Here is a 72,089-nt window from a genome sequence, read left to right on the forward strand (position 1 = left end):
AACTCTTTCAACAGCATTTCCCACCACCACAGCCTCAAGTACAATAACAGCACACATCGACTCTTCTTTCTTCCTATCTCTCTTGGTCACTGCCTCCTCTGCTCCTCCCAGCAAGCTTCATCCATCTTCCATCCAACTATGGCTCTCCTCTGTGAAACAGTCATCTCCTTTTTGTTGGCCACCCCGGAAGTGCTTCTGCTCTTCCACCCACATGGTCTGGACTATATCTATCTATCTATCTATCTACATACAGAGTATCCTCCATGATGTTTGGGACAAAGACACATTTTATTTTGATTTACCCCTCTGCTCCACAGCTTAAAATTACAAATACAATAATTCAGACATGATTAAAGTGCACATAATGGTTGGGACATAGTAATGGTTAATAATAAAATAATAATAATAATATATTTATATAGCGACTTTCCCATGCTCAAGGCACTTACAGAATATAAGAAGAATGGCAGTGTATACAGTATATAGCGTTGTACAATCCAGATAAATAAAGAAGATTACGACAGTGAATTCAGAGAAAAAGCCTAACAGATAACATAATTGATGGTCTCGCACACACACATACAGGTTACATGAGCATCTTGACAGAGAAGTAAACTGAGAGAAGGGTAATAAAGTCAAGTAGAGCTAAAAGCCTTCCTGAACAGATGAGTTTTGAGTTGTTTTTTAAAAGAATTCGTGGAGTCAGCTGACCTGATTAATTTTGTTAGATCATTCCAGAGTCTTGGCGCTATACAGCTGAAGGCCCGGTCACCCATGGAGTGTAGATTAGTGTGGGGCACAACAAGATTGCCAGAATCAGAGGACCTTAGTGGGCGGGCAGGCACATAGTGATGGAGAAGGTCAATGATGTAGTTTGGCGCGAGGTTATTTAAGACTTTGTAGGTTATTAGAAGGATTTTATATTTGATTCTGTAAGACACAGGGAGCCAGTGAAGACAGAGCAGGATGGGTGTGATGTGCTCACTGCTGCTGGTTCGAGTAAGGACTTTTGCAGCTGAGTTTTGAATAAGCTGGAGCTGTGATAGAAGATTAGAAGGGGCACCTGCCAGTAGGGAATTACAATAATCGATGCGGGATGTGATAAAAGCATGGACAAGTTTCTCAGCATTAGAGAAGGAGAGGAAGGAGTGAACACGGGATATGTTATGGAGGTGAAAGTAAGAAAGTTTCTTAATGTGATTTATGTGGGTGGAATAAGAGAGGGAGGAATAAAAAATGACACCAAGATTCTTTACAGTAGAGGCAGGTCTGATGAGATCACCGCCAAGATAGACTGGGAAGGAGCTCATTTTATTAAGTAGCGCTTTAGTCCCAATTTGCAGGAGGTCAGTTTTGTTGCAATTTAATTTTAAAGAGTTCTGCTCCATCCAGGTTTTAATTTCACTAAGGCAGGTTGTGAGCTGAGAAAGCTCTGATGAAGTTCCACTTTCAACATTGAAGTAGAGTTGAGTATCATCTGCATAAAAATGATAACCCAGTCCATAGCTACGTATAATAAGGCCAAGGGGAAGCATGTAAATACAGAAGAGAAGACGGCCGAGGACAGAGCCCTGAGGAACTCCTTGCGTGACCGGCGCTGTGCTGGACCTACTGTTGCCAAGACAAAACAAACTCTTGCCTATCAGTCAGATAGGACTTGAACCACTGGAGGGCAGTGCCAGAGATACCCAGCATGTTCTCCATTCTGGACAGTAGAATGTCATGGCTGACCTGAATGTCAAATGCTGCACTGAGGTCTAACAGAATTAATATGTTGGTTTGTCCAGAGTCTGCTGCCATAAGCAAATCATTGGTTACCCGTAGCAGAGCAGTTTCACAGCTGTGCCGCACCCTGAAAGGGTTCCATCAAGTTATTAGAGGTTAAGTAATTGGTGAGTTGGGAAGCTACAACACGCTCGAGAACTTTTGACAGGAAAGGTAAGTGGGAAATAGGCCGGAAATTGTTAAGATTGTCAGCATCAAGACCAGACTTTTTTAACATTGGGGTTACAGAAGCAATTTTAAAAGTGAGCAGCACAAACCCAGTGTCGAGGGATGAGTTTATTATTGTTGTAGCAGTCGGGATTATGGCATGAAGGCAGGATTTAAGTAGTGTGCTGGAGATAGGGTCCAGTACACAAGTAGTCGGCCTCATCTTACAAAGCAGGTTGGTTGGTATATTAAAGCAGCCATATTTAGTACTTTGTCTCAAATCCCTTCCATGCAAAGACTGCTGGAAGTATGCGATTTATAGACATCACTAGATGCTGAGTATCTTCTCTGGGGATGCTCTGCCAAGTCTCTAATGCAGCCATCTTCCACTCCTGCTAATATCTTGGGCTTGTCCTGTTAAATATTTTCTTAAGCACAGTTGAATTTATTTTCCTATTAACTGCAATATCAAAAATATGATATTCAGAAAATGGCTTTTTGTAAAGTTAGGTCACTTTACTATAACACGTCACCCAAACTACCATAAATGCATAGGAAAATCCATTAAAAAGTCAATGACCCCAGAAACATGGCAAGGAAAACATTTTACGAAGCTAAACATATTATAAGATGTTTAACTTTTCTGTACTTTTTGTTAATATGAGGTTATATGGGAAAAATTACAAGGTTTCATCCTGAATTGATATTTAAAGGTGTTTTTACAGATATTAAACATAAAAACTGGACATATTTGAGCTGAACATGTTATGAAAGTTACAACCAAGTATTCTAATTGTTTAGGTCACCAGGGATTTAAAAATTTGACTCTATGAACAAGTGATAATGACACTGTGGCGTACAAACCCTCAAAGTATAGAGCAATACTGAATAGGATCAACAAATATGAGTGGTCAAACAAAATACTATCAAATAGAGTCTATAAAGGGGACTTGTCAGATTAAACAGAATGTTCTGTGAAAGAGGCCATTCCTGAAGAGCGTTAATTTTTAACTTTTTAAAAATATACACCATATTCACCTTTTGTTCCAAATTAAAATGTCATGCTGTTAATGTGATTAAAAAAAATCTTCTCAGCTCTATACTTCAATCTCATATACATTTTACTCTTACTTATTTTTGGAAATGTAAACATTTTAGAATGCATCCAATACTAAGTATGTTAACTTGAAATATTTAATGGCAATTAATAATTGTAAGGTCATGTGACATAAATACACTGCATTGCTAACATCCCAATATATACATTTTGACAGAAATGTCTTATAGATGTTACCTCAAAACTATCTTACATAAAGTTAATTTTTTAAAATTTTAACTAACTAAAATTTAAATATACTATTCATAAGCACATTTCTATTCATACACATACCATATGTATTCAAAACAGCATTTTAGGTCAGCAACAAAAAACTGTTACCCAGTGATTTTTTTTTTTTACTTAGAAGAAACTAAACATGAATTTAGCATTTTGTTTAACAATTTGGTTAGCTCAGATTTCATTCAAGTTTAGTTGTGTATTCATGGGCAGATCTCTTCAAGACTCCAGTCTAAAATTATGATAAAGTCTTCCACTGTAAGTGCTTGTAGCCTACAATAAAAGTTGACCAAGACAATGAAAATACCAAATACAATTAACATTACTTGCTACATAATTTATCCTAGGGCTGTGCATACTTACATAGCATCCAAAAGTGCATGCATATACTCCTGCAAATGCAAAGAGGACAAAAAAAAACCCAGAAAAGACTCAAAAACAGAATTGCTAAATATAATTTATTAGAATCAACTGACACGTTTGTATAAAGCCTTTTGCATTTGACAATGACAAGGCTAATTACTATTCACCTCTTTTTTGCATGAGTTCAGTTTCCCATTTAATGCTTTTTATGCATAAAACTGCATTACTAAAAGTTCATATGAGAGCTGATCCAGTATAGACCAGGAATAGAACAACGTGGTGAAGGCCATTTAACACAGGAGAATCTACTTGTTAATGCACACATTTAAAGAATGGACACTTAGAGAAACACTGTTACTGTGAGTTTTTTTTACATAAAATAGTGGTCTTGTATTTGTAAACAACAGTTTAAGTTACACTTCCAAAAGTAAATTAGGAGAAATTCAATAAAAAAAAATGTAATAAAAATTCAATAAAAGTTGGTTCAATTTTGAACAATATACTACGTGTGTTTATTCCAAATTCTGATCTGTTATTCTTTACATGCAAATTACCAAGGGCATTTCAGAATTGATTTTTATACTTTAACAAAGTCTTTTGCTGACGGAGTCATAAAAATTTATAGGCATGACAAGCACATGTCCACTATCTAAAAACAGTAAAGTTCAGAAAATGACATGCATTGTTTTATATCTTTGAGAAAACAAAAAGAGAAAAGGAGAGAGAACTCAAAATGTGCACATTCCCTGCTGCAGAAAAAGAATTAACATTTCTCACAGTTCTCACACAGATACGCATACTGGTATGACTGTAACCTCTCTACTTAACACCATCACCTGAAAAGCTGGCTATACAAAGAAACAAATAAATTTTTGTTCTGATGTCTGTACTGGTTTAATGAGAATAAGCAAACATTCATTACTGGACAAAAAGTTACTATTATATCAAGCTCTCATGTAAACTATTCTTATGTCAAGCAGAAACAAACATTTCAACAGCTATTGTTTATGCAAATAGATTTGATACATTCACTGTCAGAGAGAAATACAATAGGCTATTTAAATAATAGCCTTTAAAAACACCTTTGAACAACAGCAAACCTATGTAAGTGCAATCTACCTTTGAATAAAAAAATTGAAGAAAAATTCTACCGAAAACATGGTTGAGTCATATTTTTAAATACTGCAGATGACTTTGTGGAGTTTTTCTTTTTTTATTTAAAGGTAGCTTAGTGACCCACTGACAGTGCAAAAGGTATACTTTGTCTAATTGAGCATTTGTATTTTTTCCAAGAGCTCAATAAGAGCTTCTTATATTAAAAAAAAAAAAAAAAAAAAGTAGTTGACATCCTCAAGACTGAATCAGGCCATAGTCATTATTAACAAAGTCTAATTTATTCTTCGGCACTTTAAAGCAGAAATTGAATTGGGGGCAAAGGGGTGATGTTTTTGTATAAAATGTGAGTGACCTACATGTAAGACAAACAAATTCCCCTGCCCTCTTTACAGATGTTCACTTTAATCCATAATAAAGAAAACTGGATAAATGTTGTGAGGTAAACGCATAAGATTGTCATTATTAATGGCTGTTAATTACAATAAAAATATTTATATTTTTAAATTTATATTTATAAGAAAATACATTGCCATAGTAACAAATATCAGACATGGTGAAGGCAATGTATTGAAATATAAAAGATACATTTCTGAAACAATAAAAAAATCTCTACATCTACTAACATAATTATTCTTGTGCAGACTTATACCTAACTACTGATACTACAAATAAAAAAAAAATAAAAACATTATGTAATATGTGTAGTTTTAAACAGAATAAAGACTTGTAAACTTGTGTAATGTACTTCCCTCTCAGAAAGCTTACTAGCTGTTAGGTATATAGTGCTGTGAAAGTTTTTGTAGTAGATACATGTTTTATACCTGAGCACATCTTTCTAGTTGTATATACTTCCTCATTCTTCACCTCCATTACAAAAGCAATTATAAAAACCAAAATGAAAATTTGGCATTAATTATATGGGAAAACACTAGCGAGTAGCAAAATAATATTAGCAGTACATCTCCATGTAAACATCCCAAATGTTCTCAAAGGCATTTAACTTTTGGTGTTACTTTCCACAGCAGCACATACAGTAACACAGTTTTAAGTCATTTTCTGAAAGTTAAAGGCAGTCAGTATCATTCACAGTAGTGTTAACACCACAGGTCTCCTACTTTTACATTATGCACCACAAAGTGCATAAAAACTACCATCATCTTCACAAGACAACCTTGTTTCTTGTGTTAAAAGAATGCATAGACGTGTAAGAAAGAATCAGAAATAAAGCTTCACAGTAGCTCCCATTGGAATCTTGAATAAAAAATGTGTCTAAGGAGTGCTGTTAATAGTTTCAAGTGTTCCTCAAAAGGTGCTCAAATAGAAGTGCCACTCTTTTCATTTTTACGTTTGGTAAGGAAGTATTTGAAGAACTCATAGACCGACCAAGAGATGGCAGTAGATGGCATCTGGTATATGATACGAGCCTGCATACCTTTGAAGAATGCTGGGACACCACCTATTTGATAAACTGTCCTAAAGGCATTAGCCATGCCAGAAAGGTGCCCGCTAATGTTGATGGAGGTTAGAGCCACATTCTCCTGTGTGTTAAGTAATGTTTTGCAAACATCCAAAGGTGTGGTTACTGCTGCTGCAACAGCTCCTGCCACTGCCCCCGAGATTATATGGGTGTGAGGCTGGTACTGCCGTCGAGGATTGAGCTGCTCTTGCATAAATTCATAGCTAATGAAATGCATGGCCTGGAATGGAATATTCATTGTCAGCTGGGTGGTGTAACTGCGGTAGAAGGCAGCCACTCCTTCTGTCCTCCGCACTGTTTGAATGCAGTCCCATGCACCTTTGTATGGAGAGTTGTACATCTGCATCCTCTGCTTTACCACTGGACAAAAAAAAGACGTATAATATATAAATTAAATGTAAAAACAAAACTGAACAATCACATGCACCTTTATACACAGAACTGTAGGCCACAGGCATTACTACTGGACAAAGCACACACAAACAAACATATAAAATGTAAAAATAAACTATGTGAAACAAGCATGCAAGTCCTTATTACACTTTAAAGTTTTTTATCACAATGAATAAAGACCAGACCATTTACATTGGAGGAGTTAAACTCAAATCCTGGAGGGCCACAGTGGATGCAGATTTTTATTCCAAAAACTTTCTCCTTTAGTGACTAATTATTAATGCCAATACAGCATATTATTTTACCTTCATTTTAATTGACTAGCATTTTAATTGTTTCATTTTTTCTTTAGCTAACAACCAAACAATGAGATGCAAAGTGTTCCAGCAAATGACCAAGCTAACTGTGATGCATTGGCGTCTTTTATACAATATCTGCCTCTGTAAAATATTTGAAAAGAAAAAAGTGATGATCTGAGAAATATTGATCTGCTGAAGTCAAGGAAAAAGAAAATCAGTTTTGTAAATGATTGGAGTGGCAGAATGAGATCATTAACAAGAAATGGAATTTAATGAGTTTCATTAATAGTTAAATAGAGGTTTGATTAAGAGTGAAAATGGTAGTCCTCTAGGATTGTTTGAGATTCTTGAGTTAGATGGCCATTTGTCTTGTTTTACATCTCTTTTATTACACTCCTGCTTTACATACAGGTAGTCCCCAGGTTATGGACATTCAACCTACGACTTACGAAAGAGGATGCAGCTGTGACGCATGCGCCTCAGTAACTGTCGCTCCGTCATCTTTGGCCTGGGGATGCAAGCGGTGGCTGGAGAGGGGCGATTTCGCTGCTCACGCAGTGTAGTGTCCCTCGGGTGGCTCCCGGAGGCAAGTGGTGACCCATGGTCCATAGTCACCGGGGCCACAGCTATCGCTCGTGTGCAGGGCGATGGTTCGCTGCCCGCCCACTACGCCGCCGCAGCTACTGCTCCTGACTGGACGCCAGGCTGGATGGAGTGGAGGGGGGTGTTTCACTGCCCGCCCAGTACACACGGCTGGTAATGCTGCAAGCGGTGACCCGGTTGTGGCTGAATGGGGCGGTGGGGGTAGCATTGCAGTGTACCTCGGATGGCTGCCTGATGAATTGGGGTTGGGCAATTCACTACCCGCCTTTGGCCGCACCATGTTCGTTCTCGGTGGGCAGACACTGCAGAGAGCATACTGTAGTGGAGGTGACTGTGAGGTAGGTTGGTGAAGAACCACCCCTCGCCACCCCCATTCATTCTCAATAGCAAGCCTGCTTGTACTGTTACGCACATAGCAGGAAGTTGTCTCTTGTCAGTACATCAGACGTGTTGACTGGTGCCTTCCTGCTGTGATAGTGTGTACTGTATAGCGCTGTGCAGAAGAGCTCATCTTAACCTTTTGTCTTCACCCTTCAAGAATGTCTCTGAAACACAAATCTGATGCAAGTGCTGGTGATACAGTAAAGAAGAGAAAAGCTATCACCATTGAAAATAAAGTAGAAATAATAAAAAGGTCAGAGAGAGGTGAAACTCCATCAGTCATTGGCAGAGCACTTGGTTACAGTCGGTCAATAATAGCATTTATTAAAATAATGTACCTGTTCCGACTTACATACAAATTCAACTTAAGTACAAACCTACACTCCCTATCTCGTATGTAACCTGGGGACTGTCTGTATTTGCTTGTTTTTTCCAGGGCTGCATGAAATAAAAATAAAAATGAACTATGCGAGCATACTGGGTAGGTATGGAACCAGGTTTACATCAAATAAAGGTGCTAGATTGCAAAAATCAGTATAACAAAGTAACAAAGCACTAGGCTACTATTAATGCACATATTAGTGTTCTAATCACCTTGCTTTGCTAGGAATTGTTTAACTATATAATTATGCATTATGGTCCTAATGTAGTGGGTTGTGAACATAACTTCTCTTTTTTTACTAGGGATATGAATTTTAAGCATTTAACCGTTTTAACATATGTAACAGGAAAAATACTTTAAATGTCATATGGCTCTTATGAAACACACACACACACAAAATAACTTCTTTTACCACTTCTATGTGGGGTGGATGTGCTTGATTAACTACTCTCCAAACAGCTTGGTCCTGCACTTCCTCACCAGTGAAGAACTTTTCCTTCAGATCTTTTTTTACTTTATCCATTCATCTCCGCTTTGGCCTCACTTGTTTTCTCTTCCCCTGTACTTTCATTCTCATCATTCTTTTGCCCATACATTCTTTGTCTCTCCTCTTCACATGCTCATACCACTTCAACCTACTTTCCTGTATTTTCTTAGATATTGCATTATTTATTAATTACAAAGCTAAAGAGTAAACTAAAAAGTGAGATTTAATTTTTAAGCCTGGCTGACTGGTTAACATTTTAATTCAAATGGTCAATCTTATACAGTCACTGAACATTTTTTTAGATTTAGCAGCGAGAGAAAAAAAAAAAAAGCATAGCTCGGAAAAATATGTACCCTAAGTTCTTGTCAATAAGCCGCGGCTTATCTAAGGAAAAAAGTTGTGAAAATGAAAAAATAGAATATCGGCTTATACATAAGTCCGGCTTATACATCCATCGCGGGGGTTGCGTTCCAGAGCCACCCGCGAAATAAGAATATCCGCGAAGTAGAAACCATATGTTTATATGGTTATTTTTATATTGTCATGCTTGGGTCACAGATTTGCGCAGAAACACAGGAGGTTGTAGAGAGACAGGAACGTTATTCAAACACTGCAAACAAACATTTGTCTCTTTTTCAAAAGTTTAAACTGTGCTCCATGACAAGACAGAGATGACAGTTCCGTCTCACAATTAAAAGAATGCAAACATATCTTCCTCTTCAAAGGAGTGAAGCAAACAAATCAATATGTCTGTTTGGCTTTTAAGTATGCGAAGCACCGCGGCACAAAGCTGTTGAAGGCGGCAGCTCACACCCCCTCCGTCAGGAGCAGACAAAGAGAGAGAGAGGGAGAGTTTGTTTTTCAGTCAAAAATCAATACGTGCCCTTCGAGCTTTTAAGTATGCAAAGCACTGTGCAGCATGTCTTTTCAGGAATCAGCTTTACAAAAGATAGCAACGTGAAGATAATCTTTCAGCATTTTTAGACGAGCGTCTGTATCGTCTAGGTGTGCAAACAGCCCCCCTGCTCAATCCCCATACGTCAGGATCACAGATAGTCAGCGCAAGAGAGACAGAAAAGTAAGCAATCTAGCTTCTCAGCCATCTGCCAATAGCGTCCCTTGTATGAAATCAACTGGGCAAACCAACTGAGGAAGCATGTACCAGAAATTAAAAGACCCATTGTCCGCAGAAATCCGCGATATATATTTAAATATGCTTACATATAAAATCACAATTTAAATGACCGCTATGCGCTCGTGTTGACTCGGCGACGCCCAGAGCAGAAAGAACGCGCTCCGGCCGCTCCAACCGCGCCATGCGGGGAGTGAGAGAGACGGCAATATCTCACACTCTCTCCCCCCTTAAAGAAATTAAATGGCCGCGAGTGAGACCACTGACCTCCCTCCCTTCTATTAGTTATAGGTTATAGTACGTTCGGCTTATCCATGAGTCCGGCTTATCTATGATACGATTTTATTTTAAAAATTCGTATGATTTTTGGTCTCCGGCTAATACATGAGTCCGGCTTATAGACAAGAACTTAGGGTATATTGTCTGGACTGTAACTGGCAAAACAGGCAGTGAAAAGTGTTCTTGGCTCCACTTTCTTTTTGATTAAGTCACTTTGTGCACATAAAAGAACCCTCTTCAACTGTAAAACGCAAACCTTTCCACTGTTTGTATATCCTGCTGTAGATATTTAGGTGGCATATTCAATTTTACTTGAGTGTCCTCTTGGTGTGAATATGGTATATGGCAGCTGTGAGTGTTTAAAGTGACCCACATTTTTTTCTGCACGTATTAAGCATCAATAATATTGTTCTCAAATTAACATTAGACTAATTGTGGCTTGTTACAGAATTACCTACTTTACCTATCTTTTGTGGTATGTCATGCTTTTTCAGTTTTTATTTGTTGGAGAATCAGATCAGCTCTTTATACTTTGCCTTTTTCCCTCCAATATCTTATTATGCATTTCTTGGTGGTATTGGCTCCACACTGAAACTGTGTATCCTAACAGATAAGAGTGTGTCTAATTTAGACACAGTCAGATCAGAACCTGAAAGTTAGTTTGCAGTAAGCCTTAACTACTTTATTCCAAAGCATAAGTTAACAATACGAATTTCAAGTAATTTTATTATACTAACCACATACTGTTAATATAAAATGGAAGGAAACATTTTACTATTATATTTTGGTAAATATTCTAAAGTCTTGTCAGGCAGGGAAAGTGTACCATTAATTCTAAACCTTAATTCGAAGGACTGAGAATGAACCCCTTCCATGTGTATTTACAAATTAGTTCAGCTGAGGTGAATTTATTTACTTATGTGTAATAAAATTCACTACATTGATAAAACAATATATTAGTCACAACTATCAGCTAGAGATTAGTGTATAAACCATCAACCCAGCATACCCCGGCAGCATTCAGCATGAGGTGAAATAGCTAAATTAAACTTCCATGCCTCTTTCAAACATTTATGCAACACACAGCTCCCTTCAATATCTTATATTCCAGAACATAACCAACATTAGAAAGAAAGAAAGAAAGAAAGAAAGAAAGAAAGAAAGAAAGAAAGAAAGAAAGAAAGAAAGAAAGAAAGAAAGAAAGAAAGAAAGAAAGGTTACTGGATTTTTGAGCACTTCATATTGATCCTTATAAATGTACAAGTAATGGGAAACAACAATGTCTCAAGCCAAATAATGTATTACAATTAACTTTTCAACACTGTCACGTTGCCTTGACTTCTTCATAAAATAACCATGCAAAGTGAGCCACAATAATCCTTTTATGGGATCCATGCCCTCCAAATTTCTGTAATAGGATGTAACATTAGGTGAAAGCTCTTGCCTAAAATGTAACTGAGGCAATTATCTAATGATGATGTAGTTCATTCCCTGGACACCTGTAATAATCTCTATTTACACATTACATTACAAATGCCAGCTGTTGCCAGTCAGTGTTTTCTTTACCATGATTGTGCAAAGCCATGCTTGACCTGCTTCTCTTGTGACTAGTTTTAAGTGACAGCAGAATGTTGTTTACTTGTACTGCTAACATAACAAAAATTTTGGTTTATCAAGAAACAGTGATCTAATGTATATTTCCCAAAGACACTTTCTGTGATTTAACTACACTTCAATTGCTTGATGCAAAATTTAATTCTTAAATTGGATATACTGCAGCCCACAAAACACAGTTAGACTCTGCAGTTCTCAAAGTGTACTCTTGAATTCTTTTCTACCACCTTCATCATCTTCCTCAGTGTTCTGGGCATCTACTGTAGATGCAGTTATATTGTCTGTCTGGTGAATTAATCAATATTTTGATGATTTGCATTCACTGTAAACAAAGAAATACTTCCATTCTTTATTTGTTTTCCTTGTCTGGATTGCAGAAAATCTCACTAGAATTTGGTACCAGGAGAGGATGCAAAAACAATGTCAGAAATATATAACCAAAAATGTTTTAGCAATACAGACAGCAATCAGCATTATACTGTATCTCTTTGATTAGATTTAGATTATTTATTTATAAAAGCACATTTAAAACAACAGAGGTTGCGCCAAAGTGCTGTACAAAAAAGCATTAAAATAAACACAATACAAACAATCATGCAAAAGAAGATTAAGAAAACAACCAATTGTAACATCAACCACAATCCTGTCATACACAATGAAAGACAGAATAAAACAAGTAGACTGTGGAAGGATAAACATTTGTGGAAAGTTGCATGACTTTCAGATTTTTTAAACGAATTAATAATCAAAATACAAATATATTGTGACTTGTAGAGCAGTACATGAAATATCTTTTGTTTCACCATAGTCCTACTAGCAGTGGCCCAGTTATATGTGGAGTAGTTACATCTTAACAATAAGTAGACTGGAGTGGCAGGACAACATCTGAGAAAAGACACAAAAACACTATGCTCTTTCAATTTGTCTGCATAAATGTATCTCTGCTCAAGGTTTTACTTAGTACTTATGCAATTTTTGCATAATGAAGGTTTTGTTTGTGCTGCTTTATTACTAGAATTCAGAAAGCAAGATTAGATTTACATGTAAGGTACAACATTCTGGCTAATAGACTGGTTACACTGAATCATTTAATAGCAGAAGGAAAGAAAGTGCCCTTAAAACAGGAAGACAATATCTAGAGTCTTGACAACAGAAACAAAGAAAAACATCTTAAAGGAGAAAGCCTACAGTAGCTAGTCATAGATTACAACAGCAATGGTTATGACAGAAATGAACAAAAATGAGAAGCAGATACTGAACTTTACCTCAGATTTTCTACAGTGGATAGACAGAAAGCACTTCATAAGGGTTAAGGGAAAGTAAAATACCATAAGACAAGACAGCAGTGGGAGAAAGGAAAATAAGAAATGTGTGCGAAGTTACCTTCAACAGGATTCATTACAGCGTCATGAAGCAAGGTGGCTATGCTTCCAGCAATTCCTAAAGAAAAAAGAAATTGAAAAACACATTCAAACACAGTAGTTAGTGTTCATATTTAATGCAGCTTTCCAGCTCGAAACTCAATTTCAATTCATTTTGCAAGTCACCTAACCTGCTCGATTGTTAAAGATACGGTAAATGTTTACAATTGTACTGTATCAAGAAATAAATTACTGTAAATTAATTTTGAGTCAAAATTCCATGCAAAATTCTGAGATGGGTCTGGCTGCAGATCTCCGCAGCTCCGTTATTCAGTACCTCCACTGGACAGCCAATTCGACTGCTGGTTTTTGTCTCTTGGTTTACTTGACTTAAGTTGGATAACCTTCACCCAACCAGGTGTTATCACTGACATATAATATAAAGTGACAAGCTCCTTAATGGACTGGAGCTCTGGAGGTCCGCAGCTAGAGTCTACTGAAAATTCTCTGCAAAATACACTTCAATAATAATTTCAATTCTGAATCTGCTTTTATACATTCAATATAGTTTCTAGCAGAACAAACAAACATACAGTACTGTGCAAAAGTTTTAGGCAGGTGTGAAAAAATACTGTAAACAAAGAATGCTTTCAGAAATATAAATAATGATTGTTTATTGTTATCAATTTACAAAATGCAAAGTGAGCGAACAAAAGAAAAATCTAAATCAAATCTATAGTTGGTGTTACTACCTTTTGCCTTCAAACCAGCATCAATTCTTATAGGTACACTTGCACAAAGTCAGGGATTTTGTAGGATTATAGTCAGGTGTATGATCAACCAATTATACCAAACAGGTGCTAATGATCATCAATGTCACACGTAGGTTGAAACACAGTAATTAACTGAAACAGAAACAGCTGTGTAGGAGGCTTAAAACTGGGTGAGGAACAGCCAAACTCTGCTACCAAGGTAAGGTTGTGGAAGACAGTTTCATGTCATGGCAAGATTGAGCACAGCACCAAGACACAAGGTAGTTATACTGCATCAGCAAGGTCTCTCCCAGACAAAGATTTCAAAGCAGACTGGGGTTTCAAGATGTGGTGTTCAAGCTCTTTTGAAGAAGCACAAAGAAACGGGTAACGTTGAGGATCACAGACGCAGTGGTCGGCCAAGGGAACTTAGTGCAGCAAATGAAAGACACATCAAGCTTATTACCCTTCGAAATCAGAAGATGTCCAGCAGTGCCATCAGCTCAGAACTGGCAGAAACCAGTGGGACCCAGGTACACCCATCTACTGTCCAGAGAAGTCTGGCCAGAAGTGGTCTTCATGGAAGAGTTGCAGCCAAAAAGCCATACCTCCAACGTGGAAACAAGGCCAAGCCCGAAAACATAGGAACTGGGGTGCAGAAAAATGGCAGCAGGTGCTCTGGACTGATGAGTCAAAATTTGAAATATTTGGCTGTAGCAAAAGGCAGTTTGTTCGTTGAAGGGCTAGAGAGCGGTACAATAATGAGTGTCTGCAGGCAACAGTGAAGCATGGTGAAGGTTCCTTGAACGTTTGGGGCTGCATTTCTGCAAATGGAGTTGGAGATTTGGTCAGGATTAATGGTGTTCTCAATGCTGAGAAATACAGGCAGATACTTATCCATCATGCAATACCATCAGGGAGGTGTACGATTGGCCCCAAATGTATTCTGCAGCAGGACAACGACCCCAAACATACAGCCAAAGTCATTAAGAACTATCTTCAGTGTAAAGAAGAACAAGAAGTCCTGGAAGTGATGTTATTGCCCCCACAGACCCCTGATCTCAACATCATCGAGTGTGTCTGGGATTAAATGAAGAGACAGAAGTATGTTAGGAAGCCTACATCCACAGAAGATCTGTGGTTTGTTCTCCAAGATGTTTGGAACAACCTACCAGCCGAGTTCCTTCAAAAACTGTGTGCAAGTATACCTAGAAGAATTGATGCTGTTTTGAAGGCAAAGGGTGGTCACACCAAATATTGATTTGATTTAGATTTCTCTTTTGTTCATTCACTGCATTTTGTTGATTGATGAAAATAAATGAGTAACACTTCCATTTTTGAAAGCATTCTTTGCTTACAGCATTTTTTCACACCTGCCTAAAACTTTTGCACAGTATTGTACATTATAAGGCTGTTATGAAACACAAAGAAAGACAGCTTACACAATTGTTTTACAACAAAAAAAGAAAAAATAATTTACCACTACAGGCTTCAAATTATCTAAGTTTCACATTTATTCATTTTTCACATTGTTCCACTAGCTCCCTCTGCTGATAAATGTATAATTAACATGCTTACATTAATCTTGCTTGAAGACCCTTCTTAAGACAAAAATTCATTCTAAGAATGATGACTTGTGAGTATTAAAAAGTACTAAAAGCAAATATCTCTGACATATATACAGAAAATTTGCCTCAACAAGGCAAATAAAGAAAGTTATAAGGTTCAGTGGTGAAATACATTAAAATTATTTATTCTCTTCACATATACTCAGTCTATTCTGTTAATTTTTTTTTCTGATTTAGCCCAGTGTATTACTTTACAACATTTATTACTGTACTACTCCCCATATAATACTGTATATACATATACACACACACACGCTCACTATAGGGAAACATTACCACAAGTAGAATTAGCTACACTACTAGGTCTAACAGAGGAATGTTTGCTGCATGTTGGAGACTGAGTTGAAGAAAACATCTGACTGTTGTGTGCATGCAATAAAAAAATGACTGAGAGAATGGGACTTCAATGCACACACAGAGAATGACAGATATCTGAAAAGGTGTGAATAAGAGAAAAGGCTTGACTGATATAAGTATTTCTGAGTAATAAATTATTACTGACTTTCTGTGCTAGTTGTGAAATGTTAATAAGGAACATGTTCAAACACAATGATCACTTTTGTACTTGTGGCCTTAGATAATAAAAGACAGGTTACAGATAAACATGTATAAACACAGGTGCTGAGCTGTCAAATGATTGTCACTTGTGGGTGAGCTTACTCTGAGAGAGGTGGTGCCAACTGTTTAGATACTATATATCACACACACACATATATATATATATATATATATATATATATATATATATATATATATATATATATATATTTTAATATTCTTTGCTAATATAGAAAATGCACAAAAGTTAATAGAGAATTCAAACTTTAAAAATTTAGATGGATCAGAAAGAAACTGTGCTGCAATTCAACAAAATAAGTTTGTTACCTGGGCAGAGGTACTTTGCATTAGTATCAATTAATGATACTCAAACTGAGAATATTTTGACTGATGCATCTGAACTTTATATTAAATCAAGGGTTATAGTACATGGTAGTATAATCATCTGCAGTAAAGAAAAGTATCAGGAGTGCTGTGCTTTTGTAATTTTAATACTAATCATCAACTTTGTTAACTTAAAAACATACATAAACTTTTAAAAATGACAATACCTAAAGTAAAACATAATTTATGTAACAGAAGGAGAAAAAAAACTATTAAACAAACTGTAAACTGTACTCAAAAATAAAGGTATAAAAGATAAAGAAAAGATCATATTCTGCAAATAAAATACCCATTCAACTCCTATAATAATAATAATGTCACAACAACAAACAATGAACTGAAAAACATTTAGAATACTACTCATTGTTAAAAACCAAATAATTGCTTGAAAATAGATATAATAAATAAAAAGGTAAGCTGTAAATATCTTTCTGAAAGCTTTACACTTTTCAGTGCAGTTCTTTCACTTGCAGATACCAGTCTGAAAGACTCTTGTCACCTAACAAAGACTCAAGGCACCACCTTGTGGATTTACTATAAATTAACTTTAAATTCTTATTTATCACTGACCTCTTGGTTGGTTCTGTTGCTGCTAGTGGAAAATGAGTAATTATAACAATAAAGCATACACTTTTTACATAATAAAAGTAATTTTCTTTCTAAGTAAACAATATAATTTACATATACAAAGATATGTAAATATAAAAGGTATTCTTAACATACCCATTTAATGTAAAAAATGCAAATACAAGATGACTCACTCTCTGAATAATCCACTCTCCATGCGTATATTATATATACACATGTAAATTCTTTAATTTACTGAATATCAGATTCATTACTAAACTTTTGTTTTCTGTGATTTTTATTTCAAAGCTTGGACATTTTAGAAATAAAAATCTTAAGAGGGGAAAAAAGGAAATATGTTGTTTGTATAAGTAAACAATCTGACAATTTCATATTTTGCACAGAAACATTTTTCAGCAATTACAGGTTTAAGTCTTTTAGTAAGTATGTACCAGTAATGCATAGTGTCCATGAATTATTTTTGGCCCATTCTTACATGGAAATTTACTCCATGTTGTTCAAGGTTAGTCAATTGCCATTTGTGCAATGCTATTCTCAAACAGCTTCCACTTCCTGATAATTGAACCAACAGTGAATACTCACTTGGATATTGTTTTGTCCTATTTCCTAATTTATGCATTTGTATTATTTTATTTTTATCTTCTTTGGAATGCTCTTTAGTCTTCATTTTCCCAGTTGTCTTTCACTCACAAACTGAATAATGATTACTTAGCAGTGTTGTTTTTAAACCATAAAACAAGGCAGGTATTTTATTGATACACTGATGAAAGCTAATTCAAAGGAACCGTGTCCTCCTTAGACAATTTTTTTTTTTACATGTGTAAACTTATACCACAACACAGGAATTGAATATTTCATTCATACATGCTACTTCCCTTTACACCTTAAGATATTTTCTAACATTAACCAGTATCACATTAAAAAAATGTGTGCATGAGAGCCTTGAAATAATAATATCACAGAGAACAAAAGTTCTGGGAAGGATTTGTTACACAGTAAAATTATGGAATTGGTCAATGCTCATCAAAGGATTATTTTTTAATCATAAAAACACGCTTATAAACACTGAGTAGCATGCAATTTTTCACTTGAATGAAATTAATTTTACTCATGTGAACTATCACATTTTTCTGTAATTAACAATGAAATGTATCAGTCAATTTTGTAGAAAAGAGTAGGAAGGATAAAATACAAAACTATAAAAATATATATATAAAAAAAACTTTCTAAATTACATTTGTATAATGGTGTAATAGAATTAAGTGAATCAAATACCATTTGCAATATGACTGTTGCTACCAGGATGAATGATGTTGCTAAGCTTCCACTTGAGCTTTTCATAGCCAGCAAAGTATAATGCATGTGCAGGGCCTGCACCTGCCATAGTGATGCCAATCCCACGCATTGGTCTCATGATTCCTTCTGTGCGAATGATTCGACTAAGACCTTGGTACACACTCTGGTATCTTGCTTTAGGATCTGGTTGTAGACTCTGCATTCTGGTCTGAGAAGACAGAATAAAATAGGTATGTTAATAAAAAAAAGCAAGAAAGCAAAAAAAACAAAACAAAACAAAAAAAAAACACAACACACACTAGTTGTCTTGCTGCCTGTCCCAAGTCAAGGTAAAGAAAGAGAGTTGGACAACTCCATCCTGTACAAATTTTCAACCTGCTACAGAAACAATTTTAAAGGAAAATCAAGCCACAACAAGAGAACACTAGATTAATGACAAATGGAAACCAAAGCAAAAATGACATCTCTATTACAAAATGGAACTTCATAATGCCAAACACATGGATCAAAATTAGGTATCAGAATGTCTCCACTTTTCCCTGACAAAAAGATTAGCACAAATAGTGAAAGAAATGAACAGGTATAACTTGAGCTTTATGGGGATAAAATAATCCAAATGGACTTGAAATGGAAAACATAAGCTTAACTCAGAAGTCATCATCATATAGTCAAAATAACAAGACAGTGTATACCAAGAAAGAACAGCAATTAGTTACTTCAACTGCCAGTGCTCCAAATAGAAAACCAAAAAATAAAAATAACCAATTGTGTCTCAAATGTTGAAAGTCAGCTTGGATAAGTGTGCCAGCCAAATAAATAAATAATTAAAACAAAATAGTAAGTTTACCAAGGTGGTATATTATGGACCAATAGAAAGTGCAGAAGATCGGAAAATAGACACCTTCTATAAAAATCCACAAACCATTGAAAGACATCCCTAAATAGGATATTCTCCTTCTAATTGAGGATTTTATTTTTTAAGTGGACAGCAGCAATAAAGGCACAGAAACAACTTTAGGAAAACATGGAGTGGACACTATGACAGATAATAGTCAACCTGACTATATTAAAAGGAAGTCAGACAAAACCAAAACCTTCCCTTCAAAAATGAAGATTGGACTCTTCTAACCCAAGAACTAGAAAAGTTAAATAACTGGAAAAAATAAATAAATCCTTAAAAGACCTAGCCCCAAAATACCAGCTGAAACTCACAAACCTTAGGTAGACTTGGGTATTATCATTGGCAACATCAGTTGCAGAAGTAAAGACAGCTATTGGTAAAATAAAGAATGGAAAACCAACAGGGGATGATGCTGTTAAAGGAGAAATGTTGAAAGCAGATAATCAGAGAAAACCATGCATTATAGGCCAAATTCTTTTCATCGCTTTAGTTGAGAATAAAACATTACAATAAAATACAACTCCATCACACAAATAAAACTGAACTATCATACAGCAGTACGATTCAAAATTAATCCAAAGAAAAGAATTCAGCATTCAGCCCCCACCCAAAACAAACAAAAAAATGAGTAATAAGAATATAAAGCCACAACCAAGATAGTTATTTAATTCTGATAAAACATCATATACACTAAGAATGTTAAGTATAGGCCTGGAATGCTTATTTTTATATTAATGGGTTCTTTCAAATTTTTGAAAAAGTTTTGAACAAATCCTCTTAAAGGGAATTAGATTTTTTCAATTTGAAATAATATGCTATGTCACTTTCTCACTGATCTAAAGTTACTTTCTAATAATTACTTTAATTTCTAATAATCACTTTATTTACATCTGATAGAATTTCAAATACCATTGTTAACTTGTTAGGAGTGATTTTAAATCCAAGACTATTGAGAGGTAAGCAAATATCTACCCAAAATGGTTTATGTGTTGGGTATTCCCAAAATATATGTCCTACTGATGAAGGTGTTTGATGATATCACTCATAGGTTGGATCTTGCCCTTGGGTGCAACCTAGATAATTTTAAACCAAACATTTGTGATCAATGAAAATGTTTTGCTGAACTATGCAAAACTATGTTGTGCTTGGCGTATATTATCTATAAATTAATTAGTTCAACTTATTTTCTGAAATTTTAATTGAGAAAACTATTTCCCATCATTTCCCAGGATCATTAAATGGTACATTTCTTAAAATATTTTTATACAATCTAGACAGGCTGTCAGTATCTTAATCTAAATCGGTTAAATTTGCCTCTGGTATATTCTATGATGAATTCTATAAAAGTTATGAAACACATAAATGCCAATGAAATGGAAAACTTGCATTATAAGCTTAGTAAAACTTCCAAAGAAAACTGCAATAACTGGATGGGTATTTTTCCATTGTCATTTACTAGTAAGATCTTGAGCAGTATAATACTTCATAGGATCACAACGTCAGTAAAAAAAAAAACATTCTGAGACATAAACACCCCTACTTTAGAAAAATATGGCCATGTATTGATCATACTTCCAAATTCTTTATTCTGCCTAACAAATCCTGGGACTGACCCATGAATTAACTGTTTGTCATTGGTGGCGTTGTGGACTTTGAGAAGGCTTTTTATAGCCTGCATGGACATTCCTTATGAGAGTTAGTCCGGCACTAAGGCATATCAAAGACTTTTAATGTTTTTAAGTGACTGTATAAAAGTTCTGAATGCAGAGCCACCTACAACAACCAGCTCAAATAACCATTTACGGTGGTAACCGGCTTAAGACAGGGACGAATCCTTTCACCTATTTCGTCTAATTGTAACTGCATGGCTGATGTGCACAATAGTAGACCAGAGGAAACGAGTTATACAATGGACACAAACTTCTGTTGTAGAGGACCTAAAATATGGCGAAAGTATTGCACTTTTTCAATTAGTTTTGAGAATCTTAGGGAATCTTGTGATTTGGTTTAATTTTGATTCCTTGGGTTTCAATTCGATTCAAAGTTGATTCTCAAGCCAATACATAGATAAAGGACACTATTCTGGAGCTGTAATACATGTGTGCTAATCACTGGAAAAACTTGTGTTTCTAGTCCACTGCAATATGAAACATAATTGCCATTTACACTAACTGGACTTGATGAAAGACCGTGACCATCTTACAGAAACTCTGACAAAAAAGCAGAGAAAATGTGTTTTGTGTGTGCATAGTACTTATTTTATTTGAAAAAGATAACGTAACTAAAATAATTTGATATGCTGAATGTTACTGACAATTTTCTCCAATAATGTGAACAATGCAGCTTTGGATTCAAATAGCTACTCTTGGTATATCTCAACAATGTCTAAAATAAATTAAACAGAAAAAAACACTGTTGAAAAGGCAGGACTAGTAGAACCATTTCCTGTTTCTTAAGAAATAAAGAAAAATGAACAAATTTATAGAAACAAGAACATATATTAGCATATAGCATATATAAAAAGCTATATATAGCTGCAAAATGCTATCAGTGGTTGACTAACTGTACTTTACTGACCATCAAAAGCTGGAATGTCTAGAATTTTTTGTAGAACCAGGTCAGTGTTTAATAGCTGCCTTTCACCTCCAATAGGGTGAAACAATTCATTGTCATCTGCTTCTACAGTATGTGGCTTTTATGGATCACTTTAGGCAGAAGAACACAAGACTCTCACAACCAGTCATCTGCAATATAGTGAGCAGTGAATGTGACAAATGACTCCGCAGCTCTAGATGTCCTAAAATCACAGGTAAGTGCTACTCTAGTGGCTTTCTTCAAGGATTCTCTGACTTTCTCCTTTGCCTCTTCACACAGCCAAGGAATCGCTTAAAGCCAACAGGATAAAAAGGTATACTGTACTTGGGCTCAATTTTACAGATCATATATCAGAAGCCTCTATTATTCTAAGTGCTGTAGGGGCAAAGGGCTTTTAAAATGAAATATATTATGGACTGAGTTAAATTCTTTACTCTTTCAGAATTGCAAGAAGTTTTGTGAAGTAGTGAGTGTTTGTTGGACAGGTCCATTTGCTTCTACCTGGTCATTGTTCCTTCTTAATTTCTGGGTGACAACATATGATATAAGCTCTAAAATGTAAATACTTCACTTTCATCTTATACAGCGTGTCTGCTGTATTATTCAAGTCAAGTTCCTTCTTCCTTACATGACTTTAAAATTCAACTGCTTCTCCAAGTCCAATGCTCCAATGCTTGCTTTAAGTGAAAAAGGGGCTGGTTGAACTTTCATGCCATAATAGTGACAGCTAGCAGAGTTTGTAGTTACGTTAACCATGACAACACAGTGTACACAAACTCACAAAACACTGTGCCTGTGTGGCAGTTTCATCTTAACATAATGCTATTCAGACTAGAAATGATACAAATAAATAGAACAACTACATTTTTATGTATAAAATGTTAAGAGTTGTGTCTAACTGTCATGTGACCAATTACTTGTGAAATCACTGCGGCTAGAAACTTGATCTTTGTCTTAATCAAAACCTTATGACATAACATGTGCCAGTTAAGCAAAAAATATGGGTAATGGCAACCTTTGCAAAGTTTTCAGGGTTCATGTCTTTCTTATGGCAAATTGCATAAGCAAACTGATTGAGATGGTGACAATGTAGAAAGAAAAAGAAGAGCAAATATGTCTGGTGGGCATGAAGCAAATTGCAGAAGCTGATTACATAATAGGAAGAAGAAGAATCACTGCTCCAGCATCCAACCTGCTAATACTTGTGAACTACTGGAGCTGGAACCTTGATCCTGGAAAGGACTGGAGGTATCCATGTTTCTTAGTAAATAAATACATTTTTGGAGTTCATGCATCAACTTTGAATCATAAATTATCCAGATTCTTATGTGAATCAATTTTTCCCTTACAGGTCTGATATCAAGTACGTATCGGCACATTCAAACAAAAACAGACTGTCAGAATTAAAATGCTGACACCACAGGCCTAACTCATTTGAGAGGTACCAAAACACTAAAGGAAAGCTGCAAAAGTAGCTGCAGAAGCAAAAACTCAAACAGGGAATAATTTGTAGAAGCCATGGAGAAAGACTATTGGACAGCCTCAAAATCCAACACAGAGCAAGCTCGCTGAAGCCACCTTCTTCAATTTGACCGTCTCCCTCATCTCTGGCGTCCACCATCGGATCCTAGGGTTACCTCCAAGAGATGCCCCAACTGCCTTAGCACTAGAATTCCTGAAGCCTATGAAAAAACTCGTAATCCCGGCCCACCTTAAATCCCTTCACACTTTTCCATCAGCGTCTTTTGTTTTGTAAATGTGCCGATCAGCACAAGCAGCCTGCTGTCCCATCTCAGGCAAAAACCTCTCCCAGCTCAAGCCAAGGCTCCTTATCTGCGTGTGAGATCTGGAGTTGTATAGGGTAAATAACACAGTATATCGTTATTTGGAATACATGCATTTCATGTGTGTTCAGTGTCTACTAAGATCTGGGTAAGTGTAGGATGAAAGGAAATACAAGAAATGCAAGAAGGCTTCTTCTTTTTGGGCACACACACCATCAGCATGGCGCTGTCAGATTTAAATAACAGTGTGGCGAATTGCTCGCATACTGAAGTGACTTTAGCTGTAGGTGGAAGTCCCATTTTACTTTATGGTGCCAAGCAGAGTGTAGCAGTCTAATAGCCAGCGAAAGCACCGTTAAGAAGCTGTTTGTTGTTACAGTCCTGCCTTTTGCTTCTGCAGCTTTCCTTTAGTCTTTTGGTAATCCTCCTCATTCATGTGCCAGCCTCCGTTTCGAGTCTGTCTACCTCTCGCAACGTGTTGGAGCATACCTTGCCTCCGCTTAGCTAGCGATACCTGTTTGTTCAATAGACATCATCATTTAGAAATTGTTAAGGAGTAATGTTTGACATTTTTGAGAGAGAGAGAGATCACAGCTACGTATGTTTTAGAGTGTAGCTGCTGATTGCCAGAGATATCATGGCCACGTGCTTTTCTCCCCATGCAAGGGAAGCTCTCCCGTCAGAGCAGAACATGATCAAATACAGTGCCAATGTTTGACATTGGAGCTTACCTACCTTCCGCTTGGCCAGAATTGCATTTTTTTTTCTTAATTGATTTTTAAAATTTGTCCTGTTTAACTACTATGTGGGTCGGAGCCGCGGGGGACAACTAGTAATGGTACAATTTTATCGGTGTATGAATGGTTTTCTGTAAGGTGTTACCTGTTCATTTTACAGTGGCTTTACATGCAGTGAATATGCTATTCGGTATATTTAATTTTCTGCAGCAAAAGTTTATGAAACTGTAATTCCTGAAATAGAGGCTGAACCTGCAGGAGGTGGTGCCAGAAAAGTGCCTACATATGACTGATACTTCTTGATAAATCACAATGTTCTGCATAGATGGCTTGGTATCTAGCTAAACTTTGGCATCTTTGAAGCCAACATACAGGCATTGTGCCACATGGTATGGATCAATAACTTTTTTTCTGCATGCTTTGCAAGTGGCACATGAAGTTACTTTAGGAGCTGCTTCATTGAAAATATGTGCAGGTAGTAGATGTTCTACTGGGACTAAGCAGGGGTGGACAATCACTCAAAACAGATGTAATGGGGCTATCTTTAGCCCAACAGAGGGTACAATCTGGATATTCATTACCAAAAATAAACCTGTAACAAAAGCTGTAGGAAAGTACACTTCCATTGCTCACAAAGCTTTGTCAAGAAGAGCTCCATTAAACAACAGAAATTGATTGAGCAAACTGAATTTGCATTATTTTATTTTATTTTTTTAAATAAGGCTATTGAAGAACCAAATGTGGTTTGGGCATGTGTGGTTTGGTGAAGAGGAGAAGCATAATAAAAGGAATGTGCTTATTCAGCAGAAGAACTTTGGTTGGAATGGGAGAAAACAGCCTAGCCTTTTCATATCTTGCCTTTCATGAGAACTACAGCCCACAAAAAGGCACGCTGTAGCCAAAAGAATTACAAAGCCAAAGTTACTTGGGTCTCCTCCCCTGTTAATTAAAAGATGAAAGACTACACAGAAAGATAGTGCTCAAAAACTTAAGCGATGCAAGTTAAAAAGGAAAACAAAGTCATAGAGATCATCTAAGTGTAAAAAGAAAGAAATGGATAGATGTGCAGCCTTAATGGGCTTAGCAAGAAATCTTGTACATGATTCTAGGGTAAGAAGTATATAGTGGAGAGGTGAAAAGGTGTGCTTTTAAGGGAAAGGAAAAGCTGCATCATTATACCACTGAAAGACAGTGAACCACACTTCACTCAATACATCTAACCTTAATAAAAACATAATAAAATAAAATCTTGTGATAAAAAAGCATTGCTATTAAAATTATGTGTCAGAAACAAGGCAAGGTTTGGGTATAGTCTACCAAGCAGGTGCTTGAGATCCAACAGTACTGTTGAAAAAATGCTTGCCTTATCCTTGTAATCCAGGCATTAAAAGGAAGATGCATATCTATTTATGAGTGTGCATGATTATAATTAAAGGCTTACATTTATTTTACAGACAATTAGCTACAATGTTTACTATGGATTAACTGTATGAATGCAGTAAGACAGCAATTAAAAAGCATTGATGCAATACTCTTAAAGCAGTACAATTTTCTGTATTAGCTAATCTTTAGCCAAATAATGTTTTGACATATGGCATAAATATTTTGCAATGTGTGTATATATATATATATATATATATATATATATATATATATATATATATATATATATATAAAAGTTTAAAGTAAAAACACAAATATCAAGAATAAATTAATATTTTTATTATAAGAACTCAAAATGAAGAAAGATGAATACAGGATATTTTGGCATACGTACATTATTAAGTTGTAAAGTTTCATGAAATGCAAACTGAAAAGCCTCAAATTAAAACACTGACAATGAATGTTGTGTTGGCAAACTAAACAAAGAACTAGCATCCGCCAAAAAAAAAATAACAAAGCTTTTGCAGATTGAGTATGATGATGTGATAATATGAGGTTTTTCCACTTTCAGCGCAACCATACTCTTTGAATATGTCTAAGTTAATAGCTGTATACGTATTATTTTTTCCCTTTCTTTAATCTAAACAAAATTAAGTTTTTCTGTCCTGAACATCCAAAGAATGTGTACAGTGCAAATACAAAGAATCTACCCTTAAAAAACAATTTTCATTCTTTATTTGTCAAACAACAGAACGAAAATCTGTACCATTTTCTGATGTTTCTTAACAGCTGAGATTACATTACATTGCATAACTTCAATTACTGAAAGATGAGTCAGATTCAAGAAATACAACAGATCTAATTTCCTGCTTTGAGACAACACACCTTAAATTAACTTTTTTTTTTTTTTTTTTTAAGTCTTAGTAAAGGAATCCGTGAAGGTGCAACCAAAAGCAATCAGACTATAAAGAAGCATGGTCATATGTATGTTTTCAAATAATAATATTTGAATAATATTGCCTCAAACTCAGATAAAAAAAAAATTAGAAAAAACTGATTTTGAATAGGCTTCAATTTTCCTACCTGCCAGCTTCCTGCCCATGCCAAAATGAATTAATTAGTACAGCTGAAAGAATGCAACTGCATTCTATCATTTTACACAGTACAGTATTTCAAGATTATTTTTTCCAGTTTAGATACAGCAGGAACTATGCTGTAAATATTAAGAAGGAAATAAAAGAGATACATAATAATAAGGATATACTTATTTCAATGAAGATGTCGTCATTACATAAAAAGATTACTGAAATTTATCCAAACAATGCAACTTAAAACAGATATCCAGTACTTGCTGATGAAAATCAGTATGACAAAATACAGTATACACTGTACATCTGTCATTCATAATGAGAATGTGAAAAATTATTTTTTAATGTATAAAATGTGGAATTTACTTTAATGATCCATTGGTGTAGGCCAATTGTGTGCCCTTCTTAGGCAATTGTTTTTCATCTGCATAAATTAAGAGTTTCCATAACAAAAGGATTGAATTGAAAATTTTAAATGACTGCTAAATTGCATCTCAGAAATTAATAACTTTTGACTAATCCTATTGGGGGCAACAACCCCAAACATAAAGCCAAATGGCGTTATGGCAGGAATGGCTTAAAAACAATTCTGCCAATGTCCTAAGGTGGCCAAGTAAGAGCCCACATGTCAATCCAATTAAGAATTTGGGGCTGGACTTGAAAACAGATGTTCACTCACAGTCACTATGCATCTTGACAGAGCTTGAACAGTTATGCAAAGAGGAGTTGGGAAAAACTGCAGTGTCCAGATGTGCAAAGCTCGTGCAATGTTGTAAAATAATAAAACAAGAAACAGCCCTTGGAGGTGAATACTTTATATAAGTACTGTAATTTTTGGCAAAATTTCAAAATGTTAGTTTACAAAGATAAAATATTAGCAGATTTTTCTTTTCTTTCTGGCTGAATAATTGTTCTCTGACATGTTATTTGGAATTATAGGTATCTGTATTCACTGCTAAATGTGCAACACAAGTACAGAGATTATAATATAAATGAGAAATATGATAACACTGTTGGGTTTACATAAGCAATATAAGAATTTTCCATGGTTTAAGGGAAAGGTGACTTTAAATGACATAATTGCTCAGCTTAACAAGATTGCTTTTATGTCTCTTCCCTTGATTTTTAATCATCTGTACTCAATCTAAAATATTCATTTTCAAACCTAGGTTAAGATGTACTAAAATCTCACTGCTGACATTCACATTGTGTTGAATGTCCAAATTAAATATGTAACAAAGCAAATATCCACTGCATCCCATCACAAGTCTACTGTATCCTCTGATGCCATGCTCTTTCAGGCTTAGTTGTAGAAATTAAACAACTTGTTACAGAGCTTTTCACTGCTTCTTCACTTTCAGATAACACTGTCACATCTGAGGCTATATTGCTACATCCTTTGGTTAATAAAATAAACAATTCAAAAATAACATTTATTTTCAAATAATTAACTATATTCACAGAAGAGTACAACCATTTTAAGAAGTGAGGTGGTCAGAAGGAATCCATTGAATAGCTTTTCAGATAAATGGGTATGGCTGCGGTGGGTTGGCACCCTGCCCGGGATTGGTTCCTGCCTTGTGCCCTGTATTGGCTGGGATTGGCTCCAGCAGACCCCCGTGACCCTGTGTTCGGATTCAGCGGGTTGGGAAATGGATGGATGGATAAATGGGTATGGGCAGAGCAACAAATGTAAAAATAAGTTTAATAATGAGTCCATATGTGAGAAAGTGTGAACTTTACCTGTTAACGAATAAAACACTTCAACATAGCACTCTAATTTTGAGCAAAGACAGTGTTATTACCACATCATCCAGCTGCACATGGTCTTTGGCTTATGAATAAGTTCTGCTCCTGACAATATTTGAAACTTGCACTGACAGAGTTTGTTAATGGAAGTATCGGCAAAAAGGAATGTTTAATAACTTATCTCACAAAAAATATTTAAAATGATTAATAAAATAACAATGAAGCAATATTGCTGCACTGCAAAATCACAAAACAAATCATTTCAATTAAAATGCACCATGGGTATATACAGACTATGTTGACCTCAGTTTTTAATAATGATACCTAACAGAGCTGGAAAAGGATTGATGATGGCACAAAAATGATCTTTTCTGTGGGATTACTAAGAGTGTCACCTCCTCCTCTCAACAGCTACATTCTCTTATTCAGCATGACTGCGACACATGCTTACAACACTGATAATTACATCCAGCCAGTTGCTGATTAAGCTGATTTCCCAGGGACTGAAAATATTGTGCTCACACATAACTACCAAATTGTTGTTATCTAAGACAAGCCTGTATTCAGAATCATTATAGAAATTCATGCCCTTAGCATTACACTTTTAATCCAAAAAAAAACATAAAAAGCAATGGTTTTTTTGACTTGAAAAATGACATTTTTATTAAATCTCATTTTTCTACTGTAAAACGTTCACAATCCAACATCACAGTCTGGTCAACAGTAGCGTGATTCCTTGCAGATTTTCTTTCCGTACCGATCAGCTTTTGAACAGCACACTGCTCAGGTATGAGTGGCATGAGTGTCACTTTCGGATTCATCAGAATCACTTTCTGTTTCACTGTCCGCTTCATGTTAACTTTGTCATCAAAGGCTTCTTATCACTGCCTGTATCACTGTCAAGAGCAGGCAACACCTGGACTGCTTAAAAACACTTCTTACAAGGTTCCATTATGAGGCTAGAAGTAGATGAGTCTACACAATTGCTCGGGCAACACTCGGGCCTAGTGCTTACGTAAGACATGCATGTACCATTGCCTGAGTAATGCTCGGCAATAACGCTGTTAGCAGTTTTGCAGCCCGAGTAATCCTCAGGGTTACGATTACTGGGACATGTGTCTATTCTGTTTTTGAGGGGACGCTCAGAACCAACATTTTTAGCACTGTTTTTATAGCCCAAGAGATGCTCTGGACTAATGCTAAGGTTAACAAACAAATTCAGCATACAAAGATTTCAACCTAGACACATACATATACCGAAGGCGATGAAAGTCTAGAACAGACTCAACTAGGCATTATATCAAGGATAATACTCTACTTTATCATTGTTACTTGACAACATGAGGTACAGGCACAATTTAGCTATTATTGTACCAACCAAACTGTCTCATGGATACAACACACAGAGGTAAAAAGGGATTCTGAGCTGCTATTTAATAACCAAGGCCATGGTGCTGTCTACACACACTCAGAAGTTCCAAATAATGACTGGGTGAGACCTGAGACTACTCAACAGGCACCTTTGTTAAGAATGAATTGAATTATTTCAAAATTATTTTGGAAAATCATTCGGTGATTCAGAAAGTGTCAGTAGGACATCACTCAGGTCTTTCCAGATGAATGAGAGGTACATGAAACACTTTGAAGAACTCACAGGTCTGGCACATGAACCATCTTGTGATACATTTTGCTTTCATATGTCGGTGTGGTTAATTGACAACTTCTTTAACCACAAGGCCATATATGTGGATTATGCCTGGTAAAATATGTTAAAGGCAACGGATATTGTTTGAATGTCAAGATCAACACACCTATTTAAAATCTCCATGGCAAGCAGAGCTGGGAGAAGCTGGAGTGGTGATCCCTTTATCAAAAGAAGAGATCCGAACATGTGATTCAGTTACTGATAAGTGATATTATTCAGACTCCTTAGGAAAGTCTATGCTAATACCTGAACATCAGACTCAAGAGAAGCAGTGGGACAGTTATTCATTATTTCACAGATATTTTAGTGATCATGAGAGGTTGTTAATCAAATCTACACGTTTTGTAGACCAAGAGGATTCTATGAATGCATGTGTGTACACTTTGTAGGGGGGATAGAATATTCTAAAGTTGTATTATGAGCACAATTAAGTTAAGAATTACTTACTGCTTACAAATACAACATAGAAAGGTACTCCATCAATGCACCTATTTCCAAAGGAAAAAATAACACACAATTCTAGAATATAACTGCATGATAAGAACTTCTATTAAATATCTTTGTTAATTTAACTTCTACCTTCATACCCCTCTTAATGTAAACTGCTATGGCGTAAATTCAAAAACCATATCTTGATAAAGAATATCATTACCGGCAGCAAAATTAAAATACAATTTCTGCCTTGAAACAGATGGTTCTATACAGTTAATAACAGGCTTGCGTGTGTGTGTAAAATTACCAACATGTGACATATTACTTGCTTGCTCATGCATATCTAATGAAGCACACTCTATATTTGTGGACAGTTTCTTTCTTCCAAAAACAGGAATTTATGTATATTTCAATCTGTATGTTTAGTCTGCTCCTGAGGCTTCAGAAAGTCCACTGCTGTGGAAAACATACTGCATTGTCCCTGTTCCAAAGAAAGCAGGTGCCTCTTCACCTAATTACTACAGACCAGTGACACATTTCTCACATCATGAAGACCTTTGAGAGACTGGTTCTGGACTTTATGAGTCTTGTAATAAACCACCTGGATCCACTGTAGTTTCCCTGTCGGATAAAAATTGGAGTGGAAGAATCTGCTCCACATGGCTTATTCTCAACTGTGCAAAGCTGGCAGCAACGTGAGGATTATGTTTTTTGATTTATCCAGCCCCTTCAATACCATCCAGGCATTCTTTTTAATGGATAAACTCAAGAGATATGCAGGTGGATAGGCCTGTGTTGTCTTGGAAAATGGACTGTCAGGCAAACTGGAGTTTATGAGATTCAAGGGCCTTTCTGGAACGGACATGAGCAACACTAGAGCACCACAAGAAATATCTCCGTCTCCTTTTCTCTTCACTCTGAACACCTCTGACTACAAATATAACAGATCACGTCACTTGCAGAAAATCCCTAATGATTCTGCACTTATGATCAGTATTGATAAAGGGGATGAGACAGAGTATAGAAGTCAGGTGGAGCAGTTTCTTTCTTGGTGCAGAGTTGTCAGCATCTTAACACAGGTGGAGAAGTTTCTTTCTTGGTGCAAACAGAGTTGTCAGCATCTTAACATCAGCAAAACCAAGGAACTGGTTATTGACTCTCGTCGCACCAAAGAGGAGTATAGAGGTGGTCTACTCCTACAAGTACTTGGGGGTCTACATTAATGACAGGTTGGACTGGTCTCTGAACACAAAGGAACTATATAAGAAAGGGAAGTACAGGCTCTTTTTTCCTTAGGAGACTGCATTCTTTTAATGTGGTAAGTGATATCCTTCTCATTTTTGATAACTCTGTAATGGCCAGCTCAGTTTTCTATGCTGTGTTCTGCTGCAATATATCTGAAAAATGCCTCACTGTGACTTTTTTTAATTTCTTGCTATATAGTTATTCTGGTGTGTGTTCAGACCAAAGTGTGTGTGTTTGTTTATTTATTTGTTTATCTACCTATTTATCTAGTTAAAGAACTTCTGTAAAAAGCCAAATTTCCCCTTGGGACAAACAAAGTTCTATCTATTTCCAAAAATCACAAGACCATTAATAAGAAGAACAACAAATACTACATATATCACATTCAAATTATTTTAGATTATCTTTCCAAAATGAAATCTGCACCAAGTGAATTGGAATCAATTTGCCCAATGCTGCTGGGATAGGCTCCACCTCAAAAAAATCCTTCTAAATCAAGTTTCAAAGTGGAAGGATGGAAGTATAGGTGAATTTCTACATTATATTTGCTACACTGGGTGCACTTTCTGCAGCTAAATCTAATGCATTTTACAAGAACCACAGACCCTAAGTATGATATGTGAAAGAACTAGGTAGAAGTAATTCCTCTGACAACAAATCTGATTTCCATCTCATATTCAAAACAATGAGGACCTTGTGCTTCTACAGTATTCTATAGCCATGAAACCATCATAAATTATTTTCGATAGAAAAAGGTTTAAAAGCGAAATGTATGGACAATTTAATAATTAAACCACAGCAAGAGTTTAGGAGATATGTCTCAGCATGACTACATATTATTGGCTCTTCCTTCAGGCTAGTAATGAAAGCAAAAGCAGCCGATTTGAAATTGCATATAGTAATAAATAAGATCACTTTCATTTAAAAACAGTGTATCTAAGGAAAAAAGAAAAACCTCTCTGTGCTTATTAATAGTATTGCCGAGTGAGTTGCAACCATACAGGTATACGTTTTCCAGAATGAAACAATAAACTTAAAAAAATTAATTAAAGCAGGAATGGTCTGGACCACCTCGGCTGCCTAAAATTGTAGTAATATATAGTGCAGTCTCCAAGTCAAACACTTTACTTATCTGATTCTTAATACTATGGAAGACTAAAATACACACTACTTAGTATAAATGTTAGTACTATAAGCACAATGTAGTAACAATATTATACATTTATTTTAGAAATATTTAATAGCTTTTTATTGAGCAAAACAGATGTATAGACACCTAATTACAGTCTTCATAATCCCCAATAATACCAATGAAGCTGATTCATCAGCAATTTTTAAGTTAAAAGGTGAATTATGTACTCAAGAACACCATGGAAATTAAAGGGAGGTGCAGATTAAGACAGAAGAGTGTGAAGAAAGACGTGAATGAACTGGCAGCACAGGAAACCAGTACAACTGATGTGCAATGGAGGACTGCCTGCAGAGTAAGATGTTCCTCCAGTATGTGGGGTGGCAGCAAGCCTCTGGTGCTGCTCCTGTCTGGAGTCCCACAGGGCCGTGTGAAAATTATAGTTGGAGCATATAGCTCTGCAGGGACCCCCAGTGCCACTGGAGAGAGTTCTTGGGATACAGCTTCTTTGCTATCATCTGTTCAATCAACCCAGAAGTGTTTCCACAGTATATTGGTGATTTACAAGAAATCCTGTTTAAAGGAAGCTTGTCTTCCTCATCCAAGAGAGTACGGGCTGGGAGCAGAGTGGGAAAAGGCTCATTTAGAGAAAAGGCAGAAAGAAAGAAAGCAAGAAAGAAACAGTAGTGGACTGCATTTAAGGGAATTGAAGTATATAGTGATAAAGATGCATTTTAATAAATAAATAAAAGGTTTACTGGAACCTGTGACTGTGTTTGGCACAGTTGTGTGGTATGTTTGGAAGTCTAAAAAAGTTGTCTGGAAAAAAATTACCAAGTCAAATAGTAGAAGCAAAAACCTTGATATCATACACAAAATATGGAAGGGATACTGGGGCAATTTAGCTTTTAGCAAACCAGAAGAGCTTCACAAACTAAATGGTCTCCTCACATTTTTTGGTCTTCTTATATAATACTTGAAATGTTTAAAAATATGTAACAGAAATCCATTTTTTTCTTTTCAAAAAGCCAACTAAAGTAAATGTAAACATGGCAGTTCACAAAGAAGTAAAAATAATTTAGTACCTTGTTACTGGCAGTCAGATTTACATGACAGGATCTGGATGCCCGTTCACAATCTGGCTATACATACATAGTCACGGTATGTGTTTAGCAGACATCCTCTTGGGTTTACACAGCTTGGACCACAAATTCAGTTCATAAACATGCTCAGTGGTGAAACACACTGTTTCCATGTTCTCTGCCACTATGTTCCAAATTATGTATCACTTTTATTCACCTCAGCTCATTATCTAGTTAGCCCTGATCTTTCATACCATATGCCCAATCCACCATGGCTTTTTTCCTTACTACAAATTACTAGCTCCACACCAATATTGATTGTCAACCCTGTACTTTTTTCCACTCCTTTGGTGAAACTCTTTACAGACATCTATCTGATTACTGACATTTCAGTCATTGCCATCTTTGCTTCATGTCAAACTCAAAAACATATAAATGCCAAGACAAAATACATATTTACCCATCTACATTATTTAAAGTTTTAGATTATATAGATTCTAGATATATAGCAAGGCAAATATCCAGTCTCTATTTATACTACTTCCAGATTCTAAATAACTTACTGCAATATCTGAAGCAGGTATACAGAAATGTGTTGGATAAGGTCATCATTTAATTTTTTGATACAAACAGGACATTAGGAGTATCCTTTACAAATTTTGCATAATATTGCCTCTGCATTGCACTCACAATATTATTAATAGTAAGAGCAACACTTAAGAAGGACTCACTTTTGAATTCTTTATGTAAAGTTACATTGTAAATGTAATCATTTAGAATTATTTTAGTGTTTTATGAAACATCATTATTATTACTCCCAAGAGTTGCTTCAAATTTTTCATCATAGTTCAAGATATCAGTAAAATCTCATAAGATTTACAAGATACCATTACAACAGTATACTGAAGCTTGGAAAAATGTTTCTTGACTATTTATTTTTAAATCCTTCTTTTACAGCTTGGGGAACTTGGGAAAGTTTAATGCAAACAGTAGCTCACTGGTTTGATCTATTAAAGACATTTGCAAAAATACAACAAATGTGATTTAATGATTATGCTGCACAAAATGTCAGTCTTGAGGCATGTAACAATTTTGAAAGCAGATTCTCTCATAACCAAGTAGACATGTGTGGAAATTAAGCGTATTGTTAGTCATCTACACTATTAGATAAAAGTTTTCTTCCTCTGTATAAAAATGTGATTTTTTTAACAAGTCACAATAACTATATAACATTGGTTTGTTTATATACTTTGGCATTTTTTTACAGCATGTAGTATGTTAGCACAGAGAATTAGAGGTTTTCCTTTACAACCTATTTTGTTTTGGTTGGATATGCAAAGCTGGTTAGGCTCTGAAACAACCAATGCTCAAGCACTCTCTTGCCTGAAGAAGGGGCCTGAGTTGCCTCGAAAGCTTGCATATTGTAATCTTTTTAGTTAGCCAATAAAAAGGTGTCATTTTGCTTGACTTTTCTCCTCAAGCACTCATAATTATAATCTTTATAAACAGCTCAGAATGAGAAAGTCCTAAATATTTAATCAAAATAAATCACAATCTACCAAGTAGAGCAGAATGTGTTTGAAGAATGATTAAGCATAAAAAAAAAGAGCAACACGTTACAAAGGGAGTTAGCAAAAGTAGCTCCAAGGCTGTTGAAGGCATAGGCTTATGCTTAAACATGTATTAAATTATTTATTCATCACACTACTTCCCAATACTACTTAATTCCTGCTTAGTGTTACAGAAAGTCAGAGCCAACCATGACAGTACTAAGTGTAAGGCAGGGGCCAACCCTGTGATACCTGGCCAACTAATCTAACTGACACATCTTCCAGGGAAGCAAATAAACATGTAGGCACTGAAAATGTGCCAGTTCTCTACAGATGATGACCGGGAAGGGATCTGAATCTGGAGCACTACCTGTAACAACCTTAAATTATACATGATTTGCAGCTGTTTCTTCTTTTTTGGAACATCAAACAGCTTTCAACAGACAAGTTAATTAAGACATTGGAAAAAAGCAATGAATAGCAATTAAAAACTGACTTCAGAGATTCTTTTCCAAAATTACCTGACCATCTAACTTAAGTGTTAAAGTTCATTTTGGTTTACAGAATGTTGTTGCAGACAAGAAATAGTTTGATATGAAAATTGCAAATTGTACAATATTATAGGGAAATACATTAGTGCTGACACATTCATATATGAATTTTCAATATTCAAATGTGTATTACAGTTTGAATACTTAAAATGGAATTAAAAATTGAGGGTATCTCCAGTCAGCAGCATCAGGCTATTCTTGACACAAAATACAACAGCGTTTTCATTTTGAAGTGAGAAAAACTAAACACCATTAAGGCTATCCTCCCTTTCAATTACAGGAACGGGCTCATATAACCCTCTCCCTAGCAGCTGACAGGAATGTTTGAAGACTAATATAAATTTTATGTAGAGGTGAATTCAGATTTTTTTTTTTTTTTTTTTTAAGTGTGCAAACTGAAGTCATCAAAGGGTTCCAAAAAGAAGAACAAAAATGCAATTTAGAAACCCCAGGAAAAATTGCTCATCACATTCAGGTTTAGTGTTCACATACTAAGCACCTACACAAACATATAAATCTGGTTTGAGCAGTAAGACAATTCCTCAAGCAAAATGAAAAAGATAAGGTGTCTTTAAAAAAAATTAGAAAAAAGAAGGGGATACAGAAAATGACAGTAATGTGTGCTCAGTTCATTTACCAGGAGCACTTCAACCTGATGAATATATGAAGGTAAGATAATTTATTGCAAAATGGTATATTTGACGACTCATGTACCTTTATATGGCAACATACATGTATGCTGATCCACATTCAACTACATTCTAACAAATATAGCACTGTATATACAGTATTTTACGTTTTAAGTTGACAGCCCTACGACAAGCGTTAAGGGCTCTCTCGCATTGCACGACCCCAACCTAAATTTAGAGGATGCGCAAAAGTGCATATTATGTTTCCTAAGCAAGTATTGCAGGCCTTAGTGAACAGATTTTTGAAACACATCACATCAATATTTACTACTGAAAAATGATTTAAGTAGTATGAACTGACTCAATTGTTATTCTTATTATTTTTCCCATTAGAATATTTCAGCTAACTTCAGTTAAATAAACAAGAAATAATAATGTAAAATATATTGTGAATCAAAAAATGATAAATAATACACTGCAAAATATTAAACAATTTTAGTATTTTCATACTATGACTGAAGTATTGTGTTACCTTATCATGTACTGTAGCTCTGGCGAAAAATTTAAAAATGAAATGTCACATGTCGCATAATAAAAATTGCAATGTAAAATTACTGAATATAGATTTACATTACAGCATTGTTTTAAAAAAAAATTGTCCAAGGAAATCGTCATTTGATGTCTACATGGAGAGAAGGACCACAAAAGCTCCCAAGTATTTTTTTAATGTGTGAACGACGACATATCTTTTGGAGCCTGCACTCAAAAAATAACGCTAATTATTTTGGCCAAGTATACAGAGCATGGCCCATTTTGAAGTAGACAGTTAATGCACATTCACCAAATCTTTAACAAACCATTGATTATTGTGAATCAAAATTGACTAATTTAACCATTTAGATTTGCTTCTTTTCAAACACTATGAAACACATACTGTGATGCCTATCCTTACCATAATAGCCATGCACTTTCAGTGGCATGCAAAAATCACTCAGAAGAAACTATGTAAACCACATTATTAATTTCCAAACTGCTGACTGACCACTCTTAATAGTGCATCTTAAAACATAGATAGATAGATAGATAGATAGATAGATAGATAGATAGATAGATAGATAGATAGATAGATAGATAGATAGATAGATAGATAGATAGATAGATAGATAGATAGATAGATAGATAGATACTTTATTAATCCCAAGGGGATATTCACATACTCCAGCAGCAGCATACTGATAAAGAACAATATTAAATTAAAGAGTGATAACAATGCAGGTATACAGACAGACAATAACTTTGTATAATTTTAAAGTTTACCCCCCCCCCCCCCCCCCCCCCCCCCGGGTGGAACTGAAGAGTCGCATAGTGTGGGGGAGGAACGATCTCCTCAGTTTGTCAGTGGAGCAGGGCATTGACAGCAGTCTGTCACTGAAACTGCTCCTCTGTCTGGAGATGATATTGTTTAGTGGATGCAGTGGTTTCTTCATGATTGACAGGAGCTTACTCAGTGCCCGTCACTCTGCCACGGATGTCAAACTGTCCAGCTCCATGCCTACAATAGAGCCTGCCTTCCTCACCAGTTTGTCCAGGCGTGAGGCGCCCCTCTTCTTTATGCTGCTTCTCCAGCACACCACTGCGTAGAAGAGGGCGCTCGCCACAACCGTCTGATAGAATATCTGCAGCATCTTATTGCAGATATTGAAGGACGCCAGCCTTCTAAGGAAGTATAGTCGGTTCTGTCCTTTCTTACACAGAGCATCAGTATTGGCAGTCCAGTCCAATTTATCACCCAGCTGCACTCTCAGGTATTTATAGGTTTGCACCCTCTGCACACAGTCACCTCTGATGATCACGGGGTCTATGAGGGGCCTGATCCTCCTAAAATCCACCACCAGCTCCTTGGTTTTGCTGGTGTTCAGTTGTAGGTGTTATGTTATGGTTAGTCCAAAAAAAAATAAAATAAAGGTGTTATTTTCAAGGTAACTGGATACAACTAAACAAAAAAAAGAGTTGGAAGGAAGGACAATTTTCTAGATGGGCAAGAATGACAATAGAATAACAAATTATACTGTTAGGCGCAGTGAGTTCACAATTACTTTAAAATTAATACATACCGTGAAGTGACAAAATTAATAAGACAAATTTTAAAAATTCAGTCTCTCTGTTAAAGAAAATAGCAGAGTTTTGTAGGAAGTTGCAGGAATACATGCCTGCACAGAAGAAAATTGATTGGTGTTAGCAATTGTCTTTAACCAAATATATAATAAAAATGCAAAATTCTAATAGGCAGGTAGTGTGGTGTAATGTAGTACAGAATATGCACATTCACACTACTGCATATTCAAACACTCAACCATACAGCATTAAGAAATTAAAGTCTAATTATTTTTGCAATAAATTTCAAAACATTCGATTTTTCAGTCTGCAGTGGACTGGCGCCCTGCCTGGGATTTGTTTCCTGCCTTGCTCCCTGTGTTGGCGGGGATTGGCTCCAGCAGACCCCCGTGACCCTGTAGTTAGGATATAGCGGGTTGAATAATGGATGGATGGATGGATGTATAGATTTTCAGCTTCAATTAACACTTATAAAATGCACTTCCACATTACACAGTAAATCCAGTAGGGTGTTCACTAATTAAACAAACACAGGAAAGTTAATCAGCAGTGCCTTAGAAAGTATTTAGACCACCTTCACTTCTTACACATTTTGCTGTTTCATTGTATCTTATGCTAAAATTATTTAAATTGATTTTATTCTGCTCCTCAAGCAACACTAAATATCCCAGAATGACTAAGCAAAAACAGTGTTAGAAACTTTTAAAAATGTATTAATTATAAAAAATAAAATATCAAATTGATATAAGTATTCAAACCCTTTACTCTGTACTTAATTGAAACAACCACGGTAGCAATTACGGCCTGGTGTCTTCTTGGATATGACACAAGTTTCTCGCATCTGAATATGGGAATTTTCTGCTGTTCTACTCGGCAAGCTCTCAAACTCTTTCAGGTGGAATGGAGTCCATCACCAAAAGGTGATTTTCGGGTCTTCCCAAGAACGTTCAGTTCGGTTTAAATCTGGGCTCTGGCTAGGCCATTCAAGATCATTAATAGAGTCAACCCTAAGCCACTCCTATGTTGTCTTTGCCTTGTGCCAGGGGCCATTGCCATGTTGGAAGGTGAGATTTCAGCCCAATCTAAGGTCCAGAGTACTTTGGAGCAGGTTTACATTAAGGATCTCTGCACTTGGCTGTGTTCAGCTTTCCCTCAACCCTAACTAGCCTCCCAGCCCCTGCAGCTGAAAAACAACCCCACACCATGATGTTGTCACCAACATGATTCACCACTGGAACGGTATTGCACAGGTGTTCCACGTACCCGATTTCCTCCAGACCTGACATTTACAACTGAGGCCAATCAGTCAGAGAAACGTGGTTCACACAGTCTAAAAGTCCCTTAGGAGCCTTTTTGCAAACTCCGAGTAGGCTGTCATGCATCTGCTGGCCACTCTGCATAAAGCCCAGATCAGTGGTTGTTATCCTTCTGGACGTTTCTTCCATCTCCACATGGAGCCCCGCCAACCATTGGATTCCTGGTCAACTCTCTTACCAACGCCCTTCTCCCTTCGATTGCCCAGTTGGGACAGTCTGCCAGCTCTAGGAAGTGTCATGGTTGCTCTAAACATATTCCATTTAAAAATTATAGAGGCCACTATGATCTTGGGAACTTTCAATGCTGGAGAAAGCTTTTTGCAGACTTCCCTAAATCTGTGCTTTAACAAAGTCTTGTCTCATACACTCTGCAGGTACTTCCTTCCATTGACCTCATTGCCTGGTATTTAGTCTTTATACACATCATCAACTGTGGGAGCTTACAATATAGCTAGGTGTGTGCCTTTCTAATCATGATCAATTGAACTGACCAGAGGTGGACTCCAAAAGGGGTGTAGAAACATCTCAACAATGATCAATAGAATGGTAGGCATGTGAGCCAAATTTCAAGTGTCATAGGAGGGGGTCTGCAAACTTTTGTAAATGTGATAATTCAAATTTTTTTTAATTTTTAACAAATTTACATCTTCTAAACACTGACTTTGCGACGTCATTCTGGAGTGTTGTCTGATAAAAGAACAAATTAATTTAAATGATTTTAGTATATGGCAGCAATGTAACAAAATGTGAAGAGATATGAACTTTCTAAAGACTGTAACTGAAATAAAATGGAACAAAAATATCGAAGAAATTTTATATGCCAACTGAACAAACACCACACAGTATATACAATATATGACACATGCATACAGTTTTCTTAATTATAATAAAGTTTTGTAAAATGTTTTTAGTCCTAGAGTCCAGCTTTCCAAGGTCACATTAACTCAGCAATGGACATTGACACATAGAAATGGTTGCATTTATAGTAGGATACCACAAAGAACTGATAATATTAAATCCATTCAGAAAACGAGGAAAAAATATAGATGTATGTACTTATATTCTTAACAGGTTTATAATAATAACACTTTTGTCTTCTATTCTCCATTAAGTGTTATGACAGTTGGCTGCCAAGTGCTTCTTCTAGATCATTTGTTTGTTGGATAAATTATTCACACATAAATGGAATTAGATGTGCAGTGTAGGATTAATAATTTCCTCTCCCCTTTCATTTCTGCCTTTGCAATAAGTATTCATAAACCAACATGGTTATTAAGGAATTGCCCATGGAAAAAATAGCAAAATTCATTCTACATAAATGGTACATTGTAAAAAAACAATAAAGTGGAATATTGTGATAAAGATTAGAAAAACAGAAAGACAAGTAAGCCTATTAAATAACCTACAGTGGATAACAGGAAAATTTTGACGAAAAACTCTAATGAATCACTGCAATCACCAACCATCTCTATAGTGAAAGACAAAGGGCATTACAATGCACTATTCTCAAAAAACTTTGACAGACACCTGAGATGCAAACCTATAATTATCTCAACAAGGTCACAAATGAGCAAAGATGACCCACATTGATTCCTGGGGCAAAATGTTAAAGGCATAGGAAACAAAGAAAACTTACAGAACATTGGAAGTATGGAGAAACAAATGAACTGCAGCTGTACCAAAGGATACCACTTAGTCTATAAAATGTTATGGTGATACCATCATGGCAAGCATGGCTGCATCTGGGCTGGGACTCCCATCCTTAATGATGATGTAAAAAATGTCTTTGGAAAGTGTGGAAAAAACATCTAGTCCGCCTATAGACGACAAAATCTTTCCATAGTCACTATTGAGTGTTTCATCATGTAGTAAGACAAGAACTCCGACAACCCCCCCAAAATGCTAAAACTCTGGTTAGGTAAAAACAACTCTGGCTCGTAAAGCAAACCTTTCGTTTTAAAGTAAACCTAGCACACACATGCATCATAATACATAAAAATTGGACTGAAATGAGACATCCTCCAAAACAAACAGATACTAAAAACAGCTGTTGCAATAACTGGACAAAGCATCTCAAAACAACAAACCAACAGCTTGATAATGTCACTAGGTTACTAGATTAAAAAGTTAACCTACCATTGATTAAGATTATCTAGAATGAGTGGAAATGAAGCGGAAAAGTGGATGACATTCAAATTTTGAAAACAAATATATCTGCAGATATAAGCAGAAATAAAATATGACATTTTGTACTTTTGTTTCGCATGTATCCTTTATTTAAAATCTGAACGGCTTGTGCATATTACAAAAAAGCTATTTTTATTTGGCTGTAATGGTACTTAACAGAGCACACTAAATATATACACACCGTTTGCATAATCATGCTATTATTTTTATTATAATGAATTATAATGAATAACTAAAGTAGTAGACAGCTGTATGACAGTTAATCTGCCTCAGACATTTCCTTCCACTATTTCTCTTAAGAATCTCATATTTGCCATTTATTTTTTCATTCAAACCTGCTCTCTATTCTCCAGTATATATACATTTTCATTGACAACATGCATTTTTCCCCAATAGCTTCTCACACCAGTTAACATCTCAGTTGTCAGTGCAGCTGCTAATAATATAACTCGAATGCTGCTTCTCCTCAGCAACTTTTTAAGTCTTACATCCTAGCATGTCCAGTATACCTGGTTAACATTTGTGGAACACAGTAGTTCTGACTGTCACTTGGCCAGCCCTCAAATTGTTGGTTATTCATCTTCACATATTTATTCAGCACTTCCCACTTTATTAAACACATTTCTGATTATACGATTTTTAACCTAGACCTAATCTTACTGATGGTCTTGTTAGATTCTCGAACGATATACTGTATTTAGCCATGTATACATCAATCCAGATTAACAAACATAAATGTAAAACCTTTTTTAAACTTAACTCATTGAAGGTCTTGTTAGATTCTTGACAATATATTTAGACACATGTATATTTCAATCCAGATTACTAAACATAAATGTGAAACCTTTTTTAAACTTAATTCATTAATGGTCTTGTTAGATTCTCGACAATATATTTAGACACGTGTATATTTCAATCCAGATTAGTAAACATAAATGTGAAATCTTTTTTAAATTTAATTCATTAGATTCTCGACAATAGATAGATAGATAGATAGATAGATAGATAGATAGATAGATAGATAGATAGATAGATAGATAGATAGATAGATACTTTATTAATCCCAATGGGAAATTCACATATTTAGACACGTGTATATTTCAATCCAGATTACTAAACATAAATGTGAAATCTTTTTTAAACTTAATTCATTGATGGTCTTGTTAGATTCTCGACAATATATTTAGACACATGTATACTTCAATCCAAATTAATAAACATAAATGTAAAACCTTTTTTAAACTTAAGCCCCTATGCCACTCTACAATTTCGGTAATATTTCTCTCACAGTGGTCCATCTTAGAAAAGGGTGCATTACGTGGAACAATTTCTAATTCTCATAGGAATTTGACCAAGCTTTGTATTAAAGACGCTGTTAAGTTTACTACCTGTCCTTATCCAGAACTATTTATCAGTCACCGTCATACTACGTGTAGGACATGCAAATGACTGTGATTGTGAAGAACTAAAGGCTTCTTTACAAAGTGCAGTGACACCGAGACAGGCAGCATAGAAAACAAGATGTTCCACTACTTTCAGTATTTCCGTTAAACTTCGATTTGGCTCTAGTTTTCACTGACCAAGCAGCCACCAACAGGTAAGCACAGATCCACATTTTTGAACTCGGAGTTCAGCTAGGTGTGCTCGTGAGCAGGAGACTCCAAGCTTCATTTCTCGGTACCCCTACCTTTACAGAATCCACCGGGAACATGACCGCGTGCTCTAGTACACCAGCCACTGCTCCAGCTGTCATGTGCGTTGCTGGCGATGCGCTGGCAGGTAAGCTTTCGTATTCTTCTTCGGTGAGCTCGCCTTCGCGACCCTCACTTTTATCAGGCATCTTCAGCGCGGCTGGCACAGGCTCAACTCGCAGCTCCATCCGTCAACGAGCTGCCAGGCGCGGTTGCTGCTGTGTAGCCAGACCCCAGCGGACTACGCCAGCGTCCCCAACACGCGCTGACGTCACTCCCGAAATTACACAAATGTGAGCAGTGCAGCCAATAGCGTAAAACAACTTTTGGACAGTCCCGCCACCAAGTATTTGACTGACAGGGAAATACACCAATGACAAAAAAACAAGACATTCCGGCGGCTGAACGTTTCTTTCGATTGTCAAGAATTTCAACCAATAATTGAAAGGAAGCCGATCGTGCCAGGCTCATGGAAGAGAATGTTTAATGTATTTGTATTTTTGACATTTCATTTTACATGATGCTGAAGTTAGCTACTTATTCACAGCAACTTTTCGCCGGCTACTGATTCCCTCCTAGCTACATATTCGTAACCACCCACCTATTATTCACAAACCTTTTGTAAATCTAACTTATTCTACGCTACAACGAATGTAAGATGCGCAATGCGATCGCTCTATTATTATTATTATTATTATTATTATTATTATTCGCGGTTTTAGACCTGAATGCGTATATCCTGCCTGGCCACCATTTCCGCCCATTTGAGTGGACTGTTTAGTTTAAACTGCATTTGAGTTTTGCCGGCCCAGCTCTGGTACCTGGCTCAAATGGCCTGATAATGTTGGCATACTCCCTAATGTACGGGATTTATTGTGATGTTTAACGTTTACCCTAAAGGGTCACACGGCGTTGGGCCACCTTTCACAATTTTGGGAGGAAATTGTTTTGAAACTTTTTTTGTTCACACTTTTGGGAAAACACGCGCAAAACAAACTTTACAGTGAAAATTCAACATCACTATAAATACATTTAAAACAAGCAACAAGTTATAAAAGAACACTTCCTGTCAGTCAACGTTTCAGCAACTGAGAGATTATCGAAGATAGCTAAAGAGAAGTAAAATCTATGATGGCTTATGCGATATTTCCCAAAGCTGTTTGACAAGCGTAAAGAATTCAGTTAAGCATACTTGAAAATATCAATCAATGTATCCCAGAAATAATGTGTCCATGCGTAATCTGCTAAAATTAATCGAGAATAATGAACGTAACAACCGTGTTATTTTCGAGTTGCTATTTTCTTGAATAATGTAGGACTAATGGTCAATCTTTTTATTAAAACTTTTTTTTGTACTTATAATGCAATTATCCACATATTAGACAAGGATATGTGTTAATTACATATAGTTTTGTGTTCTTTTACTTCATCCTAATTTATGAAATTCTGTGGAAATATTTGGTTTTATTTCAGTCTCCAGTATAAAGGATCAAAAACGAACAATTAGGTTAGTACCAATCTAAATTTACTTAAGAAAAAATGTCAGCATTTCAAATGTAAAATAGGAAAAGTACTCCCACCCCTGCACTACCATTATCTCCCCTCAAAACTGGATGAAATGAGTATGCATGTGAATTTGTGATACAAAGAGAATGTGCTCTATCCTACAACAGTTTTTTTTTTAACTTTGTTGACATTTCATAGATGCTGTGACATATTCGTGCATTTTTAATTGGAACATGTATTTTTTATGTCTGAAATTTAAATCCTCAATTAACTGATGAAGATCTTGCATTCCAAGTTCAAGTTTATCATCATGTGTACATAGTACATAGTGTTTGAAAAACAATGATGCCCACCTTCTTCCGGGCTTTATGATCTGAAGCTGAATAGGTGTTGTACAGGAATGTCACACAGCGAGTGAGGATGGAGAAATCAGTGAGAACAGTCAGATATCTACAGTTTTCTTAAGATGTCAAAGGGAGCAGACGTTTTAATAATTAAACATATTTATAATTTTGTTATTGAGGAGAATGTGAACTTGAAAAACACAGGAAAATAATATTTATTTCATGGAAAACTATATGACTAACAGACTTTCCAAATCACTTTTAAAAGTTTCATTTAGAATGAAATTCACTTTTGTAATAACCACCAGACTGTAAGTAAGACTAAGGCTATGAGCCATACTTTGAATACAGTAAGGAAACTTGAAAAATACATGCTGGAACCCATATATCGATTCTCTGGAGTCAGAAATAAAAATATGTATTTTATATCAAAATGGACAATGTATTCAAATTCAGAAAGATGGTGTTTGCATTGATTTAAATACATAACATATTATTAATTAGGAAATTTTCTGTATTTTTTTTCACTTAAAAGTATCTCTGTCCACACTAAAACGACCAAAAAATACATATGACATAATCATTCACCTACAACGGACACGTGATAAAATCATTGAAAAAATTACACTGCCAGCCATGGGACTTATTACAAAACTGTAGAGACCATTAAATTATTTTCCTTTTGCGCATGTATGCAGTATTCAAACTGTACGAAACGTAATTTATATGCATAAAAGTAAGTAGAACAACAAGCTCCATGGAAAGCAACTCCTCTATGTCCAATATGTTGGAATTATAGTTGTCTTCTATGAAGAGTGACCAATCTGGGAATGAGATGTTGTAATGAGCAGCATCCAATCTGGGAAGGGTTACATAATGAGCATGATCAAATCAGAGTGCAATTACAGTCTGTGTTATCATAAATCTTCGTTTTTACCCATTCACTTACAAAGTATACAACTATGGAGTAGCTTTTCAAATGTCTCTATTTTTGGGGGTTAAAAACTTTGGGGTAGTGTGGGTGAAAGTTCAAAAATAGGAATTAATGTTAGTGTTTTTCAACAAAAAACATAGTAGTGTGAACATAGTCATTGCAGGTAATTGTTCCTCTGCAAAGATCTGCAGAAGGTATGAAAAAATTGTAAGTGGTGTCTCATATTATATCACACATGTTATCAGGGATCTGACTCTCCCAGTAATGATTCTGATATTATGCAAGCATTGTCAGAAGACTGCAACCAATTAAACATATTCTGCTTTAGAATTTATGGCAAGGCAGGTCTGCCACAAAATGCAGTATTATGGGTGATGGGATTTCCACAATATATCGTTGTATCCTGTGGTGGATACTTGTGTAACTGAGGTTAAGTACCATTGCATTTTTCCATTTACAACCTTCCAGTATTATTATTTTTTTCTTATTTTAATTACATTGTAATGCATAAATAGCCCAGAAACATTTTGTTAAGTTTCATTTAAGTAGGAAGCAGTGCCATTGCAGGACTGAGAGATACTGTAGTTAACACCAATACCCCCCATCTTGTAAATGGAACCTTGGTAAGGAAAAAGAACAAGTTTGTTTGGTCACACTCACATTTCTGTAATGGCCACTGTGTGTTTTTGTTTACATTTCCCATAGCATTTAATTTGTTAGTTTAATAATATTTATTTTAACATTAAATATACATATATTTTGTATTATAGGGCATTCAGATGATGAAATTCTTTACATGTTTTGTAGTATAGGTATCTGTAATAATTGATGTTTTCAAACTTTTTTTTTTTTTTTAAGAATTCTGTAATGGCTGCTGTGAAGGCATGCAGGTGATCAGACCCTGTACATATTTTGTATTACAGTGAAGTAAACAGACATGCTGAACAAAACCTTTTGTGGCTTCTGTCTTCACCTAAATCACAACACATAGGGCTAACCAAGGTGAAAGTTACATTGCATCACTTAAAGATAGAAAATGTTGACACTAGATTTGTGAAAGGCTGTCATGTGATCCAGTGGTTTTTCAAGTTACCCTTTTTCACTTCATTCAAACTATTACATTCCTACACTTTGCTTATCATTCAACCTCAGAAGACTAATGATAATGCACTTCTCAAAATTATTCAGTTTTATTCACTGCTTTACAAACTGGTCACTATTCACTACTTTTCAGTGTATTTTTTTTTATTTCCAGTTCTAGGTGGCTATGTGCTATGCACCAGTGCCACCCAAGCAAAGTATGTTGCAATTGCCTGTGATGCCAAGAAGATGATGAAAAGATTCTCCTTATAATGGTGACACATTTACATACTGTAGAATGTCCAGAACAAACTAGGCAGTCTTTTAATAATAATAATAATAATTGTCCTTGGAACCCCTGGAGTTTTATTTTCTCAGCATCTAGCCAGCTGGAGTTTTTGTTTTCCTCTCTTCCCTGCCCATCTGATCATAGTTTTTGTTTATTGAGCTGGACATTTTGTTTCTTATTTGGTTCTGGACATTTTACTGTACTGTTTCAAATAACCTTTTATAAGTAACTGTTCATAAATTTTCACTTTCTTTATGTAACTTTCTTTAAAAATTGTTACTGTAAGACATTTCAGCTACTTTTTTGTATACAAATATACAGTACTATATAAATAAATGTTGTTTAAGTAGCTGACATTCTGTATGTGCTGTACCAATAAAAGGGTCTCAAGATTGCAATGAATGAATATAGCATGAATTCACAGCTCACAGAGTAGTCTGGGGGTTGTATGTAATGGAAAAATTCCAAAAAACTCTACCATACACAAGGAAATATGCAGAAAGATTTTATTCATTGTCAAGTGACATACAGTATATATGTTTTATTTTCTGTTGCACACCTAGGAAAGGAAAAATGCAATAAATAAATGCACAACTTAAGATGCTGTAGTTGCAATGTAGCTAGGAGGAAAAGTATGTACAACAAATTTTACCTCCTTGAATGTGTTAGCCTTGTGTATAACATTCTTTTAAATTCCATGCGAGTGGTTATAGAGTGCATATGTCTAGAACTGCTGCCTGACACTTTGGTGATCTGAGCTTCTTTCCTAACCAGATCTGCATGAGGCTGCGTGTCCTACACTTGTCCATGCAAGTTTTCCCCATGTACTCTGGTTTCTTCTCCTATCCAAAAAACAAATTTAAGTCAAATAGTAAATTTAAGTACCAGCTGTGGATGAAATCCATACACCCCATCTCAGTCTGGTTCCTCCCTTCTGCTCAGTGTTTCCAGAATTGTCTCTGTCCCCCCTTGAAATTCTGTAATAGAAATATGGGTTAAGAAAAAAGGTGGATACATTGTATGTGACTTCATTCCATCATTCGTGTGATATCTAGACTATTTTTTTATTCACTATTTTCATGAACATGCTTATTCAAATAAAAAGTCATGGTAGGGTGATAGACTATAGTGTGACACAGGAACCAACCCTGAAATCATGTGCACAACTTCTTTTGCTCATACTGTTCAAATTTAGAGTTAACAGTCTAATAACATGTCATTGGACTGCAAGAACAACCTGGAGTCCCAGGAGGGGACCGACAAGAATACAAGGAACATGTGTAAGTTCATTTGTGAGATATATCAAAGCCACCAGTGCATCTACAAATTAAATCTAAGTATTTAAAAAAATCTATCTAGACATTTTCAAGAAGTATTTTATTTCCTGAATTGGTTACACCTATCCATTTTTAAGCATCAAGTTCAGTACATGTTAGGCATATTCAAAGTGACAAGATCTTCTCTCATCTTGTCATGTCTACTGATACCTCTTTTCTTGGATGGGGTTACATAAAGCAAAAAGATAAAGTGAAAAATCAATCTATATCTTATAAATTATAAGGAAGCAAATGTTAAAACCTCTGCATAAGTAAATATGAACTTCTTGAAGACACACTGACAGTATGAAATGACAACACAGTAGATCATTAGAACTTGTTTAAGTTAAAGGAGATAGACAAAAGTACAGCTGACTAAAGTTCTACAAGGAAAGGATGTGTTTTTGGGCTTAATTTGCATGTGATAATGAAAGGAACTTTACCAAAAGACCTAAGGGAAGTGTTCTCGGTAGCTAGTGGTGTAAAGTTGAAAGAAGACACCCAGTGTTGGTTGCTGAATCTTATGAATAATGACAAGGCCTGCGTCAGGTACTGTAATCCCAGGTGTCTGGCAGGCACAAGATAAGAAAAGATGACATGAAATATGAAGTGAATGTAATATATGTTTGATGCAATTTGTTACATGTAATTCTGCTTATAGTGTTTGCATCTGCTTTTCTTTAATGCTCAGCAGCAGTAGAAAGTTTTACAGTGTTTGTAGCCCAAATGGATAAAGTTGCACTCATGTCTAGTTTATGTTATTATTATTAATATTAGTAATAAAAACAACAACAACAACAAGAAGAATTTCCCTTTAATGGAGAATTGGTTATGCACACCATCTGAAGTTTTTAAATGGGATGTTCCATATGGAAAAAGGAAGATTCAGTATAGGAAAACAGCCTCATTAACTTTTGGTCAGAAGTAAGATGGCTTTCAAATTCAAAAGAAAAAAGAATGGTGACTAAACTGAAACCTAATTTTACAAAATCATTAATTTATGCAATAGTAGCTAAAGCAGAAAGTTACATTCAAGATATCTGTAATCTTATGTTAATCTTATAAATAAATGTGACACAATTCCATCTCCTTAAGTGACATAATTATTTTTCCTTTGTTCACTTCTTATTAAAAGCACATTCTTTTCATTTAATATTACAGTTAGTCTGGCACAAGGAGATGGGAGTGGGGCGTAGCTTTAGACACGGGAGTTACCCTTGTGGTATCATCGCTCTTTTGGGTGGCTCACACAGATAGCATGTAACAGGAGCTTGGTTATCTGGTAACACCTGGCAGTGTGTACGAGCTGAAGACATTTCTGGGAAAGATAAATAAAGCCAGCACAGGATGAGGATAATGCCAATGGAGTTACAAACTATCTATTATCACTGGTTCTTCTGTCATGCTTGTGGGAGGAGATTGGTTGGGTTTGGAGGCTTGTGTTGATGTACATGTGATAGTAAGTACAAAGTTTAGTTTCAAGGTTTATCTGCAGACTCAACCCACCTATAGTGCAATTAGAAGCTAAAGAATGTCTCACATATAAAGATGAAAGGCCACTGTTTTTCACTCTTTTCAGTTTTTAATGTCTGTTTCATGAAGTGTGTTTTTAACATTGTAAATGCCAATTAATATGTCTATCCATCTATCCATCTTTATTATGAATCCATCCTTAGAATGAATAAAATTACTCCCATAATATCAATCAATGGAAAATGTAGAGAATTGGGAGAAGTAAAAAGTAAAATAAAAAAGGTCAGAAAACATGTATACAGTCATATAAAAAATTCTTTGGATTTTTGTTTATCATTGGCTGAGCTTTCAAAGTAGCAACTTCCTTTTAATATATGACATGCCTTATGGAAACAGTAGTATTTCATCAGTGACATTAACTTTATTGGATTAACAGAAAATATGCAATATGCATCATAACAAAATTAGACAGGTGCATAAATTTGGGCACCTCAACAGAGATACTACATAAATACTTAGTTGAGCCTTCTTTTGTAAATATAACAGCCTCTAGACGCCTCCTATAGTCTTTGATGTGTGTCTGGATTCTGGATGGAGGTATTTTTGACCATTCTTCCATACAAAATCTCTTCAGTGCAGTTAAATTTGATGGTTGCCGAGCATGGACAGCCAGCTTCAAATCATCCCATAGATTTTCGATGATATTCAAGTCAGGGGACTGTGACGGCCATTCCAGAACATTGTACTTCTCCCTCTGCATGAATGCCTTTGTAGATTTTGAACTGTGTTTTGGGTCATTGTCTTGTTGGAATATCCAACCCCTGCGTAACTTCAACTTTGTGACTGATGCTTGAACATTATCCTGAAGAATTTGTTGATATTGGGTTGAATTCATCCGACCCTCGACTTTAGCAAGGGCCCCAGTCCTTGAACTAGCCACACAGCCCCACAGCATGATGGAACCGCCACCAAATTTGCAGTAGGTAGCAGGTGTTTTTCTTGGAATGCAGTGTTCTTTTTCCGCCATGCAAAGCGCTTTTTCTTATGACCAAATAACTCAACTTGTATCTCATCAGTCCAAAACACTTTGTTCCAAAATGAATCTGGCTTGACTAAACGAGAATTTGCATACACAAGCGACTCTGTTTGTGGCGTGAGAGCAGAAAGGGCTTCTTTCTCATTACCCTGCCATACAGATGTTCTTTGTGCAAATTGCGCTGAATTGTAGAACGATGTACAGATACAACATCTGCAGCAAGATGTTCTTGCAGGTCTTTGGAGGTGATCTGTGGGTTGTCTGTAACCATTCTCACAATCCTGCGCATATGCCGCTCCTGTATTTTTCTTGGCCTGCCAGACCTGAGTTTAACAGCAACTGTGCCTGTGCCTTCCATTTCCTGATTACATTCCTTACAGTTGAAACTGACAGTTTAAACCTCTGAGATAGCTTTTTGTAACCTTTCCCTAAACCATAATACTGAACAATCTTTGTTTTCAGATCTTTTGAGAGTTGCTTTGAGGATCCCATGCTGTCACTCTTCAGAGGAGAGTTAAAGGGAAGCACAACTTGCAGTTGACCACCTTAAATACCTTTTATCATGATTGGACACACCTATCTATGAAGTTCAAGGCTTAACGAGCTAATCCAACCAATTTGTGTTGCAAGTAATCAGTATTGAGCAGTTACATGCATTCAAATCAGCAAAATTACAAGGGGACCCAAATTTTTGCACAGCCAGTTTTTCACATTTGATTTAATTTCATACAACTAAATACTTCTTCACTAAAACTCTTTGTTCGGAAAACACCCCAGTACTCAGATGTTCCTAGGAAATGAAAGATATGCCACTGTTATCTTTTTTGTTGAAAGTAGAGTAAATTATTATGCAGGCTGAGAAGAGTTCCCAAACTTTTTCATATGACTGTATATTCATTTATATTACCAAAATCATGTTTACAATTCATACAAATGACTCCATTCTTACAACTTACATCAAATACAATAGGGGTACAAAGTGGCAAAGTAGAAATGAAGAATCTTTTTCCTTAGATTTTTCTTTTTCAAGGTTGAATCGTAACTCTGGATGAGGTTACCAGTCCATTTCTCAATATACACATGTCCTCACTCACAGATACAGGGAGTCGCCAATCAACTTAATTCAACTATGTATAGTGAAATTTACTCTACTTTGTTTTGAGTATTAAAAAAGTGCTGATTTTGAGTATGATTAACCTTAATTGTTTTGTTTCAACATTATTTAATTGTGTTAATGTGACATCTGAGAATATTATATCATCCTAAGTAGAAATATCTACGTAATTTCAACATCCATGGTAATTGTAAGTTAGACTAACATAAATTAGACAAATAAGTAAACAATCCCATTATTTCATTTTCTTGAGAGTGGTAGCTATCCCATGCTTTATCTCTTCGAATTGGTTTGTTTTTCTAACTAAAATATATATATTTTTTCCTTTTCAGAAGTAACTGTAGTTGAATTCCTCAAACAACTATGCACTGCTCACTAGTCATCAAGTTCATACAGTAACTATAAATGTAACACCTGAAGTTATTTAATTGTATTTTATTACACACTGACTGATGGTGAATTGCACACCTTTTTTTTATTTCTTTCTTATTATATCTCAGGCACCAAACTATTTTTGGAAGAGGCAGTATAAACATTATGTAAGATATGGGCTTGTGGAATGAATCTATTAAGGCTGCATTCCAAACACCGACATGCTATTCAAAGACTGAGCCTGGAAATCTGTGTTAAGAACAATGTCTCCATACAAACAGGCCTAGTGTTGCAGAGTCATGTGAACAGCAATCACAAGTGAAGCCCTAAAGGACACCCCAGCTTCCCTGCATATAGGATTGCACTACTGAATGGGACAATCCTCTTAGAAGGACTCTATGGAATTAACAGTGGCCATATAGTGCCAGTGCAGGTGTTAGGGGGGGTTTGATGTTACATATAGTGTTGCAGTAGATACCTTTTAATAGATCAGATCAATTTAACTTTATTTTTCAATATAAATGTTTTGAAAAGGCACTGAAGTGGAATAACACACAACTAACTCTCTTTAGCCCATTATCACATCACTCTTGTCATAACCAGGTGCTAATAAGATTTTGAGAGTGTTCTTAAAGAGCACATTTTTATTCCTTATTAAAAAATAACCACTTACTATAGAACTTTTAGCTACCTTCTTTCTATTAGATTAGATTAGATAAACTTTATTAATCTCATGGAGAAATTCAGATGCATACAGCAGCAGAAACATAAAAGCACAATATATACTCTCATTACTTTCTCAAATGTACACTTTTATCCAAAATAGGCAGCAGAATACTTCTCAAAATACACAATTCTAGCTGTTACAAATTAATTACATTGGCATATAAGGTTATTTTTGCTACCTAACAGAAGAACTAACACCTGCTTTTGTGTTTTGATTCAATTTCAGAAAGCAAACATTTTGTATCAAGTTGTGAATCTGGCAACAAAGAGTGGGTTCCTGTCTTCATAAGAGATGCCCCAAGAGAAAGAGCAATACCTTACACTAGGAAATGGAGATCCCAGTTACACTTGAAAGAGAAGGGAATGGCTTATTTTAATTAGCCATCTCATGATATGAAAGGGTTGCTTCTAGTAACTGTCGTGTGAGAAGAGTGTGCCACCTCTCCATACTGGGTATGCAAACACTACTGTACACATCTCTGAGTTTAAAAGAGTAGGACATTGTCAGCCATATACATTATGTCACTAAGGGTTGTTGAAGCCTTGCTAGGATGACCATTGTAGTGACACTGAACATAATGGATATTGAAGATATTGATAGTCGGACAAAAGCTGGTTCTGCTTACCAGTGAAGAAAGTCAGAGCTATTACATGTTTTTTGTTTCTAATTTTATTGTATTTGTATTTATTTATTTGTATTTTTTCCACCCCCTGAAATCTGAAGCACACTATCAATATTAAATGTCCTAAAACCATTTTATTTTGTGTCCTGCTGACTGCCAAAGGACACCACTGTGACCCATGGTTTCCTCATAGTTCTAAAATACACATTTCCTGTCTGAGAGTTTTGATGTAGTGTATTATTATATATTATTCCTATTTTAACTCCTGATATACATTACATCTACTGTAGTACTTGTCTTTGGCAAGTGGCATGGCCGTGTGTGAATGTTTCCCTTACTGATTAACAGTAAGCAAGTAAGGGGCCTACTAATTTCATGTGAGGACAAGCAGAGTTGCCAGAGTTTTATGGTTCGTGCCTCTTTAAATAGTTTACTTCGGGGATGTCAAGTTGTAGTAGCCCTGTGCACCAATAGCCTTGTTTATGGGTGACCTAGTTTACAGTATTCCCACCAGAGAGAATGAAAGGTCTCTCTATACAATGGCTTATTAGCAGAGGGAACGTTTATTGTGTCAGAAGGGAATTCATGGAAAAGACATACTGTAATTGCTTGAGAAAAATTCTGTGAAAATGGATAAGTATTCCAGATTACTGTGTTAGCACCGATAACACCAGATAAGTCTTGGTGGAGAAGATAGTTTTTTTCAGTTGGTTATTCAGTGAACTGACCTTGTTGCTTTTGTTTATGCGTGACAAATCCACACGGGCAAAAAAAAACCTGTCCATGTTAACTTTACTCCTTTTTTCTCCTTCATGCCTACTTAAATTCCACTTCTCCTAAAAGTTGTTTGTCTGTACAGTAAGAGACACAGGTATAGTTGGAACAAGAGCTGGTAATCATTGATCAATAATACTGGATAAGTTTTTAAGAGGTCAATACACAGTTCAGTATAAGCAGAACAAAAAGAGACAGCCAAGCACTAAACCAAACGTGGAGTCAAAGTCAAGATTAAAAGTCAGTAGAACAGAAATAAGGGTTCAATGACTGACAAAATGAATCCAAGTCAGTACTGACAAAAATAATAAGCAAAAGCCTTGTGGAGAACAATATACATGGCTGAACTCTTATGCCTTTTCCTCCTGTCTAAGCAAGAACTTCCTTTAATTTCAGTATTTTGTGTGATTGAATTTAATGGAGGTGGCCATAGCCATGATTTTAAACATCAATTAAACTTGCTAACTCACATCTTTGGTATGTCGGTGGATCACGAGAATGTCTGGAGGAAAACTCATATAAACATGCAGAGAACATGCTTGAATTGCGCCGAAAGCATTAAGTAGGTGAATGTGTGAAGCAGCAGCACTAACCACTACATCACTGTGTCAACATATTAATATTTATCATGTTTAAAATTAGTTTAGGCATTTTGATTGACTCTGTAACTTTTGATAAAAAGGTCAAATGTGTGCTTTAAATGAATTATTCAGTTCATTTTATTTTTTATTTCCATTACTTCTGAGCTTTTACTTTAACAAAAATATTCAATTTTAGTAGAATACGTACAGTAATAAGAATGATATACGGTATATATATATATATATATATATATATATATATATATATATATATATATATATAAATATATATATAAACCCATTGCATTGCACTGTTGGATTACTGCATTGCACAAGTTCAAATTCAAACCTCAGTGTGCACCATTTCTGACTTTTTTAACAGGAGCCTTGGCCTTCAACTTCTGCTTAGTCATTTAACAGCACATATGTCAAACAAGAAAGTACAGATGTCGAAGTGTGCTGCTTTATGAGGTACAAATGGGAATGAAGACATGTCACTACATTTTGTAAAATTAACAAAGACAAAGTATATTTCAGAGCTGATAGATGAAATCTATTTGCTATGAGAAAGTACACTCCAATACTTGATGAACACTTTTGAAATTGAACAGTTAAGACATTGGAGGCAATTAAAGGCTATTTTGTTGCACTGGGGAACATCTCTCTGCATATTTAGCTGTTACAAAGAGCTTAGGGTACAAGTCAAATGAGAAACCACACACATGTAGGGCGCCTATAATTAAAAAAAAAGCTTTATTTCAAATATATTTTTGTGCCTCGTTCGGTCTCTTACACCCAATTTAGTGTTGCAATTTAACAGTAATTCAGTTTGGCTGAAATAACTCATCTCACTACACTGAAATACAGATTATGCAAAGCTAGACTACAGGCTCAAACTGTTTTAACTTTAGGCTAGGTCTGTGTCAACCAACAAAACCATCTTCAATTGTCATGTAGTAAATCTTCACCAGTTCTATAAATTTATATAAACATTATAACATAACATGTTTCAAAATGAGAGACAAAAATACAATAAGTAAATAAAACCAGGTATTCTAATATAATTCTAATATATATTCTAATATAATTATAATATATGTGACAATTTGAACCTGAAGCTTGAACTAGAATTTCTAATTCATGTGACCCAAAAAATAAACATATACAGATAACTGAAGAGTTACTGATATATTCAGAGATATAAAGTTAAAAATCTATTAAAGTAACAAGCTAGAGTGGTATAACAAAAGAAGGTGAGGGTAAGGGCCATCCATTCTAGAGACACCTGCTCTGAAGTCAAAGCTTAAGGATTAGCATTAGTGATCAGGAATAGGTCACACTTATAAATAACTAGCTGTACCCCGTGGCTTTGCCCACATACTATGAAACAGGACAAACTTTAAAAATCAATTGACGTTGGCACAATATCTGATCATGTTAAACTCTGACGGGAAAGCGTTCCCTGCGTGGGGAGAAAAGCACATGGCCATGATGTCTCTGACAGTCAGCAGCTACCCTCTAAAACACATGGAGCTCTGATCTCTCCCTCAAAAACATCAAACGTAGGCCCCACCTCCCTGCTCTCGGCCCACAGCCACTCTGTTGGATTTGCATAAATACATCGGTACCGCAAGAGAACTATGGTACTTAGTGCAATGAGAGAAGTCGCAAAATCAAACAGAAAGTTCAACCAAATTATAGAAAACAACCAGATCTAAATCTGTTAAGTAATTCTCTCGTGAACAGTGGACTGATATATAGACAGAATGCTCTTGGACCATGAAATTTTTAAAGTTGTTTCTTAGCAAGAACCCACAGTGAGGTCCATAAATATTTGGACAGAGACAACTTGTTTCTAATTTTGATTCTGTACATTACCACAATGAATTTTAAATGAAACAACTCAGATGCAGTTGAAGTGCAGACTTTCAGCTTTAATTCAGTGGGATGAACAAAACAATTGCATAAAAATGTGAGGCAACTAAAGCATTTTTTTAACAAAATCCCTTCATTTCAGGGGTTCAAAAGTAATTGGACAATTGACTCAAAGGCTATTTCATGGGCAGGTGTGGGCAAGTCCGTCGTTATGTCATTATCAATTAAGCAGATAAAAGGTCTGGAGTTGATCTGAGGTGTGGTGCTTGCATGTGGAAGATTTTGCTATGAACAGACAACATGCGGTCAAAGGAGCTCTCCATGCAGGTGAAAGAAGCCATCCTTAAGCTGCGAAAACAGAAAAAACCCATCCGAGAAATTGCTACAATATTACGAGTGGCAAAATCTACAGTTTGGTACATCCTGAGAAGGAAAGCAAGCACTGGTGAACTCAGCAATGCAAAAAGACCTGGACGTCCACCGAAGACAACGGTGGTGGATGATTGCAGAATCATTTCCATGGTGAAGAGAAACCCCTTCACAACAGCCAACCAAGTGAACAACACTCTCCAGGGGGTAGGCGTATCAATATCCAAGTCTACCATAAAGAGAAGACTGCATGAAAGTAAATACAGAGGGTGCACTGCAAGGTGAAAGCTACTCATAAGCCTCAAGAATAGAAAGGCTAGATTGGACTTTGCTAAAGAACATCTGAAAAAGCCAGCACAGTTCTGGAAAAACATTCTTTGGACAGATGAAACCAAGATCAACCTCTACCAGAATGATGGCGAGAAAAAAGTATAGAGAAGGCGTGGAACAGCTCATTATCCAAAGCATACCACATCATCTGTAAAACACGGTGGAGGCAGTGTGATGGCTTGGGCGTGCATGGCTGCCAGTGGCACTGAGACACTAGTGTTTATTGATGATGTGACACAGGACAGAAGCAGCCGAATGAATTCTGAGGTGTTCAGAGACATACTGTCTGCTCAAATCCAGCTAAATGCAGTCAAATTGATTGGGCAGCATTTCATGATACAGATGGACAATGACCCAAAACATACAGCCAAAGCAACCCAGGAGTTTATTAAAGCAAAGAAGTGGAAAATTCTTGAATGGCCAAGTCAGTCACCTGATCTTAACCCAATTGAGCATGCATTTCACTTGTTGAAGACTAAACTTCAGACAGAAAGGCCCACAAACAAACAGCAACTGAAAGCCACTGCAGTGAAGGCCTGGTAGAGCATTAAAAAGGAGGAAACCCAGCATCTGGTGATGTCCATGAGTTCAAGACTTCAGGTTATCATTGCCAGCAAAGGGTTTTCAACCAAGTATTATAAATGAACATTTTATTTCCAGTTATTTAATTTGTCCAATTACTTTTGAGCCCCTGAGATAGATAGATAGATAGATAGATAGATAGATAGATAGATAGATAGATAGATAGATAGATAGATAGATAGATAGATAGATAGATAGATAGATAGATACTTTATTAATCCCAAGGGGAAATTCACATACTCCAGCAGCTGCATACTGATACAAAAAACAATATTAAATTAAAGAGTAATAAAAATGCAGGTAAAAATAGACAATAACTTTGAATAATGTTAACATTTACCCCCCCCGGGTGGAATTGAAGACTCGCATAGTTTGGGGGAGTAACGATCTCCTCAGTCTGTCAGTGGAGCAGGACAGTGACAGCAGTCTGTCGCTGAAGCTGCTCCTCTGTCTGGAGATGACACTGTTTAGTGGATGCAGCGGATTCTCCATAATTGATAGGAGCCTGCTTAGCGCCCGTCGCTCTGCCACGGATGTCAAACTGTCCAGCTCCATGCCTACAATAGAGCCTGCTTTCCTCACCAGTTTGTCCAGGCGTGAGGCATCCCTCTTCTTTATACTGCCTCCCCAGCACACCACTGCGTAGAAGAGGGCACCCGCCACAACTGTCTGATAGAACATCTCCAGCATCTAATTGCAGATGTTGAAGGACACCAGCCTTCTAAGGAAATATAGTCGGCTCTGTCCTCTCTTGCACAGAGCACCAGTATTGGCAGTCCAGTCAAATTTATCATCCAGCTGCACTCCCAGGTATTTATAGGTCTGCACCCTCTGCACACAGTCACCTCTGATGATCACAGGGTCCAGGAGGGGCCTGGGCCTCCTAAACTCCACCACCAGCTCCTTGGTTTAACGAAATGAAGGGATTGTGTTAAAAAATGCTTTAGTTGCCTCACTTTTTTATGCAGTCATTTTGTTCACCCAAATGAATTAAATCTGAAAGTCTGCACTTCAACTGCATCTGAGTTGTTTCATTTAAAATTCATTGTGGTAATGTACAGAACCAAAATTAGAAAAAAGTTGTCTCTGTCCAAATATTTATGGACCTAACTGTATGTGCCAAAGGTAACCTACATTCCAAATTTCAAGTGCCAAGACCTCATGGTTCGGGAGCTTAGATATAGCATTCATTTAATCCCTTAATATAGATTACATAAAAGCTAATAGGAGGTTCAGTGCAGTGATAGCTAAATTGTAATGGTAAGATTTTGGAGAAGACCAGTAAATGCAAACCTCATTCCCAGTTCCCACACAGATATTTAAAGTGGGACCAGTCCCAGCTTAAGACCAAAATAGCAAGGGGGCACATCTGAAGTAATATAGGGGGCCTGGTGTGATGTAATCCCTGAAATCCAACAAGTAATGGCATAGCTGACTGCATGGGTGGGTGCAGATTCAACATGATGTGCGTGGGTGAGTGTGTGTATGTATTGGTTTAGCCCGGCTCAGTGACACCCTGTAGCCAGAACCAAAGTGCTCTGGCACTGTGAAAGGCTGGTAGAATTTACAAAGCAAACAATGTTATCAATATAACCAAATATCTTAATAATGCTTGCGTTTTAATTGCTTAATGTCTGCCGAGGGCACAGTGTCTTTTTTGTATTGATTTAGAGCTTGTAATATGTTATTTCCTCTTTTTCATTGTTGTGAATGTTTGTGGGTGTGTATGGGGGAGCCACAGAGACTTGTTTAAGTATCTGCTGCCAGTCCTTGTTGGTTTCTGGCCAGTTTTCTAGTGTACCACAAAGCAGTAGCATGATCAAAAGGAGTTAGTACCTTCCAAGTATACAAGTGGAGCCTCTATAAATAAAATGAGTTAAAACACAATTGTACGGTTTTCATGTGCTTCTCATATAATCACAGTGTAAAAGCTTGACTTAAACAAATAAAAGGAAGTCAAACAGCAACCACAAGCTACAATATACAAGTGCAAGCTCCAGTTTCCTTCCTATCTATACAACTCTGGCTGATGGCCTCTTACAGGCATCAGTGGCCATTTAAAGTCCCTCAGCTGAGTAAACAAACACAAGATTCTGTCTGGAGAAGCCTTTTTTTTTGCTTGTAGAACATATAGAAGTGCAGTGTGAACATGGCCTGTATATTGACATGGAACGTGCTTTTGTGCGGTTCCTTTTTGTTGTGGATCCAAGCTCACAGGGTAATGGCAGCATGTATTGCCAGAGAAGCAAAATTAATGGAAAAGTAGCATACAGAGCACAGGGATGCCCTCCTATATGTAATGAATTATTATTATCATATTATCAGAACACAGACAGTTAGACATTAAGACCCAGAAGAAAAAAGTGCTACACCCATAGTTCTGAATAGTAGATAACACCCTTAGCCTCTGGCAATGATGAACCTCGCCCATCTTAGACATTTTCATTTATGGCTTTCCCAGACTTAAAAGATATAGCAGCGCTTAATAATACAACTGAAAGTTTAGAAAAGATGTAGAAAGGATTTCTCAAGCAGATGCTGGCTCCCCAACTGGAGTGTACCACATTAATCTGCCCTGTCATAAACTGAAATCTCACTGCATCTCTGGAAACCCTCCTGAGTATTTTAACTTACTGAAAGACTTTGCTTACAATCTTTAAAAGGTAAAGAGCAGATCATCAGGTCACCTTTCAATTATTAAATTGTGCAAGACCTTAATATTGACCTTCTGTGCACCTCTGCTAACTATATCAAAATAAAGCAAGTGCAAAGCCCCTAGCATTTGCAGCGGCCCACCAAGCATTTTTGCACACTGGTGTTTCTTTCATATTTGTTCCTCAACCTAAAGAGAAGACCTAGGTTCTTCATGTTTGGTATCCAGACCTTACACTGCTGTCTAATTTGTTTTGGGATCGATTATAATTACAAGGATCCTCACCTCTCATTTTCAGGAAGTCTTCCAAGTTCCTAATGAGAACAGAATTTTGCTCCGACCCAAATGTACCTCCAAATAAAAAGATAAGGAATAGAAGCAGCCATTTGGTCCAAAATGTTGTTTCTCAGCTGGATACTTCTTGGTACCTTTGTCATTATGAAGGATGAGCTGCATGGCTTCAAATGTATAAAACTTGCAGGTGCCGCTGGAGAAATGATTGCTTACCAGCAAAATGGAAATCCAGACTGAGATAATGGGTTTTGCCAAGTATACGTAGATGGGGCTTCACAGATTCAGTCACAAAAAATGCAGTGTGTGCACTTCTCCTTCTGGTGCTTATTTGTGATAAGTGATGTTCACTTTTCTGGACACTTCATGGGTATTAAAGCATGGTTTATATGTGTTCTGCTGTACATCTAGAGAAACAGATAGCTCATGAGGATTACTGGAGGCATGGCCCCTTAGGTAGCATCAGCAAGGGAAAAATCAGTGTATTTGCAATGTCATTAAAGCTTATACTTATCTACCTAAAAGACAGCCAAGGCAATTTCTGGCTTTACTTGGAGAAGTCATCCCGGCATGCATATACTAGCAGGTTTTAAGGGCTTCAAGGCACCAGATATTCTACCCTTCTTCATTAAAGGGAGTAAGAGATGAATAATGTAGTAAAAGCTCACAAGTTCCTGATGGACTTAACACTTGTGTGGTTATTGTGGCATATAAATATCTTTCCATTTCTAGAGAGTACCTCTGAAACATAATCTCCACTGGCAATTCATGTTAATTAAAGAAAATAAAAGCTACTTACCACTTGAGGATGTATAGTATTACAAAATGGGCTCAGGACTTTTCAGGAGACTACCCAATGAAAACTTGTTTAACCAGTTGCAGTATACCCTTTTCATCTGTTTTTTGAATTTGTGTCAAGTTGATTGACAGCATGACAATTCTTATACAGTATGCAGTCAGAGGGGGCAGATTAACTGGTTTGTAGATTAGTTATGGCAAAAAATTATAATCGAGCAGTTCTGAAAAATTAAAATGACTATGAAAAAAACTCTTATGCGTGGTTGTGTTGAAACCCTTGTAGACACTGATTTTGAAGGAACACGGTAAAGGGTTTGATGGATGCACATTGTCTCATGTACCTATCTGTTACTTTTTCAGTTAAGAAAGTCAATGACTCAGACAAGAGCCACCTGCCATGTCCCTCTAGTCTTTTATATTATAAAGTCCTTTGGAACAACAAAGATTGCATCCGTCTCAGCTTGACCAACAAGGAAAGCAACTGACGGCAACACGAGTGCTGTCTGACACTTTCCTTTCCAGTCTATTTTGCCTAACAGCAAATAATGAAGACTTCTGAGGTGGAACCACACCAATTTCTTTTGAGTTTTGTGTCCTTGTTACAACATATACAATGTATACATATATTATAAAGCTGTGAACAAAATGAAATCTGTGAAAATATTTACACATAAGAAAAGTACCAAGATCTATTACAAGTTGATAAAATGAGGTCAATTGTGATTTAGAACAATATTAATGTGTAGTGTAGAAGCATTTTATGTCTTCCAGGATTTAAGACACTGAGCAATAACATCTTTAAAACTGGACAGATTAATTTTCTTCATCATATACAACCTTATTGTGTCCATCAGCACAAAAAAATCAATGGATGAAACATTTTGTTTCTACTTTATCAGAATGGGGTTAACATCTACTTATTTTAATTGGTAGAAAACCTTTGCCTGATTTCTCAGGTAATTTATGTGATGTGTTTGCTCAAATTAAAATTAATATGATACGTTCTAGAGAAAAATTATAACATAATAAATGTGTTCCAAAATGTCTGATGTAATTTCACCGAAATGATTTTATATTAAACCTATTTTATGCATTGTTTTTAATTGTTTTGACTAAGCATTTGGGTTATTTGTAATCACCTTTTTCCTTCTATTTTCCAACATTAACCAAGCAGGGGCAACAGTCTACTTACACAAAAAATATACTGTATATTCCAGTAATATGCCTATGAGGAAATGGAGGAAAAGCCTTTATATATAAGCACTGCAGTAGAACAAAAATCAATTTATTTACCCAGTTGTACTACACCCTTTAAGTTGGATGGCTGTTTATACTTACAACCAAATATATTTATATTGGAGTTCAAGTTCATTGTCACGTGTACAGAGTACACTTACTTGCATGTTTAACCAACACACAAACCATCACCATCATCTGGTACTGCAATTAGTAAATATTACTTATTGAACATGGGCCTTGCCTGGAAACCTCTAAAGTTCTTCCCTCCCAAAACCGATTTGTTTACAAAGTAACCTGAAAATCTCTGGTAAATTGTCCATTAGTTTGCAAGCTTAAAAAGTAAATATGAAAGGTCTACTAAACAAACCGATAGTCTAAAGTTATTATTAGTTATTATCTGCTTATTTTCTGACTACATCCCTCTTGACTTACAGTTAAATAAAAAGGGACTGAAACTATTGTATTTTAAGAGCATAGTAATGCAGTTATTGCTAAATGCAAAATTAATAATGAGTTTAAGTTACATATTATTCTGATGAAATTTCCAGTAATTGCTATTAAAGATGCAATCACAGATCATCCCTTATGGATTCTAGTACCAAACATCTAATATGTTCCTCCTTGCACACTCAGAGGACTTGGAATTTTAAACCCCCATTTAAACACCACCTACTGATTAAGGTAAAAATACATCCTCAGACAAGAATGCCAATTTGAAAACCTGAGAGGTAGACAAGCTTTCTATAATGAAAAAAAGAATATGAAAATATATAAATAATTTCAAGTAGCAACAGTGTCTAAATGGGGAACCTTTCGATACCATAAATGTTTTGCAGTGTCTCAACTTTTTAGTTATTTTATATGATATACAGTATAATTCAACAGGACATGGTTTTTCTTAGAAGTCTATCTGTTCATTTTGTATAGTGGATTTAGTTAGTATTCAGACCCCTTCACTTTTTGCACACTTTACTGTGTTGAAGAATTAATTTTATACAGATAAATTTGCCATTTTTTCACAAAGCGAAAACGTGTTCAGAAAGGTGTGCAAATGTATTAAAAATCAAAAACTTACATCTGGTATTCATATGAGTATTGTCACACATGTGCGCCTGTGGCTCACCTTCCTGACTCATCCTTGGTAACTAATCACACCCTGCGATGACAGGAATCTATGTCAATAATGATAATGATGTTGTTTCTTTCTGTTTCCACAGCCCAGAGGGCAACTGACTCCACCAGTTACTGTTGAAGGGCTACATATTTGAGGTGTTTCATTCTGGAGCTCTGAACCAGACTCAATACCATCAGCATCTCTTTATTTTGCTTTTTATGCACCAACAGGAACTATTTCTGGTTAAAGCTTTTCTGTTAATTAAACAGGGTAACCTGGCTGATGCCCCAACATTTATCAGGATCCATTGTCATAGCTTACACGACCACAATATTCAGATCCTTAATTCAGTACTTTGTTGAAGCCACTTTGCCAGCAGTAGCAGCTTCCTGTTTTCTTGGACAAGTCTCGACAAGCTTTGCACACCTAGATTTAGGCAGTTTAACCCTTTCTTCCTGGCAGGTCCCCTCAAGCTCTATTAGATTGAATGGGAATTGTCTGTAAACTGCCATCTTCAGGTCACTCTATAGATATTTAATGGAGTTTAAGCCAGGGCTTTTGCTGGACCACCATAAGACAGTTTGACTTGTCCAATCTTGCATTGGATTGACTGTATGCTTATGATCATTGTTATACTGAAACACAAACTTCACCCCAATCTGAGATCCTGTGCACTCTGGAGCAGACTTTCTTCAAGGACCTCTATGTATTTCTATGTATTTGGCTGCATTCATTTTTCCCTCAAATTCTGACCATTCTCCATCTTCCTACTGCTGTGAAGCATTCCAAATCATGCTTCATCATAGGGATGGTATTAGGTAGATGCTGAACAGTGCCTGGAGTTTGTCAGACATAGGGCTTGGGGTTCTGCCCAAATTTTTTTGTCTCATAAGACCACAGAAACATTTTCCTCATACTCTCAGAAACTTTCAAATGTTATTTGGCAAACGTCAAGAATGAGTTAGCAACTCTATCATAAATGCCAGATTGATGGAGTACTGTTGAAATAGTTGTCCTTCTGAAAGGTTCTCCCACCTCAGCAAAGGACTTCTGAAGCTCTGTTAGAGTAATCATTAGTTTCTTGGTGTCCCTTCTAACCAACTGATCCTGGGAACACTCAAAGCATTAGAAATGGTGTTATACCCATACCCTGATCAATGCCTTACCACAATTTTTATCTATTGAAAGTTTCTTGGACTTCATGGGTTGGTTTTTGTCCTGACAAGCAGTGTGAATTGTGGAACCCTCTAAATAATGTCCAATTAATTTTATTTTGCCAAAGGTGGACTCCAGTCAAGTCCTAATCACATCTTAAGGATGAATAAAAAAAATAGGATGCAGATCTTTAATATCTTAATTAAATACTTAATTTGGAGTGCCACAGCAAAGGAATATTTGAACTGATGAGATACTTCCATATTTTCATTTTTATTACATTTGCAAATCTTTCTGATAATATATTTCCACTTTATCATTATGGTTTATGGACTGTAGATTGATGGGCAAAAATGGAAAATGTATCCATCCATCCATCCATCCATTATCCAACCCGCTATATCCTAACTACAGGGTCACCGGGGTCTGCTGGAGCCAATCCCAGCCAACACAGGGCGCAAGGCAGGAAACAAACCCCGGGCAGGGTGCCAGCCTGCCGCAGGAACATTTATCCAAACAAAATCTACAACAACATAAAGTATGTAGAAAGTAAAGGGGCCTGAATATTTTCTGAATGACTAGAAAGTAAAATTTTACATGTCCATTCCTCTTTTAATTAAAACAATGTAATTATTTCAGGAGAGTAATTTTTTATCTTGTCACCTTTATGTATAGTTGCTTCCCTTCCAGACAAAACAGCTGACTATTTCTTAGGCTTTTCAAAGGTCATGACACCAATGTATAAAAGCAAATCACTTTTCAGTAGATGCAGTCAGTGACAGTGACCAGTTTATTTGGGCATACCTATCCAGTAGCTATCTGGGTAGGAACCGTTTTTGCTTCCAGAATACGAGGCTTTAAGAAGGTGCTGACTCAATAGCATCACACAATTCCGGCATATTTTTCAGAAATACATTCATGCTGCAAACCCTCTTTTCCATTTTAGCCCTCTTAAGACAGTGCAGGCCATTGTGAAATGGTGCATTATTCAGCTGGAAGTATCATTTTAAAAAAAGGGTATACCGTAGCTATAATGAAATTAGCATAGTTAGCAACAATGCTAGGATATGTTGTGACATTCAAAGGAGTCTGTCCAACACCTCTCACAATAACAAGATGTTTCCGCCCATAGAAATTGCCTCACACTGAAATTTTTTATAGCACCATTCTTGGTAAACTCAGTAATCTATTAATCAAACATTCACACCCACAGGGTAAGTGTATTGTCATCCTGGAAGATTCACTTTTTATCAGGATAAAAAGGCTTCACCACAAAATGAACAAAATCACTCACTAACCCTGTCAGCATCAATAGACCTAAACAGTGCTAGAAATCCACCCCACACTATCTATCTGAACAATCACTGAAACCAGTCTGTAGATTTCTTCAGATACACCCCACACTTGGAATCACTGAGAACAATGGTTTAATTGATTTCTTGCCAGGCCTGAGTATCCCCCCAGTAGACCACTGCTTGTGTTCTTTGCACCATTTTACTGCCAAGAGTTCACTCGTAGGTGTTTTAAGGGATTTATGCAACTGAACCCAACTGCAGAATCCATCTTTTTGAAGTTTTCATGGACTGCTCTTGATTAAATGCCTCACCCCACCTTTGATATTTGCCGTGAGATGATCCATACCTGCTCGTCTTTTTGTTTTTGTGTCTTAACACACACGGCAATCAGACTTTGGGACAAGCCATCACATGTGAAAGTTTAATTTAGCCAGGCCCACTGGGGCTGGTGGATTAAATTTTCCATTTATTTCATTTGTTACAATGTGCTCCCCTTTTGATCATACCATACAACTTTGACTTTTCTCCACTTTTAACCTGTTTAAAGAGGTTGACCTTTTAATGTATCTACTATATCTTCTACCATATTTATGTTTCTGTTATATTTTTATGTTTGTTTTCACTATTATTTTTTATTGTATGAGTGTATGCATAGTTATACTGTAATTGTAATTGTTTTATTGGTTATACCTTTGATTATATTTATAAATTATATACAGTATACATTCTATGACATGATTCAAGGTTTCCACTTGACAGCTGTTCACTGGGCTTACCATTAAAATCATCAGAGGGTGTTGGATAATAGTGAGCTTAGAATTTTTGCATCACCACTCTACTATGTTTTGTCAAATAAAAAACTGACTAGATTTCATAGGGTTTGAATCACTTCTCATTTTGATGATGGATAATCTGCTCAAAGTCAATATAATGCTACATATCAACAGTTATATTAACACAAGGCATTCATATACATTAAGAAAGAGTTGCAGGCCCAGAGAAGTTATTCCATTATGAGCATAATGGTCCACATGAGAAGGACCTCCTCCATTTTCATAATGAATATAATTGTTTTCACCCCAACATAAAGATGAAGCTGAACTACTCAAAAACAGAAGTCAGCTTCCTTGACACCACCGTTCAACTGAAAGACAACACCCTTGTAACTTCTGTTTTTCACAAACCGACAGACAGACGGACCTACCTGAAAAGTGATAGCTTCCACCCCAAGCATATAATCCATCCATCCATCCTCTTCCGCTTATCCGAGGTTGGGTCGCTGGGGCAGCAGCTTGAGCAGAGATGCTCAGACTTCCCTCTCCCCAGCCACTTCTTCTAGCTCTTCCAGGGGAATCCCAAGGCGTTCCCAGGCCAGCCGGGAGATATAGTCCCTCCAGCGTGTCCTGGGTCTTCCCCGGGGCCTCCTCCCGGTTGGACGTGCCCGGAACACCTCACCAGGGAGGCGTCCAGAAGGCATCCTGATCAGATGCCCGAGTCACCTCATCTGACTCCTCTCGATGCGGAGGAGCAGCGGCTCTACTCTGAGCCCCTCCCGGATGACTGAGCTTCTCACCCTATCTTTAAGGGAAAGCCCAGACACCCTGCGGAGGAAACTCATTTCAGTCGCTTGTATTCGCGATCTCGTTCTTTCGGTCACTACCCATAGCTCATGACCATAGGTGAGGGTAGGAACATAGATCGACTGGTAAATTGAGAGCTTTGCCTTATGGCTCAGCTCCTTTTTCACCACGACAGACCGATACAGAGCCCGCATCACTGCGGATGCCGCACCAATCTGCCTGTCGATCTCACGCTCTATTCTTCCCTCACTCGTGAACAAGACCCCGAGATACTTGAACTCCTCCACTTGGGGCAGGATCTCGCTCCCAACCCTGAGAGGGCACTCCACCCTTTTCCGGCCGAGGACCATGGTCTCGGATTTGGAGGTGCTGATTCCCATCCCAGCCGCTTCACACTCAGCTGCGAACCAATCCAGAGAGAACTGAAGATCACAGCCTGGTGAAGCAAACAGGATAACATCATCTGCAAAAAGCAGTGACCCAATCCTGAGTCCACCAAGCCGGACCCCCTCAACACCCTGGCTGCGCCTAGAAGTTCTGTCCATAAAAGTTAAGAACAGAATCGGTGACAAAGGGCAGCCCTGGCGGAGTCCAACTCTCACTGGAAACGGGTTCAACTTACTGCCGGCAATGCGGACCAAGCTCTGACACCGATTGTACAGGGACTGAACAGCTCTTATCAGGGGGTCCGGTACCCCATACTCTCGGAGCACCCCCCACAGGATTCCCCGAGGGACACGGTCGAACGCCTTTTCCAAGTCCACAAATCACATGTAGACTGGTTGGGCGAAATCCCATGCACCCTCCAGGACCCTGCTAAGGGTGTAGAGCTGGTCCACTGTTCCGCGACCAGGACGAAAACCACACTGTTCCTCCTGAATCCGAGGTTCCACTATCCGACAGACCCTCCTCTCCAGAACCCCCGAATAGACTTTTCCAGGTAGGCTGAAGAGTGTGATCCCTCTGTAGTTGGAACACACCCTCCGGTCCCCCTTCTTAAAGAGGGGGACCACCACCCCAGTCTGCCAATCCAGAGGCACTGTCCCTGATGTCCATGCGATGTTGCAGAGACGTGTCAACCAAGACAGCCCTACAACATCCAGAGCCTTGAGGAACTCTGGGCGTATCTCATCCACCCCCGGGGCCCTGCCACCAAGGAGTTTTTTGACCACCTCAGTGACCTCAGTCCCAGAGATGGGGGAGCCCACCTCCGAGTCCCCAGGCTCTGCTTCTTCATTGGAAGGCATGTTAGTGGGATTGAGGAGGTCTTCGAAGTACTCCCCCCACCGACCCACAACGTCCCGAGTCGAGGTTAGCAGCGCACCATCCCTACCATACACAGTGTTGACACTGCACTGCTTCCTCTTCCTGAGACGCCGGACGGTGGACCAGAATCTCCTCGAAGCCGTCCAAAAGTCGTTCTCCATGCCCTCCCCAAACTCCTCCCATGCCCAAGTTTTTGCCTTAGCAACCACCGAAGCTGCATTCCGTTTGGCCTGCCGGTACCTATCAGCTGCCTCCAGAGTCCCACAGGACAAAAGGGACCGGTAGGACTCCTTTTTCAGCTTGACGGCATCCTTCACCGCTGGTGTCCACCAATGGGTTCGGGGATTGCCGCCACGACAGGCACCGACTACCTTACGGCCACAGCTCTGGTCAGCTGCCTCAACAATAGAGGCACGGAACATGACCCATTCGGACTCAATGTCCCCCACCTCCCTTGGGACGTGGTCGAAGTTCTGCCGGAGGTGGGAGTTGAAGCTACTTCTGACAGGGGGCTCTGCCAGACGTTCCCAGCAGACCCTCACAACACATTTGGGCCTACCAGGCCTGACCGGCATCCTCCCCCACCATCGGAGTCAACTACTCACCACCAGGTGGTGATCAGTTGACAGTTCCGCCCCTCTCTTCACCCGAGTGTCCAAGACATGTGGCCGCAAGTCCGACGACACGACCACAAAGTCGATCATCGAACTGAGGCCTAAGGTGTCCTGGTGCCAAGTGCACATATGAACACCCCTATGCTTGAACATGGTGTTCGTTATGGACAATCCGTGACGAGCACAGAAGTCCAATAACAAAACACCACTTGGGTTCAGATCGGGGGGGCCATTCCTCCCAATCATGCCCTTCCAGGTCTCACTGTCATTGCCCACGTGAGCATTGAAGTCTCCCAGCAGTACGAGGGAGTCTCCAGAAGGTGTGCCCTCCAGCACCCCCTCCAGGGACTCCAAAAAGGGTGGGTACTCCGAACTGCTGTTCAGTGCATACGCACAAACAACAGTTAGTGCCCGTCCCCCCACCCGAAAGCGGAGGGAGGCTACCCTCTCGTCCACCGGGGTAAACCCCAATGTATAGGCTCCAAGTTGGGGGGCAATAAGTATGCCCACACCCGCTCGGCGCCTCTCAC

General features: G+C 36.9%; 1 protein-coding gene across 1 annotated transcript; it reads right to left on the bottom strand.

The window, feature by feature from the left end:
* Window positions 1-3,712: 3,712 nt before the first annotated feature.
* Window positions 3,713-44,486, bottom strand: slc25a37 (solute carrier family 25 member 37). Its single transcript, XM_028806041.2, has 4 exons — window positions 44,227-44,486; window positions 18,341-18,569; window positions 13,178-13,234; window positions 3,713-6,584 (listed from the first exon to the last, which is right to left on the bottom strand). The coding sequence occupies exons 1-4, from the start codon at window positions 44,416-44,418 to the stop codon at window positions 6,061-6,063; spliced, it is 1,002 nt and encodes a 333-aa protein (XP_028661874.1). The 5' UTR covers window positions 44,419-44,486; the 3' UTR covers window positions 3,713-6,060.
* Between the last annotated feature and the right edge of the window lie 27,603 nt (window positions 44,487-72,089).

Source organism: Erpetoichthys calabaricus, chromosome 1 (assembly GCF_900747795.2).
Source record: "Erpetoichthys calabaricus chromosome 1, fErpCal1.3, whole genome shotgun sequence".
Taxonomy (NCBI): Eukaryota; Metazoa; Chordata; class Cladistia; order Polypteriformes; family Polypteridae; genus Erpetoichthys; species Erpetoichthys calabaricus.

Excerpts from the sequence above, each read along its gene's own strand:
- slc25a37 (XM_028806041.2), bottom strand. The coding sequence starts at position 44,418 with ATGGAGCTGCGAGTTGAGCCTGTGCCAGCCGCGCTGAAGATGCCTGAT. Across the intron at positions 13,235-18,340 it reads CAACAGTCATATTGCAAATG|GAATTGCTGGAAGCATAGCC; the intron begins GTATTTGATTCA and ends TTTTTTCTTTAG. Across the intron at positions 6,585-13,177 it reads TGTAATGAATCCTGTTGAAG|TGGTAAAGCAGAGGATGCAG; the intron begins GTAACTTCGCAC and ends TTTTTTGTCCAG.